Source organism: Sceloporus undulatus, chromosome 1 (assembly GCF_019175285.1).
Source record: "Sceloporus undulatus isolate JIND9_A2432 ecotype Alabama chromosome 1, SceUnd_v1.1, whole genome shotgun sequence".
NCBI classification, from domain to species: domain Eukaryota; kingdom Metazoa; phylum Chordata; class Lepidosauria; order Squamata; family Phrynosomatidae; genus Sceloporus; species Sceloporus undulatus.
Genome location: NC_056522.1, coordinates 367,107,358 through 367,171,901, shown reverse-complemented (window position 1 = coordinate 367,171,901; position 64,544 = coordinate 367,107,358). Strand labels below are relative to the sequence as shown.

General features: G+C 41.1%; 3 protein-coding genes across 4 annotated transcripts in view; 2 read left to right on the top strand and 1 right to left on the bottom strand.

Moving 5' to 3' along the window:
- Positions 1-3,937: 3,937 nt before the first annotated feature.
- ADSS1 (adenylosuccinate synthase 1) lies at positions 3,938-36,780 on the top strand. Its single transcript, XM_042468900.1, has 13 exons — positions 3,938-4,202; positions 18,055-18,157; positions 19,647-19,709; positions 21,075-21,125; positions 22,299-22,365; positions 24,390-24,497; positions 25,042-25,123; positions 26,318-26,444; positions 27,092-27,246; positions 29,498-29,622; positions 30,571-30,668; positions 31,037-31,186; positions 32,569-36,780. The coding sequence occupies exons 1-13, from the start codon at positions 3,981-3,983 to the stop codon at positions 32,619-32,621; spliced, it is 1,404 nt and encodes a 467-aa protein (XP_042324834.1). The 5' UTR covers positions 3,938-3,980; the 3' UTR covers positions 32,622-36,780.
- A 1,394-nt stretch (positions 36,781-38,174) lies between these two features.
- Positions 38,175-45,786, top strand: SIVA1 (SIVA1 apoptosis inducing factor). Of its 2 annotated transcripts, XM_042447013.1 has the most exons (4): positions 38,175-38,468; positions 40,611-40,814; positions 43,327-43,483; positions 45,337-45,564. In XM_042447013.1, the coding sequence occupies exons 1-4, from the start codon at positions 38,351-38,353 to the stop codon at positions 45,392-45,394; spliced, it is 537 nt and encodes a 178-aa protein (XP_042302947.1). In that variant the 5' UTR covers positions 38,175-38,350; the 3' UTR covers positions 45,395-45,564. The 2 variants fall into 2 exon arrangements, with proteins under 2 accessions (XP_042302947.1, XP_042302948.1); XM_042447014.1 differs by lacking the exon at positions 43,327-43,483 and having other exon boundaries at positions 45,337-45,786.
- A 10,950-nt stretch (positions 45,787-56,736) lies between these two features.
- AKT1 (AKT serine/threonine kinase 1) overlaps positions 56,737-64,544 on the bottom strand; it is a 159,513-nt gene continuing 151,705 nt past the window's right edge. Inside the window, exons 13-14 of the mRNA XM_042474186.1 lie at positions 60,335-60,437; positions 56,737-58,569 (exon numbers count right to left, since the gene is read on the bottom strand). Of these exons, the coding sequence (XP_042330120.1) occupies positions 58,490-58,569; positions 60,335-60,437 (183 nt within the window). The 3' untranslated portion in view covers positions 56,737-58,489. The remainder of the gene's footprint in view (positions 58,570-60,334; positions 60,438-64,544) is intronic.

The window sequence follows — 64,544 nt, the reverse complement described above, 5'->3', positions numbered from 1 at the left end:
TGGATTTGGCTGTAAAGGTTTCCTTTCCTTTCTTAGTCATATTTTTTATATATTAATTTTTATTAGATTTTAAAAAACATATAAAAGAGAATAATTAATCACACAGTCATACTATCACATATAATAAAGGACATATATTAAATACAACACTAAATAAAAATAATAACAAACAATGAATACAAAGACAAGCATATTACTCACATTCACCATCCGCTACTTCCAATCTACCAGACTAGCTTTTATTTATATCTCATTCATTTTAGATTAACTATTAATAGATAGTATTGTTCTACTTATTGTTCTACTTATACTTGTCCTTATGAACCTTTTTTAGTCATATTCATAGTCAGAACTTTGGTTTTATCTTTATTAATTTTAAAACTTTCCCAAACCTCTTCTATTGGCCTAGAAGCAGAGTTATACTGTCAACTGGTTGTGCAAGATATAGAAGAAGATCATCCGCAGAGGCTTTGTTTTAAATCATAGCCTTTCACTCTAATGCCTTTGATGTTGATATCCTCTCTAATAGAGCAACATAACCATTCCAAAACAAAGATAAAAAGCAGTGGCGAGAGATGGCAGCCTTGCCTAGTTCCTCTACAGATTTCACAGGATATGGTTCTCTCTCCATTTACGATAATCCGTGCGCACTGTTTATCATATATCGCGCCAACCCACTTCTGAAAGTTACCTTCTTCAATTGTCTTCACGACAATTTGCTTCAGAAAATCCCAGCTGATGTTATCGAATGCCTTTTGCACATCAAGAAATATTAGCACCAAGTTTCTATCTGGTTTTCTATAATAGTATACTATAGTATCCAATGGAATACATTGTTTTTTATATGTCTGTTTGGCAAGAAACCACATTGATCGCGATGAATCCAAGTAGACAGAATGTTCTTGATTCTTTTGGTCAGAATATGATCATAGGGTTTATAGTCCTGGGTTAATAAAGAAATCAGCCTATACTTGTTCATTTCACATTGGTCTTTTTTGTTTTGGCTATCAGCACTGTATTAGCATGTCTCCATGACTCCGGTAAATTGTCAATTGCAATCTTGTCCATAATCTCATGTAGAAGTGGAGTAATAATTTCCTCTAGGGCTTTATAATACTCTGTTCTCAGGCCATCAGGGCCTGGGGATTTCAATGTCTTGGGCTCTTTGATTGCCTCTTTTATTTCCAATCTAGATAGCGGCCTATTTAAATCCTCTTTTTGTTCCTTTGAAAATGCAGATATCTTCTTTTTGGTCACAGACTCTACTAATGCCTTCTTGTCCAAACGATCTTCTTTTTAAAGTATCTTAAAAAATCTGTAGAAACAGTCATATATATATATATATATATATATATATATATCTGTATATGTATTTCCATTTCTTACAACTTGTGATATTATCCTTTTCTTTTGTTCTTTTCTCATCTTATTCACTAACCATTTATTAGGTTTGTTTGAATGAACAAATTTTTTTTTGTCTCACGAATTTCATCTTCTTTTCCATATCTTCCACTAGAATTAAAGAGACTTGTTTTTGAATAATCTTCAGCTGCACAATCAGGTTTTTATCTCCAAGTTTTCTTTTGACTAAATTCTCTAACTGATCATCTTGTAATATTGTCAGATTTTGCATTTTTTGTCTTCTATGTTCTACCACACATTTAATAAAAAAGCCTCTCATAACGGCCTTGCTCGCTTCCCATATCATGTTGATATTCATACCTGCCATAATATTTTCGTCGAAGTACTGTTTCAAATTGATCTTTGCTTTTTCCAAGATTTTATTATCTCTTAACAAAGATCCGTCGAGTCTCCACTTGTAGTCTTTCCCCCCTTTTTTTTGATAATCATCTCTACCGGATTATGGTCACAAAATTTTGGGGGGAGTGTTTCCATTTTCTCTATTTTTAAACATATGGACAAAGAAACCAAAAACATATCAATTCTAGAGCATGAATGGTGGCGATTAGAATAAAAAGTGAAATCTTTGGTTTTACCATATTTAGCTCTCCACGCATCCTTTAATTCTAAGGTTTCCATCAAATTAAAAAAGGTCTTAGGAAGTTTCCCTTGGGATGTCTTCCGACCATCTAGTGCTTTTCTGTCTAGGGATGGGTCTAACACCCCATTCCAATCTCCCAGCGTAATGATATTTGTGTGGGGAGCCTCCGCAATCTTATCTAACAGTCTAGAGTAGAATAGAAGTACGAGGTTACCTCTTTTCTATTTAAAAACAAAACAAAATGAAACAAAGGGGTTGTTGTTAATATTATTATCATCATCATGCACCATCGGTGTTTGCTGTTGTTCTTGTTGTTGTATGCCATCAAGTTCTTCCTGACTTATGGTGACCCTAAGGCGAAGTTATCGTGAGGTTTTCTTGGCAGGGTTTTTTCAGAGGGGATTTGCCATTGCCGTCCTCTGAGGCTGAGAGAGTGTGACTTGCCCAAGGTGGGCTTCCATGTCTGAGCCGGGAACTATCAGTGTACATGGCGCTTTACAAAGCAGCAAACAACAACAAAAACAGCCATCTCTGCCAAAAAGTGTACAGTCTAAAACACACACATACCATGCATATGCACTCAGAGGGGAAATAAAAAGTAATACAAATAGAAAACTAATGCAATTCAATGATAAAGCAAGGTACCAAAACTAACGCAATACAGTATAATAAAGAGCAAACTGGCACATACACATGATCAAAATATACAAGATTAAAAAATGATATTAAGCTAGCATCCCAACAGCTTTGGAAAACAAGAAAGTCTTTCATTGGTATTTGAAAGCAGTAAGGGAAGGAGCAGTCCTCAAATGTTCAAGGAGGCAATTCCAGGAGTGTGGAAAACACCTTGGTCGCCTTCTGTAGTTAGTCTTTCATTCTTTTTGGCTACAGTGGATCCTTGTTATATGCTGGGGTTTGGTTCCAAGATCCCTCGTGTATAACAAAATCCGTGTATGCTCAAGTCCCATTAAGTATAATGATGTAGCAAAATGATGTCCCTAATAAAAAATGGAACATCAAGGTAAATTTATACTTTTTTGGAACATTTTCAAACCGTGTATGCTTGAATCCGTGTATAAAAAATCCGTGTATAAGAAGGGCCGACTGTATATGAAATCCACCAGATTAACCCATAGCTGTCATTCAAACACTATCTTTCCCATAGTCCTGTTTAGAAACAGGACGGGCAAATCCGGTCGTCCCAGGAGTTGCTGGATTGCAACTCCCATCAGCCCTAACAAGCATAGTCAGCCCTAGCCAGGAATGATAGGAATTACACTGTGACTGTATGCAGTTCTGGGAACTGTAGTTTTGTGAGACATTGAGCCTTCTCTGTCAGAGAGCTCTGGGGCCACAATAAACTACAATCCCCATTCCCCAGTATTCCCTAGCACTGACCAAGGACAAGCGGTCTCAAACTGGATTATTTCTGCCGGGTGTTTTGGACCTAAGTGGCTGATACAGAATATTAGCCGCTGTGTTCTGTAGTGTACTTCGATGGTGTGTCTGTCCAACCCCTAGATGGACCATGGCAGTTAGAAGTGGTACCAAAGTGGATTATTTCTACAGTGTGGACAAATTAGACTTCCCAGAATTCCACAGCAGTAAGCCATAGCTGTTAAAGTGGGGGTCAAACTGGATTAATTCTGCAGTGCGGGTTGGACCAATGTCCAAAACTGAAACCACGACGCCGTGGGTGGAGCCAGGGCAGTTACAACGGCGTCAAAGTGCCTTAATTCAACACTGTGTGACTTGTTTTCCCTCAAGGTAAAAATAAGCCTCTCTCTCCCCCCCCCTTTTCCCCCCCCCCTCCTTCCTCGGCGCTCGCGCCTCCAACGTTCGCTGCTACGTCACTGCGCCGCCGTCGCTGATTGGCTCCGCGCTCCCTTAAAAGGCAAGGGCCGGGCGCGCGCGGGCTCATTCGGCCCTTGGCGCGGGCTCGAGTCGAATCTTAAGGGAGCGTCTCAACTCTGTCCTTATGTCTGGCACCCGAGCGGCCACGGCGGCTTCCAACGACCGCGCCCCTCACCCGGGGGCAGGGGCTGCTGCTGCTGCTGCTGGCGGTGCTTTGAAGCGGCTGCGGAGCGAGCCTGGCGGCAACCGGGTCACTGTAGTCCTAGGGGCGCAGTGGGGGGACGAAGGGAAAGGGAAGGTGGTGGACCTCCTGGCCACCGAGGCCGACATCATCTGCAGGTGCCAGGTGCGTAGAGGAGGCCGGCCTCTGCTCCGGAGCTCTTTGAGAGGCACAGCTTTGTGGGGTGGCTGCTGTCGTCGTGTGCCTTCAAGCCCTTTCCGGTTTATTGTGACTCTAAGGCGAGCCTATCCTGGGTTTTCTTGGCAAGGTTTGCCATCCTCTGAGGCTGAGAGAGTGTGACTGGGGAAGGCAGGCTATTCACATAGACTAAGTAGACTAAATGAATAATATATATAATGATATTTAATATGTTATAATATATAATAATACATATATATATATATTATATAAAATATTTTATATATAAAACATTTTATATAATATATATTTATTTAGATATTATATAAAATAATAGTATGGACATATATATATAATAGACTAAAATGATAAATAAATAATATAGCGTATAATATTTTATAATACATAATATATAATAATATGAAATATATATGTAATATGTAATATAATAATAAATAAATAGACTAAATAAATAATATATAATAAACAAGCAAATAAATAAACAGACTAAATAAACAAATATTTGTTGTTGTTGTTGCTGTGTGCCTTCAGTTTTCTCCAACTTTTGGCATGCTCTCCTGGGGTTTTTCTTGGCAAGGTTCTCCTTTGGGGTTTTTGCCTTTGCCTTCCCCTGAGACTTGCCCAAGTTCACCCATTGGGTCAGATAATAACACTTGGATCCAGTGCCCATATAAAGGGTAGAAGCGATTTTGGTAGGATATGATGAATGTTAATGGTGTTGGTTGTTTGTTGTGTGCCTTCAAGCCATTTCTGACTTACTCTGAGCCTAAGGCCATGGGGCTTTCATGGCAAGATTTGTCCAGAGGAGGTTTAGCCATTGCCGTTCTTTGGGGCTGAGAGAGTGTGACTGGGAACGCAGATTATTTGTTGTTGCTTCTGTATGTCTTAGTTTTTCTCCAATTTATGTATGGCACCCTGTCATGGTTTTTTCTTGGTAAGTTTCTTCTGAGGGGGGCTGAGGGAGCGTGACTTGCGCAAGCTCACCCAGTGGGTTTCCATGACCAAGCCAGGAATCGAACTCTGGTCTCCAGAGTCATAGTCCAACACAAAGACCATTACACCATGCTGGCTCCCAAGAGGAACAGGGCTGTGTTTGAAAGTTGGCTTTGGAATACAGTAACTGTTTTTGCATGAATGTTTTGTTGTTTTTGTTCTTGTGTGCTTTCAAGTCATTTCCAACTTGTGGCGACTAAGGTGATCCTACTGTCATCAAGAGTATTTAAAGTGGTGTCAAACTGCATTGTTTCTACAGTATAGAGGTACACCCCAAATCTTCTTTAACCTCAATCGGTTTAATGGCCAAGCTGGGAATTTAACCTCCAGTCATAGTCCAACTCTTAAAGCACTATGCCACGCTGGCTCTTATGTAGATACATAATCTAATTAGGTTGAGGCTGTTGTATTTTGGCCACTTCATGAAAAAGCACAACTCATTGGAAAAGACAATAATGCTAGTAAAAAGGTTGAGGGCATAGAAGAGAGGAAGACCTCATGCCAGATGGATGGACTCTAAGGAGGAGGTCACAGGTATGAATTTGCAGAGCAGTGAAGGGGTCTTGTAAATGTCTCATCCATGGGGTCGCCATGAGTCAGGATCAGTTTGAAGGCGGTTAACAAGACGAAATATAATCTTGGAAATGGGATCCAAGTCTCTGCATAAAATTAATTTATTGCAAAAAAAAAAAAAAAAGCCTTTATTACACTCAACAGACCATTAAGGCAACATATTAAATACATATTAACACAATACAGTCAAAGGCATTTGTAGTTAAAGCACTTGCTATCTTATATCATAATATAAAATATCATTTATTAAACAAGTTAGTTGATGTAGGGAATTTATGTTTAAATGTTTCTTATAGCCCTTGTACACATAGCTTGAAGTTAATTTTATACAGAATATTTTTGATAATGTGGTGCATGAAACAATGTTCGGCCTCTGAGGGAGAGAGAAGGCTGGCCCAGTACCATCAGGGGCTGGCCTGAAGAGCGCCTCCCCCCCGAACTGTCACGTTCGGCCCTTGAGGGAAGAGCAGTCTGCCAATACACATGGGGCCTGCCTAAGACGGAGCGCCTCCCTCCCTAACTGTCATCGTTCGGCCGCTGAGGAGAGAGAAGGCTGGCCCTAACCATCAGGCTGGCTGAAGACGGAGGCCCCCCTCCCTAACGGTCAGTCATCGTTCGGCCTCTGAGGGAGAGAGAAGGTGGCCCAGTACCATCAGGGGCTGGCCTGAAGACGGAGGCGCCTCCCTCCCTACTGTCATCGTTCGGCCTCTGAGGGAGAGAGAAGGCTGGGCCCAGTACCATCAGGGGCTGCCAAACGGAGGCGCCTCCCCCCTAACTGTCATCGTTCGGCCTCTGAGGAGAGAAGGCTGGCCAGTACCATCAGGGGCTGGCCTGAAGACGGAGCGCCTCCCTCCCTAACGTCATCGTTCGGCCTCTGAGGGAGAGAAGAGGCTGGCCCAGTACCATCAGGGCTGGCCTGAAGACGAGGCGCCTCCCTCCCTAAGTCCCATCGTTCGGTCCTCTGGGAGAGAGAAGGCTGGCCCAGTAACCATCAGGGCTGGCCGAAGACGGAGGCGCCTCCCTCCCTAACTGTCACGTGTCGGCCTCTGAGGGAAGAGAAGCTGGCCCAGTACCATCAGGGGCTGGCCTGAAAGACGGAGGCCCTCCCTCCCTAACTGTCATCGTTCGGCCTCTGAGGGAGAGAGAAGGCTGGCCCAGTACCATCAGGGCTGGCCTAAGACGGAGGCGCCCTCCCTCCCTAACTGTCCATCGTTCGGCCTCTGAGGGAAGAGAAGCTGGCCCAGTACCATCAGGGGCTGGCCTGAAGAGAGGCCTCCCTCCCTAACTTCATCGTTCGGCCTCTGAGGGAATAGAAGGCTGGCCCAGTACCATCAGGGGCTGGCCTGAAACGAGGCGCCTCCCTCCCTACTGTCACTCGTTCGGCCTCTGGGAAGAGAGGCTGGCCCAGTACCATCAGGGGCTGGCCTGAAGACGGAGGCCCTCCCTCCCTAACTGTCACGTCGTCCCTCTGAGGAGAGAAGGCTGGCCCAGTACATCGGGGCTGCCTGAAGAGAGATCCTCCCTCCCTAACTGCTCATCGTCCCTCTGAGGGAGAGAGAAGGCTGGCCCCAGTACCATCGTGCTGGCCTGAAGACGGAGGGCCTCCCCCTCCCTACTGTCATCGTTCGGCCTCTGAGGAAGAGAGAAGCTGGCCCAGTACCACATCAGGGCTGGCTGAAGACAGGCTCCTCCCTCCCTAACTGTCCATCGTTCGGGTGCCTCTGAGGGAGAGAGAGGCTGGCCCAGTACCATCGGGCTGGCCTGAAGACGAGGCGCCTCCCTCCCTAACTGTCATCGTTCGACCTCTGAGGGAGAGAAGGTGGCCCAGTACCATCAGGGTGCCCTAAGACGGAGCGCCTCCCTCCCTAACTGTCATCGTTCGCCTCTGAGGGAGAGAAAGCTGGCCCAGTACCCCAGGGCTGGCCTGAAGACGGGGCGGCCTCCCTCCCTACTGTCATCGTTCGGCCTCTGAGGGAGAGAAAGGCGGCCCATACCATCAGGGGCTGGCCTGAGACGGAGGCGCCTCCCTCCCTAACTGTCCATCGTTCGGACCCCGTCCTTAGAGAGAGAAGCTGGCCCAGTACCATCAGGGGCTGGCCTGAAGACGAGGCGCCTCCCTCCCAACTGTCATCGTTCGGCCCTGAAGAGAAAGGCTGGCCCAGTACATCAGGGCTGGCCTGAAACGGAGGCGCCTCCCCCCTCCCACTGCATCGTTCTCCTCTGAGGGAGAGAATGCTGCCCAGTAACCATCAGGGGCTGGCCTGAAGAGGAGCACCTCCCTCCCTAACTGTCAATCGTTCGCCTCTGAGGGAAGAGCAAGCGTGCCATACAATCCTGCTGCCTGAAGACAGCCCTCCCTCCCTACTCGTCCACGTTCCCTCCTGAGACACTCGCCCCGTCCCCTCCGGGGCTGGCCTCCCCACACCCTCCCTCCCTACCTGCCCCCATCGTTCGCCCCATCTAGCGACCCCGCTCCCACTACCATCACCGCGCCGAAACCAACCTCCCTCCCTCAACTTCATCTCGTTCGCCTGCTGAGGGAGAGAGAAGGCTGCCCAGTACCACAGGGGCTGGCCCTACACAGGCACGCCTCCCTCCCTAACTGTCCGCGTTCTGCAAAAGCGTGTTGTCTGCGCACCTACACTTCGTACGACCAATTACTCAGACCCGCATGCGAGGGATATAGTACAGCAGCGCCCAGTACCACTTCAGCGTTCTGTCCCGCATCAGCACTTACGGGGAGAGACGTAGGCGGACCTCCTCCTAACTGTCATCGTTCGGAAAAACAGAAAGTGAACTTAATGTAGAATAGTGCACGAATTAGATCGGGCCTGCCCTCCTCATCTGAGGGAACCTAATAGATAGGCTGGCCCGCGTAAAACCACAACAGGGCTGGCCTGAAGACGGGCCCCTCCCGCCCATCACTGATCATCCGTATCGGAACAGAGAAGGGTATAGAGCAACTCCGGGAATGTAGTGAGCCATATAATCAAGTCTATTAACTACTAAAGAAAATCACATTATCGTATTAGCCCTCTAGGGAAGAGAAGGCTGGCCCAGTACCTCAGTGGCTGGCCGGAAGAGGAGGCGCCTCCCTCACCCTAACTGTCATCCGTTTTCGGCCTCTGAGGGAATAGAGAAGGCTGGCCCAGTAACCATCAGGGGCTGGCGCTGAAGACGATGCCCGCCTTCCCTCGCCTAACTGCCGATCTTTTTAAGTTGCGCTCTGAGGGATAAGATAGCTGGGCCCAGTACCATCAGGGTCGGCTGGGCCCTGATTGTAAAGACGTATGGCGGGCCGATCCACTCACTCCCTAACTGCCCATCGTTTGGCCTCTGAAGCGGGAGAGAGAAGGCTGCCCAGTACCAATCAGGGGCTAGTCTTAAAAAGAGGCGCCTCGCCCCCCTAACGGCCCGCCCGCAGTTTTCCCTGGCAGGAGCGGGCCCAGATATACTATTCCTTGCCTCCTTTGCCGCCGGAGCGGCGTTTTTCTTCTCCATTGGAGATCTGTAAAGCTTACGTAATCGTATTTTTCATTTTGTTTGTAAACCGCCGTGATCAGAGGAACGGCGGTATATAAATAAAATTTCAATCAATCAATCAATGTTTGTGTATACTGAACCATCAGAAGGCAAAAGTGTTGTTGTCTCAGCCATTCATGTGGACAACAATATTTTAAATAATTTTGTGCATGAAACAAAGTTTGTGTATGTGAAACCATCACAAAGCAAAGGTGTCACTGTCTCAGCCAAGCAGTTTGTGATTTTGGGATATTTTGGAATTCTAGGTAAGGGAGACTCAAGCTGTAGTAGTTTTTCTTTTAAGTTTACAAGCTTATTCTTTTACTCTGCTTCTGACAAAGAATGACTTGTGTCCTTGAGTCACAAACCATTTACTCAGCAACCCACAGGCAGACCTGCAGAACCCAGTTAGCAAGGAAGTTCCTCGTTTTGACAGAATGGTGACTGAGAAGCAGGAGCCAAGAGAAGTCATTGAATTTTATGCAGAGGGATCCTGGAACACCTTTGAGACTAATTGAAAGGCTAGCATGAGCTTTTGTAGACTTGAGCCTATTTCCTCAGATTCATGCATTCAGAAATAGGCTCAGGTCTATGAAAGGTCATGCTACCAGCTTCCTTCTCTCAGGGCCAAAACACACTGCAAAAATAATCCAGTTTGAGACTGCTTTAACTGCCTCATCCATGTAGTCTGTTGTAGCACCAGAGCTTTCTGACAGAGAAGGCTAAATGCCTCACAAAACTACAGTTCCCAGAATTCCCTGTCTTAGAGCCAGGGCTGTTAAAGTGGTCTCAAACTGGATTATTTCTGCAGTGTGATTTGGCTCTCAGTTAATCTCAGTCGTGCACTGATTTGCCAGACTGGCATGGCTATGCCTTTGAATCGAATTTTATACCCACAATTGGGATTGATTTTACTGTTTGCATTTTTTCCTGAATAAATTAGAAACTAATTGGTCTCTGTAGATTGGCCTTTTATGCACTGAGCTAAAAGCTTATTTTAAAGTTCAGTTTGTTCACCCACAGCATTGTATGTGGTTTCAATTTGTGGTTCAAAAATGAGAAATTAGACTTCATCTTCAAATGTGACGTTACTTTTGCAGGGAGTGCAAACATTAATCAAACATTTTCTATTATTGTGGGTCATAGAAAAGGTTGGGAACTACTGCTCTACGTGGTTCCTGTCCTGTGTCATCCTCCCTGCAGCCCTGTGAGGAGGAGGGTGAGACTCAGAGCCTGACAGAGTTTTTAAGGATTATCTAGCTCGCATGGTGCAGTGATTTGAGTGTTGGACTACGACTCTGGAGACCAGGGTTCAGTTCCCTGCTTGGCCATGAAACTCACTGGGGCAAGTCACATACTCTCAGCCTCAGAGGAAGGCTTCCTCTGAACAAACCTTGCCAAGAAAACCCCATGATACATCATCATAAGTCTGAAAGGACTTGAAGATAACACAACAGAGAGAGTGAGCTTTTTGGTTCAACTTCTGCAGAGATTTGAACCCAGATCGCTTTTTCTTGCGTTCTTTCCTGGGTGCCTGCCTTTTTTTCTCCGCCACATTTTCCTGTCTGCCCCCCCCCCCCCCCCCTTTTTTTTTTTTTTTTTTTTTTTCCCCCCCCCCCCCCCCCCTTTGCTTTCTTTCTCATCAGTCTTGAATAGCCTGGTACTATAGAAAGGAACTCTCTGATCCCATCTGCAGACTGAATGCCACTTGGAGAAGGAGGAAAAAACCAGCCCCCTGGCTATGAATAGAAACAGCTGAGCCTTGGTGATAAATGACATAAGATCCCCGAGGTCCAGACAAGCATGATGTGTGTGGCTCACCCTGAGTGCGGTGTGGCTGGACTACTGGGAATGGACACTTGTAGCAGGTGTCAGTGGATGGCCTTCTGCAAAAAGAAATGTTGCTGAAGGTGATGAGGAAAGCAGGGGAGAGTTATTAGTGGCATTGCTGTGCCCAGTAGTCTTATCAGATCAGACAGGATTCCAGTGCCAGTCTTTCCATTGCTAACTTTATTTTTAAAAAGTCATTTTCTCCAATCAGTGAGAACAAAAAGAAGCACAAATTCTGGCTAAAACAAACACGATTAACTAGTAATGCATGCAGAGAATGGTTTTAGCAGGATTAATTTATTTGTTCAGAAGTTTTTCTGATGGCTGAACTTGCCAGTTGCCCCATGAGCTTTTATTACAATATTCTATAGGTTATTTGGCATTCTTTTAAGCATTGGTTTTTTGGTGTTGGTTGACTTTTAACTACCAGGAACTGTTTTGTGGTTGTTTTTACAAATAAAAATCCTAAGTACTGTAATTGCAGTAAGTTCAAAGGAAATGATGGGTTTCTACCAGAACAAAGCTCCCATCTGAAAGCAGCCCATGATACTCTGGGCGTATTCCTTAGGCAACTAGATATTAGCAGTTCATCGATTTATTTTGTTTTCTTCCTTTTCTTTTAGGGATGGGAGCTAGTCACCTTTTAACCATACCCCTTTAAAGACCTATGGTGTTTTTTTAAAAACAAACAAACATTTACATTACATTTATTATGCAAATAGCCAGCATAGAAAACTACATTTTCCCAAAAGATAATGAGTGAGTAATTTAATGGCTTAGAAAGCCATGGTTTAGGAATACAGGTTGACTTACATAGAATTGCACTGCCAGTTCCCAGGAAGTTACGTTACATTCAAAGCAGCATTTAAGTCCAGGAGAAGCAAATACTGTATGAGGGTTTAATGTTAAAAAAAAAGCCAGGTTTTCAGATGCTGAAGTGTATTTAAAATCATAATGGAGTTTCAGGTAGAATCTATTGCACAGAATACAAAAGGTACAAATGACTCCAAGGGGAAACCGCTTGGTTAATGATTAAATTCAAGGAAGCTAGAAAAAGGAGGAAGACTTTATTTTAAAAAGAAGTCATTTTCTCCAAAGGGAAAGAACAAAAAGCAGCACAAATTGTGCTAAAAGAAACACAAGGAACCAGTCGTGAATGCAGATAATGTTCTCTAAAGTCTTTTTAAGTTAATTTTTTAAAATGTGGTTAGATCAGTGCTAAGAGAACTAGTGTGGTGTATGGCATAATTGCTTGAGCATTGGACTACGAATGAAGACCAGGGTTCAATTTCTGCTCTGCCATGAAACCCACTGGGTGACCTTGGGTCAGTCACACACTCTCAGCTTCAGGGGAAGGCAATAGCAAACCTCCTCTGAACAAATCTTACTGAGAAAACCCATGATAGGTTTGTCTTAGGGTCACCATAAATCAGAAACGACTTGAAGGCACACAACATACACACTATGTAGATTAGCGCTACCCAGAATGGTGGTCTCTTGGTTGTCTGCCAGTCTGTGCCAAGTTTCCAAGAAAGAAAGGAACATTTGTAGCCTTATAGTTACAGTTCATAGAATTCAAATGTGAAATGTTGACAAACAAACAAAAGAATCTGCAGTTTGATCCTAAAATAAATGTATTTGGCAGAGGCTTGGAAGACACTCACTAAAATGTCATTAAGAAAAAGGCTTTATAGCGTCTGACTTTGGAGCATCTTGCAGATAAATCTTATCATATCATCATTTGTACTATGATACATTGGGCCCTTGGTATCCATTGGGGTTTGGTTCCAAGACCCTCCATAGATGCCAAAATCTGTGGATGCTCAAGTCACATTACATGCAATGGGGTAGTAAATTGGTGTCCCTTATATAAAATGGCAAAATCAAGGTTCCCTTTTTGATTTTTTAAAAAATACTTCCAAGCCACGCGGGGTTAATTCCGTGGATATGAAGCACCAACTGTATTCCCTCTTGTGTAATATAAAAGTTCCACATAACTCTGGGAAAAGCTTTCAGAGGCGAATGTTGACAAGTACTTCAATAATTAAACAAAAATTGAAGTTCCACATTCTTGTAGATATGATACTTAATACAACCCATTATTGGTGTTTTATAGGAATGACCTAAGAAATCCTTGTCTCTCAGAGGAAGAAAATCCAGGTGGCAGAACTTTGGAGATAAAAAAGAAAACATATGCTAAGGCAGAAGTCTGACATGCGCTTACTTGGCGGAACGTGCTTTGGCCTAAATGTAATGTGCCTAAGTCAGTGGTTCCCAACCTATAGGTCGGGACCCCTTTGGGGGGTCGAATGACCCTTTCATGGGGGTCGCCTAAGACCATCAGAAAACACATGTTTACATGTGGCAATGAAAATAATTTTATGGTTGGGGGTCACCACAACATGAAGAACTGTCTTAAAGGGTCGCAGCATTAGGAAGGTTGAGAACCACTGGCCTAAGTGCTAGCATGGTGGAATTTATGCTTTTCTTCCCCACTGTAGCCCTTCATGACAGGTTTTGGGGTGCCCTAAAAGACAGTGGAAGGCATTGTCTCCTTCTGGGTCTACAGTTCTGTTTGTTGAACCACTTTCTTAGGTGCACAGTGGTGTGGGAATGTAGCATGTATGGGTTTCCTTCGGAGTGAGCATGCATTGGATTTTGCTATAAATGTGTTGTTGTTTGCCCTCAAGTAGTTTCCAACTGTCACAGAGTTTTCTTGACAAGTTTCTTCAGAGGCATTTGCCATTGCCATCCTCTCAGGCTGTGAGACTGTGACTTGCCCAAGGTCACCCAGTGGGTTTTTGTGGCTGAGCGGGAATTTGAACCCTGATCTCCCAGAGTCATATTCTAACACTCAAACACCATGCTGGCTGGCTCCATGCTATAGATACCTCATCCTTTATTAAAAGCCCCTTTATCTTTTAACTGGCCCTGTCAGAGGGTAGGGAAGAGTTAACACCTGCATATTCATATTTACAAACTCTGAGTGGCACAGGGATTGGATGCGGTACTGCAGCCCCAAGGTTATGAGTTCGATCCCAGGCAGGGCTCCAAGGTTGACTCAGCCTTTCGATCCTTTCATAGGTCGGTAAAATGAGTACCCAGCTTGTTGGGGGCAATTGGCTTACAGATTGTAAACCACTTAGAGAGTGCTGAGTTCACTGATAAGCGGTATACAAATGTGAATACTGTTGCTTAATGTACATGCTACAAATATGCTTGTTTATTGAGATCTGCTGGAGAGGTCCTTCTTTCTGTCCTGCCACCCTTACAGGTATATCTAGTGGGAATGTGGGAAGGCCAGATAGATGGCTCTGGAACTCCCTATCAAGAGAGATTAGACTGGTATGTTACCTGTTAGCCTTCTGCAGGTTAAGACTTTTTAATTATTATTTCAGCAGGCCTTTGAGGACCGACTGCTCAAGGGGACTGGGTCTTGCAGAATTGTGCTCTCCTATATGTATTTTGTTTATTTGTTGTTTTTAAGAGTTAAGTTTTCAACTGGTTTCAAGTTCATAGTTATATTTTTAACTTTCGTATTTGGTGTATATATTAGCTATGCCTCTTAACTATTATAAGCTGCCTTGAGTCCCAAATGGGGAAAAAGTTGGGATAGAAATCATCATCACCATCATCATCAAGAAATCCCACACATCTCAGCTGCAAGGAACTTGTAGTTCACTTTCTGGAAAGTGAGATATAAATAAACTGGGTAAGGATTTCATGCAGATATACATAGGCAGAATCCCAAAGAATTGTTTCAGTCCCTTTCTTAGTGTTTGGCTGCGGTTCCCTTCATGTTAAAAAAAAACTGGAGAAGCTAAAAGTCTTTCATAGTATTAATATATTTAATTGGGCTTATTTGTTGTATCTCTCCTTCCTCCAAGAGACTGAGTCATGCAGGGTTTTCTCATTTTATTTATACATACAACAACTTACACATACTTTCAGGTAATCTTAAAACCAAAAAGAGTGTTGTTAAAATAGATAGAAATACAGCACCTGTTAAGCACTCACTTGCATCTGAATAACAAGACTCACCAGTGGAGAGTTCTTGCATCTGTGGAGGATTTAGAACTACATGGTGACATTGCTATTTTAAACTTGGGCTTCTCCTTTGGGTACTGATAAAGTGGCTCCAGGATCACCAGTATTATATGAGAAGGTCAAGTTTAAGGTTATAAAAGTTCTGTAAGAAAACAAGGCTGGCTTTCAGTACCCTTGGAAATAAGTGTATTATTCTGGGTAACAATTGAAGAGCCAGTAACTAAAAATGAAGTTCAATTTTTTCTACTCACTTTGTTTGCTTCACTTTATTTTCTTTCTTTCTGATATTTGTAGATTTCCAGTGTGTGTGTGTGTGTGTGTGTGTTAATAGTACAAGGGTGAAAAGTAACTGAGGCATTTCTGGATGTGCAGACTGTTCTGCAGCTCTTGGCAATGTATGCGAGAGAGAGAGAGAGAGTAGATAAGAGATTGTTATAATCAAATGTATACACTATTCTAATCTGTTGATTTTTCATTTTATGTTTTGCAGACATAGAAATACAAAATGAATTGCTTATACAATCTACATAACAGTAGCTGTTTGTCTTTCTGTTGTATCAGTTAAGAGTACTGTATAGCGATATGCTTTCCCAGATTTTACCATTTAGATTTGCCATTATTGTATGTGACTCTCTGCAAAAAGGGTCTTGGGGAAGAGGGAGTTGGTATAAAACCCTCCAGTGTGTAGTGGGATGAGTATTGGACCTAAGACTCCAGGAGACCAGGGTTCAAATTTCCTCTCAGCCACAGAAGCCCACTGGGTGAATGGGCAATTCAAACTCTCAGCCCAAGAGCAAGGCAATGGCAAATCTGAATAAATCTTGACAAGAAAATCCTATGATAAGGTTACCATAAATTGGAGGCAACTTGAAGACAAGAACAAAAACAATGGTTAAGGAATTCAGGAAATATGCCTGGGCCCTACCACACTGTCTTCGTCTGAGTGGGCTTTGCTGGAAGTCATGTGACATCTGCATCCTTATCAGTGACAACCTAAGCCTGCAATTTCCAATTTTGGAAGCAAATTTAATTGAAGAGTGTCATCTAGCAAAAAGATTTTGGACTTACTGTATATACTCAGCTATAAATCGACCTCATGTATAAGTCAAGGGTAGGTTTTGGGGGCAAAATTATGAATTTTGATATGACCCATGGATAAGTTGAGGGTAAAACTTAGGGGCATGTGACAAAGGATCTAAAAGGATGAAGCAATTAAAACAATGCCAGACAACTTACAAAATTTCAGCAGGCACAACTGTTTGTTCCCATCCGAAAGCCTGGATGGGGTGGGGTGGGGTGGTCAGTGCTCCCAGGACAGATTATGCTCTTGCTTTTCAGCAGGGCATGGTTTCTTTTTTTAAAAAGAGTTAAAGTACAATACTTACTTTGACCCATAGATAAGTCAACTCAGGTTTTTGGGGTCAATTTTTTGACTAAAATTAATGTTTAGGCTTATACATGAGTAGATGCAATATGCTTCTTACCTGCCACCTGCCCCCCTTTTTTAAACTATCTACTCTGATGAAGAACTCAAAAGTTAGCACTGTTAGGTTGAATTATACTTAGAATAATACAACCTTAGAGCTAAAAGGGACCACAGGGATCATTTAGGGAACCCTGGTAGTGCAGTGGTTAAATGCCAGTACTGAAGCCACTAAGGTTGTGAGTTTGATCCCAGGGCTCCAAGGTTGACTCAGCCTTCCATCCTTTCGTAGGCCAATAAAATGAGTACCCAACTTGTTGGGGGCAACTGACTTACAGATTCTAAACTTCGTCGAGTTCACTGATAAGCAGAATAGAAATGTAAATGCTATTGCTATTTAGTCCAGCCACAAAGGAAGATACAGCTAAAGCACTCCTGAAAGAACTTGACCGTAACAAAGGTCTCACTTGTCTTTGGATTTTGTTTTGTTCTTTTGGATCAACATTCAACATAAATATTTTCTTTTCAATAGTTCTTTTCTCTTAAAGTCAAACCATGTATCACTTTTCCTTGGTGGTTGTATCTACATAACGAGGAAAAGGATTGAGCAAAGTGGAAAGCTTTGTGTTGAAAAAGTGCTTACGTTGTTATCACCAGCTATGCCAAGGTGGAAGAAGTTTCTCACCAATAACTGAAATAATCATATCTTCTGAAGAAATGTTTTTGTGCAAAAAATTTTAAATTGCTATCTAGCAAGTTGCACTAGCAGGGAGGTTGGACAAAATTAGTGGTTCTCCAATTTTGGTCCTCCTGGCATTTTGAACTTCAGCCTCCCAAGTCCTTGACTGTTAGCCAAGCTGGTTGAGACTTCTTGGGCATGAAGTCCAAAAGTTATAGAACCATTGGATTACAATGAGAACTGTCCTGATTTATTCTGTGTTTCATATGTTCATGTGAGCACCTTGAGAAGTGGCTTATGGATTTTGGAAAGAATAACTTAAAAACCGTAAGGATACTAAAGCAAGTTATAAAGTCACACACAAAAAAGAGATCAATTAAGAATAAATACTGTCAGCAAGGCTGGATTTGGTGTAACTCAGTGGTCTGGATCCAGCCTCAGACTGACATCCTGTACTGTACTCCCATATGTGGGAATATATCACATTAAACTCAGTAATATTTGTCACAATAAATTTGCCTCACTTGTTTCAGTGCGATTAAAGTGTGCTAACTTAGTCTGGATCTAGCCACTCTACCCATACAGTATATTAGTCCACTTCAAGATATAAATATTTAAAATAATGAAATGTTGGGCACAGTATTGGAATCCAAATGGGTGAGTTCTTTATTGTTAGAAGTAGAAGTTAAAATGATTTACTTAAAATGATTTTCTTTTCCCCTTCTTTCTTATTTTTTTTCTTTATTTGACAGGGTGGAAATAATGCAGGCCATACTGTGGTTGTTGATGGGAAAGAATATGATTTTCACCTCTTTCCTAGTGGTATCATTAATCCAAAGGCAATTTCATTTATTGGTAAGTATCACTGTCCAGTGTGCAGATTTGGACACTAGTTGGACAATAATTAGTGATGATGTTTGTAACTGTGCTTTTTGAATGCTGAAGTTCGATGCAGATTGATACCAAATAGAAAGATAAGATTCAATTCTCCCCTCCCCACCCTTTGTGAAAGTAAATGTGATTTCTCCATTGGCCATATGCGGTTTCCCATGGATGTTTCAATTAAAAGTGATTGCATGCGGATCACTCTATGACCATGTGATCATAGGTAGAAAAGAAAGGAATGGCTGTTATAATTCCACTTTATTACTCATCAGTTATTCATCTTCCTGCATCTTCAGGATGATTTGCACTTGCTTCAGTAATTTTAATTAGCAGTTTTATAAAAAGGAAAATGAATCCATGTATCAGAGTAGCTGCTGAAAACAGAGTCCATTAACAGCTGGGCTTTTCCCTTGCTTGCTTAAGCACAAGCAGTTGTACCTGCAATTAGTGTGACAGGTATCTTGGGCCAGTGTGTCATTTAGCTAGGACTGATGGCAGCTGCAATATAGCATCATCTGGAGTACCTCACTTTGCCTATTCTTGCTATTGAGTATCACATGTGTAAACTGATTGTTGTGTGTGCCTCCAGGTCATTTTTTTACTTAAGGCGAACCTATCATGGAGTTTTCTTGCAAGAGTTGTTCAGAGGAGGTTTGCCATTGCCTTCCCCTGAGGCTGAGAGCATGTAGCTTGCACAAGGTCACCCAGTGGGTTTCATGGCTAGGTGGGGAATTCAACCCTCAATCTCCAAAGTCATTGTTTCACAATCAAACCACAACACCAAGCTGGCTCTCTTGTAATTTGAGATACTGACACACATAATTCTTCCTTTCCGAATTCAGGCGTCTGATCCCTGTACTTTCAGAAATGAAGAAGATGCAACATATGTTGTCCTGTGATTTTTGAAATGTTTGATCCCCTTTCCAACTAATTTGAAGTTGGATCAATTATCCATTTGAAATGAGAGCTATTAAACCTGCTTTAAGGTAGACAGTTTTGTGCCAGATTCATATGTGATGGGAGCAACAGCACCTTTGTTGCTTCAGTGCAGTTTGTTCATCTTTGTGTTGGTAAAACTGCAAACAAGTCTTAAGAGGAATTTAAGGATTGGTATAATGGTTATTAGTGTCACAGGGGCATAGATGCTCCCTCACTTAAATCAATAAAATATCCCTTATGTGACTCAGTTTTGGCTTCAATGTTCTTTTGTATCTTGCAGCATTGCTGGCAAAGTAGTTTGGGAGGCAAATGTTGCAGGAATATATATTATTATGGGAGATGGTTTGGGAGAGGATGTTTCTTAGAGGGCCAATCTATAACAGCCTACGTTAAGATTTCAATTTTGAGGAGCTGAGAAAACATTTTTGACCCAAATGTGTTTTGTAATGTTTTGTGTGTGATATTACTGTTATATCATTTAAAAAAACAAACAACCAAACCTTATGTATGTAACTTTCAGGAAATGGGGTAGTTATACATTTGCCGGGCTTATTTGAAGAAGCTGAAAAAAATGAGAAGAAAGGTGTGTATATAATACTTCGATAGTTTTTTCTTTAAAGTGTGGGTTATATGTTTTCAGTTAACTTCATCTTTTCCATGGAAACTTAAAGTTCTGTAGTAGAGAAGCTGGTCCATTGATAAAAACTACTATCGACTCTCCATCAGTACCAAAATCCATGCATATCCAACTCCCATTAAATACAATGGCACAGTAAGATTATGTCCCTTGTATAAAAGTCTGATACTGCTACTGGTGTATGGACTTCTCCGTGAAAATCTCACTGCACATGTTAGTCTCTGTTTCCATGTAGAGATAATCTCTTTTTGCATGGAGAAATGGGCTCCTGTACTGAGAGTGGGACGCAGCTTAGGTGGATTTTGCGGCTGGTCCCTATCTTATACATGAGATTGACTAACAGTTGCACATATACACTAATTATAGACAGAAGAAGAGTGAAATTCTGTGGAATTTTTGTCGAAAATTTGTGTAGTAGAGTGCCCTGACAGAAGGCAGTGTATGGAAGATGTCATCAGGGCTGTCTGTTACATGATTGCCTTCTACCGCTATATCCAGATATAGGTGTGGTACAGACCACGCAAAAGCGCCATGCTGGCGCTGATTTTAGGGTTAGGGACTGTGCGGCAACCATGTGGTCCCTAATCCTAATACATGCCTGTGGCGCAATAATGGCGGTGTTCCGTGTACATGGGCACCGCCATTTTGAGGTAAAGGATGTATAGTGCCCACACATCACACCGTGCTAGTTATGTCACGAGTGCACCATTTAGCGCCGCCATAGTTACATGCGCCACGTAAGTGTGGCGGCAGAAAAAAACCCAGTTTTTCCAGGTTCTTTTTACTCTGGAGTGACGGCACACGTTTTGGGGGCTGCGCCGTCCCTCTGGAGTAATAACGTTTCTTGGAGGTCTGTACTGCGCCATAGTGACTCTTAATGATGTGTGAGGCTGACTTCAAATCATTGTACAGAAATGCTTCCTCAAAGTCTGGGTCCTTGATTGCAACAAATATTGTTTTAAACAGATACGTGTGTCGGGGGGGGTGTACATTACAGCTCCAGCTCTGAAGGAAGCCCTTTACGGAGTTAGTCTGTGCCTGCATTTGTACATTTTAGCTGGTCAAGGTTGTGGGGAAAACCTTTCGTGCTCCTAAGTATGTGAACTTTACCCACTTTACAAAACCACCTAAATTCCGAAATCCACAGCTGATTTTATCTAGGAGGGCTAAACTAGATGATAGGTTAAGTGTTTGTTTTCTTTCTTTCTTTCTTTTTTTAAAGAAACATTTAAAATGGTAAATTGCATGAACTCTGCTCTGGGTCTTTTGGGGGCAGAAACGTTGTAACTGGCACTGTATTTCTTCTGACAGGATTAAGAGATTGGGAGAAAAGACTCATTATTTCAGACAGAGCACACATTGGTAAGTGTGGATCGGGAAGAGAGAGCCTTTGTGCAGTTGGACTGTTTAATGTTCTGGGAATTTTATTGGCCAATGCTAGTTATGCCACGAGTGCACCATTTTGCGCTGCTATAGTTACGTTGTTATCAATGACTTGCATGACAGAATTGGGGGTATACTTATCAGATTTACAGATGACACCAAATTTGGAGGAGTAGCTAATACACCAGAGGACAGGATCAAAACTCAGAATGACCTATGGATTAGAAAGCTGGGCCAAAGCTAAGAAAATGAATTTCAACTCAGAGAAATGTAAGGTACTGCACTTAGGGCGAAAAAATGAAATGCACAGATATAGGATGGGTGACACCTGGCTGAACAAGACTACATGTGAAAGGGATATGGGAGTCCAAGTAGACCACAAATTGAACATGAGTCAACAGTGCAATATGGCAGCTAACAAGGCCAATGCAATTTTAGGCTGCATCAATAGAAGTATAATGTCTAGATCAAGAGAAGTAATAGTGCGGTCTCTTCCAACTCTATGATTCTATGAATGAACAGAATAGAATTTGTGCTTATGAATGCTCATGAAAGATAGGCGCGTTACAGACCACCTAAAAGCGGCAGTCTGCCGGCGTTGCCGGTTGCTCCGTGAGGGAGCCGCAGGGGCCAAACCGCGCGGCTCCCTCGCGGAGCAAAAAGAAACCCCAAAATGGCGCTTTTTTCACGGCACACTAATGATGCTGCAAGGCGCCAGTGGTGAACTCATGACATCAGCGCCACGCGATGTCCGGACACTTTGCGTCCATGACGTCAAAATGGCAGCCCCCGTGTGGACGGGCGCTGCCATTTTGTACGGAGCCAGTCCATACTAGGGTTGGGGGTGTCAGGAAGTGACACCCCTTCCTAACCCTAGTACGTCCGGGGGACAAACTATACGCTCGTCCGGAACGGGCCATAGTTAAGTAATTCATATTTGAATATATTCAGTGTGATAAATAAAAATTAAATTTTCCCATGTCATATGTAATGTCTTTATTTTAACAAATGATGTTGCTAATAATTGCATAGGCTTATTTGACTTAGTTGCTTTGCTCCAGTAAAATTGTAAGTGTGCATGTGATACTTGAAAACCAAACTTTTCCCCTTTCCATTGATTTTTCTTCCTGTGGTTTTTCCTCTACCATACAGTGTTTGATTTTCACCAGGCAGTTGATGGACTTCAAGAAGTGCAGCGGCAAGCACAAGAGGGGAAAAAGTAATTATATATCTTGGTATACATGAATTTTGCTACTAGATGTGGCATAAATGATAAGAGTAAACACCAAACATATTAATGCTCACCATGTAATAATTCTGTAGTCACCTCAACTGCTTTTTGACTTTTTAGGGGCCACTGCCATTGCATGAACAAGCTCTAGATCGGTAGAGAGAACAGGTGGCACGATCCCATGTTGACTTTAAATGTGGCATGCAATAGAAATTTCAAGAGCTTTTTATAGATTTGGAGGCAATTTTTTGGGGGGAAATGATGCAATACCCCTCATTTGTGCCACGCACCATTGTTTAAATGGCAAAATTCTTAGACCAGACCCTGTTTATAATCTGGGCTTTTCTAGGTCAGGTTGGGTCCTTATCACTGTGTTTGTACAGCTATGGAGCTACTAGTGCTAAATTAGAATTAGTGTGATGTCAAAGTGATCAGGTGGAATTGGTCCTTCTACAATGGAAATAACATTCAATTGGTAGTTGCTAAGAAGAATGCCTACATACAATACATTTCATCCATTCTACTCCACTGCAAGTGTATTTCCTTGCCACATCTTGTGCATGATATTTTGTTGCAGGGTCTCTGCAGATTCTTGTGCCTTTTTATGTATGTGCAGGAAGATGTGCAGAAGCTAAGGAAAACTCAGCTCATAAGAAATTTCTCCAGTGTAGGAACACTGATGATTGGCAAGAGCTCCCAGTATCTTAGGAGATGACTGTGGACGTACTGACTGTCATGCTTCTTGTCCTCCTGGTCCACCTCTGTCTGTACTGCATGTTACATTAGATAGGTCAGTGAGCTGGAAAGTGATACCCAGTTGACCTATTTAGAACAGTCCTGAAAGATCTGGCAGTGAGGTAATGAAAACAAGCAAACATGCAGCAGGCTCAGACATTGGCATGTATAGAATGGCATGAAAAGTCACCTTTATGTACACTTCTTTCTGGCCCTGTACAAGTTTTTCTGTGTGGCATATTGTAAAGATAGTTAACAGTGGTGCATTTACTGAAACAAGTTGTAGCTGAAGAAAAGAGTTTCTTGAAACTGAAGATGTGTGACTGACCCCTGGTGGATGCAAATTCTAGAGGAGACAAGTGTTACAAAGAGAGAGGCTGAAATCTGCAATCTGGCTTTCCTCAACAACTCTGTAGATCTGATTGGGAGGTGGTTAAGGCAATAGAAACACAGGAATGGAGGTTAGGGGACTTAATTATATCCCACCCTTTATTTTTATAGCTTCTGTGCTGCTTGTTAGCTGAAGGGTGTCAGAATAAAACTGCCCAGTAAAATAGAATAACACACACACACACACACACACACACACACAGCAGGGATGAAGATGCCACTTCAGCATATTGTTTAGATATGGGAAGTGGTATATAAAGCACTTAAAGAAGCAAATAAAATATAAATTAACTCATTGGGTACCCTGCTGCCATTGTTTCATGTCTCTTCCCCATTTTATACTCAATAGGTCTTCAACTAATGAGTTGGGCCCTAACCTAAGGCAAGCATGTACATAATTGGGTACTACCACTCTATCATTTGATTTTTCCTCCAAAAGAAACTGGAGTAAGAGGGAGAGTTTTCCCTTTATCGTTTGTAGTTGTAGAAAACATCATGTTTTGTTGAGTCATACCTGCATAATGTATACCAGCACAAATTCCTCCCTGTGTAGAACTGTTGAAGGTACAGGAATCCTGCTTCTCTTTCATCTGGCCACCTGAAAGGCACAAAATAAAAGGGGCACACAGAGTTTAAAATACAAAGGGTTTCGTGGCTCTGAAGTTGAAGACCATTGCTGTATGCCAAATGGCTCAGTGCCCTCCTCCTGAAATTTGGAATGAGGCCCCCAAGAGAGAGCAGGTTAAAAACTGTTTTAGAAATTTAATTATTAACTGACAAATATTTCTCCCAAACTATTCTTATCACAAAGCATATTAAAATTGCTATATCACTATAGGGTTTGTTAGCACAATGGATGATACCATTCATTTGTTTTCTTTCACTAGCATTGGCACAACAAAGAAAGGAATTGGACCAACCTATTCCTCCAAAGCTGCACGAACAGGTCTTCGGATATGTGATCTTCTTTCAGACTTTGATGAATTTTCTTCAAGGTACTATCGCCCAATTAGTCTGACATCAATACCAGTAAAGATTCTAGAGCAGATCATAAACAGAGAATCTGTAAACATTTAAAAAGCAACGCCATAATCACAAAATTGATGCTTTGACTGTGAGTTCCTGCATGGCAGGGGGGTTGGACTGGATGACCCTTGTGGTCTCTTCCAACTCTATGATTCTATTCTGAAATTCATTAACTAGAAGTGATACTTTTAGAGTGGGAATGTCTGCTTGAAATGGAAACTACTTGCAAACTCTTTAAACACAGAGTGGGAGCTATAGAGACACATAAAAGATAGTTATATAAATACTGTTATTTCATATAAACTATGTTTTGGGAACTGAGTATATCTGCTCTTCTAGTAGTGTTGTAGAATATAATCTGGACCATTTTCTTCAGCTGCGTGAACTTTGTATATCTTTGTTAGGGAATCCTTTGTTTTATGACATTCTGTGACTTGTAGCCAAGGATTATTAAACAGAAGAAATCACTTGTAAAAACCGCATGTGTGTTTCTAAGTGGTTGATATTTTGCAGATTCAAGAACCTGGCTCATCAGTACAAGTCGATGTTTCCTTCTTTGGAAACTGATGTAGAAGGGCAGCTGAAAAAACTGAAGGTAACTCTCTGGTGCTTCTGTGTTAAGGCTTCAGTTGGAATAAGAGGGAATTAGTATTTAGAGGAGAAAATAAATCAAGATGATCTACCGTAATACAATTTATAATTGTTTTTTGTTTTCTAGAAATAATATAGCATTGAAATACAAAGCAAGTGCAAGAACAGCATATTGCTTTGCATTTATAGGAAAGATAATTTCTTACTTAAGAGTAAAAGGAAAAAGTGTTTTAACTCGTTTCTGTCCTTCCAAAGACAGAAACGAGAGAAAGGGGCATGAAAGAGGAGGGCAGTGAATTTTGCTCTACACCCCCCCAAACTGCCCCCACGCAATCCCCATCCCACCCTGACACTCACTTTTTTCTCCTCCTCCCACTCCCTGCCAGACAATTTGAGCTGAAGGAGACACTGAAGAAACATTCCAAGCTCCTCTTTCTGGAGGGTCAGCTAATAGTGTCTGAGGTTGGCACACACACCCCCTTGGAAATTGTCATGCCCCCTGGGGGCACCCCACTGTTTGATAACTTAGGTGCTGATCTGTTCTCTCATTTGCTAGACATTAAAGTTTGACAGACAGTTTGGTTTTGGTCTGTTTACCTATATTGCTAAGTGTGTGGCCTGAGTAGTTTTGTATAGGTTTGTCAATGGACTCTAGATAACAGTGACTGAATCTATGTAAATGCCTCTTAGTATTATTAGTACTGTTAGGAGAGTGTGAAAGTGGCCCAAAAGCTAGTATCTGCTAGGGCTCTCAGGCACAGTAGACAAGAATATGCATTTATTTAATGCAAAACTAGATTATTCCAGGACTCTCTCTGATGTTTACCTTTTTGAAAGCGTAGGCATACTCTTCTGAGTTACAATACAATGTTGGAATTTTAAACCATATTGGAATGATTTGCAAATTTAGACTGTCATTTGGGATCACATTGTAATGATGTTTTACTTTTGAGATAGCTGAATGTATAAAAGGATGCATGTAAAGGAAGTTTCAAAATGCAGTGCAGCAGTTCATCTTCGCAAATTGTAAATGGCCTGCAGTAATGTACCATGATGTTCAGCTGGATTAATTTGTTCTTTCCTAACCATGTAGAAATTGTTTCTCTCTGCTTTGGCTTTTGATATACTTTTATCCTTGGTCTGTAGCCAGTGTGTTCAAAACCTTTGATTAACCTTGAGTATGTACTCATTCTTACAGAGCTATGCTGAAAAAATAAGACCAATGGTTCGAGATGGTGTTTATTTTATGTATGAAGCACTTCATGGTTCACCAAAGAAAATTCTTGTGGAGGGTGCCAATGCAGCACTCCTTGACATTGACTTTGGTATGTACAATATATAGTTGTATGCAAGTTGGGAATAAAAAATACCTTGACACTGTAGAAGTAAGAACACTTACCCACCTGTTTCACAAAAAAGGTCTGTACCTGGTTAGAAGCATCTCAGACTAATCCAAAGACCTTGCATGAGAAGAATGCAAGAACTTCACTGAAATTTTCCTGGTTAGTCTGATTCAGCAGAGATTTTGTTATGTTCTTAAACAAGCCTATTTGTGACACTTGCACATCTTAAAATCTTAAAATCAATGAATTGAATTCAGACTTTGTTATATTTAGAGTAGTCCCACTGAAATTAAAATTGTTCATGACTACTTTGTCCTGTTGGTTTTGGTGGATCTACTGAAAGTATAACTAAGCCTAGATCCAACTCACCATCAGATATGACCTGAAAAATCTGCCTCATTCTTGTGCTGCCTTGAGAGGAACATACCATCTTTTACTACTGAAGCCAAAATGGTAAAAGATTGCAGAAAGATAGATATGTTATGACTTCAGTGGCACTGCTTTCTGTTTTAGTTAACTAGACTATCAATTAACTGACAACACATGTGGGAATAGCCATTTTGAAAGGTGATCATGTATTTTCCTCCAATCTATAATTTATCTGACTGCTTGTTTGTTTAATTCGGTAGGCACATACCCTTTTGTGACATCATCAAACTGTACTGTGGGAGGTGTATGCACTGGACTCGGTATTCCTCCTCAACATGTTGGAGAGGTATATGGTGTAGTGAAGGCCTACACAACAAGAGTGGGAATTGGAGCCTTTCCCACTGAACAGATAAATGTATGTTTGGCAGTCGGAAAACAAATAAGGTCTATATGGTAAAATGCTGTGATAAGATGGTGATCTCCTGCTTCTCTGTTTATACCAGACTATGCAAAAGAGGCATATTCTGTTTTGTGATCAGGAGTAGATTGAACAGTTGCCAAATGCAGCCATATGACAGCTTTTTAACTGCTTGTTTCAATTTTCTTACATTACATAAATTAATATATATTCACCATTCTGTTATTTAGTATAATTTAAGAATTATTTTTTCTAGAGACATCCCTTGCTTGAACTTAGTTTTAATTCCCCCCTCAATATATAAAACATAAAATCTCCAGTCCTCTCAATCTTGAGTTTTTACACTGCAGGATTTGTCCATAGATGTAGCTGAGAGTGGATGGAGGCCATTTGAGTCATGGTGAGCTAGTACTGTAGAATAAGTGGGAAATAGTTCAAGCAAAATATACAAGGAAAGGAAGCATGGGCAACCTAGAGAACTTTATCAAAAGCTTATGATTAACATGAAAACATACAAACATGCAGTAATGTCAATCAGATTTTTCATTTGCATGCCTAATTTTAGCCAGATCTGAACATACTTTCCCCTAAATTGTATATTTTTTTATTGAGCCATGGAAATTATTTGTAAAAAAGGGTTTAGTTACAGTGAAAATGAAAATCCTTTTTAGTACAAACATTTAAAACAGAGCAGATCTGTGAGATTTCTGGGATATCACACACTGCATTCCTCTAACATTTCCCAAATTAAAACCAGGACGTGTGGCCAGGCAACATCATAGTGTGGTCAAGATGAGAAGGGTAATTAAGAAGAACAGACAAGATAGAATAGGCTGTAGCAGTTTGCTTTTGCCTGAGCCTACTGGAAAGGGCAAAATTTTGCCCTCTCTGCCCTGCTGAGTTAATTGAGTGCAAACTACTTTTGCATTTTGAACTCAGGTTTCGGCAGTGGAGTAAGCTGAGGACAAAGGGAGAAAATGGGAAGAAGCAAGAGAAACTGGGACATTTTAAAAGCAGCTGAAAAATTGGTATGACACTTAATTTCTGAAAAACTGTTATGTCATAAAACTAGGCTACCATACTACAGCTAATCTTATAATGCTGGGGCTTTAGAACAGAGGAGGGGAGGGTGTAACTCCTGGGTTGCATACAGCCTCCAAGGCTTTTAGCTGAAATTCCCGAGACTCCTCTAGACCACGAAACAGTTTTTGCAAATAAAAATTTCCTTGAGCCTCAGCTTTTTGGATGGGCTGGATATAAATAAAGTACAGTGGGACCTTGGTATTCGCTACTGACAAAGGCAGGACCTCAAGTCCCGTTGTTCCAAATGGTGGCATTGCCATGTGCACGCACTGCCATTGGGAAAAATGGGGGCTTGCTGTCCACGGATGGCAAGTCCATGGATAAGGAGGCCCCACTATAATAGATTAAATTTTGCAATTTATTTTTTAAAAAAACCATAAATGCCCCATGCCCTTTAAGAGGGATGGCAGTGATTTTGCAGTGTTCTAGCACTCCTCTAGGGGCATTTTAAACCCAGGAGAGGCCTTTTCCCAACAATAGAGAACACCTACAGCACCTTGGGAGTGGTGTCCAGAACGTTGTGTCTGGGCTCCACAGTTCAAGAAGGATGTTAACAAGCTGGATTGTGTCCAGAGAAGTATGACCAAGATAGTCAAAGGTATGGAAACCAAGCCCTCTTAGACTGACTGAGAGAACTGGGTATGTTTAGCTTGAAGAAGAGATGATTGGGCGGTGACATGATAGCTATCTTTAGATATCTGAAGAGATGTCATGTAGAAGATGGAGCAAATTTATTGAAGCAATTGATTCAAATTACAAGAAAAGATATTCCACTTAAACATTAGGAAGAATGTATTTACTGTAGGAGCTGTTCATTGGTGGAATATATTGCCTAATAGGGCAGTGGGCTCTCCATATTTGGAAGTCATTAAACAGATATTAGATGGGCATCTTTCAGGAGTGTTTTAGTTGTGTATGCATGCAAAGGGTTCAACTAGATTAACTTTGTGGTCCCTTCCACCTCTATGATTTCAGCAAAACAACCAAAAACAGAACTTGGAGATTTTCTGTGCACTAACTGATGCAAATTTGAGAAGTGATTATTCTTTAGCCAGATCCCCTCCCCCTCACTTACTATAAGATTGTTCTATAGATCTTTTCCAGCACCTGATACCGTGGACTAATATTGCTGAAGAGTTATGATGAATATCTTTGTCCCCGGCAGGAAATTGGGGAACTCTTACAGTCTCGAGGCCATGAATGGGGAGTGACAACAGGTAGAAAAAGGCGCTGTGGCTGGCTAGACCTTGTCATTTTGAGATACGCTCATATGATCAACGGATTCACTGCGTAAGCATCATATATTTTAATCTACACTTGGAAGTCATAACTTTTTATCCTGTGGAATACCAATATGTAGATAACATGAAGACTAGATAAGCAAAGAGTTCTGTTTTCTGTTTTGCTAAGGGTTATTCCACATTTTGACCCCTTGGGTTAAAGAGGAAGGTCTTACAGTTGAGAATCCCAATTCCAACAATGCATATGTCTTTCTTCAAGTAGCCTACCCCCAATTATTTTGGAGCATCTCATCTGGGTAGATAGGACAGAGTGCCCACCTGGGCTTGCTGTCACATTACCATGAGAAACAGAATAATCAATCCGAGTGAAGTAAATCAACATGCTCCACAGATCTCACCTTTAGGTGGGAAGTACCACCCATTTGTCCAAAGAGCAATGGCACGACTTAGGGTTAAATGAGGAGTTATGGGGAAATAACTTCAAAGATTGCTTTATATTGAGTAACATGATACAACATGGGGCTCTCTTTCAAATACAACTTAATTAAAGAATCAGGTTAACCATCCCTTTGTGCAATTGTAGGCTGCATGTGGCCCCTGGACACCCCCCCCCCCCCTTTTGTGGTCTTTGAAGCCTCTGGCACCAATTGCTCTATGCCATCCACCCACCTCAGATTTTTAAAATTTGTCATAATTCTTTCAATTTTTTCCTCAAACCATGCAGAAAACTCCTGAAATGCATGAAAACAAGTGAAAATACCAGACTTCCTCCAATACCTATTTTCCTCTTCAATCCCTTTCAAAGTGGTGACAATAATGGCAACATCACTTCCTCTTGCCATTTTGAGAAGGACTGCAGCGGAAACACAAGGGCATTAAGGCTTACTGTGGAAGGGGGCTGTCCGGGGAGAGAGATGGGATCAGAGGGGTGGAATTGGTCTCTTGCTCCCACACAGTGATCATTTTTATAAGTAACTTTATCTAATTTTTTGGGCAGTCTGGCATTAACAAAACTGGATATTCTGGATGTCCTTGATGAAATCAAAATCGGTGTTGCATACAGGCTGGGTGGAAAAAGAATTCCTTATTTTCCAGGTATGGTGATGACTGTCTTGAGCTCTTAACTTTGTAATAGGTTATTAATATTTGGTCTCCCCTCCCTCTTTTTTTTTTCACACAACAGGTGACACAATTGAACAAGCACAGACCTTGTGCTTGTTCAGTTGTGTCACCTGTTCTGTGTGAAGATTTGGTTTTGTAAAACAGGTGCCAGAATTCGTAAACAGAACTGCTTTCTTTGTCCGCTTTGTCCACAGGAACAACTAATGACTTGTTTAATGTAAGCTCGTTAAGTGTTTAATGTCAACTTGTTTAATTATCAAGTTAGTTGATTATATTTTGAATAAGAATTGTATGTTGCCCATGAGATAATGATTGTGTTGTACTTTCACTCACTTTTGAAGCTAACCAGGAGATACTGCAGAAAGTAGAGGTTGAGTATGAAACGATGCCAGGATGGAAGACAGACACAACTAATGCAAGAAAATGGGAGGACCTTCCACCCAAGGCTCAAAATTACATTCGGTTTGTTGAAAACCATGTTGGAGTGCCAGGTATGTACTTTCTCAGCACTGTTGCAGCAGGGCATATCATGTACATAATAAGTTGTGCACCAGGAAATTGTAACATCAATTGGGCAGAAATAATTTTTCAGCTTTCTAGTAATTTATGCATATCAGGGTTTCCTGGGCAGTAGTATAAGTACCAAAAAATCTTGAAATGATAGATGCCCTTCCTATCTACTCCTCCGTATCCAGCATTAAGAACCTTCCACTAGACTATTTTACTTCTCTTTTCTCTTCATAAGATTTATTTAAAAAGTACAGGCTTCAAGGCAAAGGTGTGCGCTACCACCCCAAGACGCATGGGGATTGTGTCTGCGGTGCAGGGATGGGGACCTCTTTGGGCTGGTTTTGCATACACATTGGAGAGGATTCTAGCCTTCAGAAATTCAAATCTCCCTTCAGTTATGTAGCAGTGGGGAGGGGGGACAGTAGCCATTTGACACTCTTGTGGGCTAGCTGGCTTAACTCTAGCTAAAAGAATATAATATACAGAGAAGTAGCTTTAGTGAATGAGGACCAGCCACATTTAGTGAATGAGGACCAGCTGCAGAGCAGGTGGTTTGGTTTTGAATATGAATTACATGTTTTGCAGGTGTTCAAGAATGAGGAAAGAAGGTTTGGAGCCACATATGTTTGACATGTTGGCAGTAGAAATGGAGAAGGGCAAGTCATGCTAGGTTTACAAGTGGGAGTATGTGGACGAAGGATTTGGCTTGAGATTACTTACATTTATCTTTCTTACCATGTCCTCAGTGTTCTCAGGCTTGCTAGGCTACATAACACTATTGTTAAGATTAGGGTAAATTACTATGGGGCCTAACTGGATTACATCATTATATTTTTTGGTTTTCTCTAGTTAAGAATGATGTAGGACACACCTCATCTATAGCTTTCTATATGTCTGTCATTGTGGCATAATTTTAGGCTTTTAAATGTTTTTAAGCTTTGTGTGGGAGGTGAGATACAGAAAAAAATGTCACATGGTTTTACAAGTGTATGAACTACATTTAAAAATTTGGCCCATTGCCTGAGTTTAAATACAGTTGGCCCCCTGTTTTTGCGGGAGATCCCATTTTGGATCCCCTTGCACAAATGGAGGCTTGCACATATTCAAGCCTCATAAGATTGAATGGGGCGCCCCCACCCCTGTGCATGTGGCTCGTGCACGCACACCATTGGAGATAGTGGAAATCACCTCTCCGTGGATATTTGAGGGTGCAGATCTGAGATTACTGCAATCTTAAATTTACTTACTTTTGAAAACAGTAGTTTTGAAGTCTGTGTATTAGGATAGCAGCTTAAAATAGATTTTAGTATGTTGCTTATTCTCCAGTTCCTGCTCTAATATTATTTATTTCTCTCCTCTTTAGTTAAATGGGTTGGAGTTGGAAAATCCAGGGAATCAATGATCCAGCTCTTTTAACCACACAAAGAACTTCAGTGCCAAGAAACACAGTTCACTGCCAATCGGCTCCTTTCTTTTCCCGAGCTCACATGAAGATGCTGTAGAAATCAAAATGTTCTTCCTAGAATGTGATTGTGCATATCTTGTTCTATTGTTGTTTTCAAGTATCAAAAAAATCAAGAACACAGAATAAGAACAACAAGAATAGGATTTGGAGGAAAAACTTAAATTCATATTTGAAAAGTTCATCTAGAAGTTTTTCTCTGAACTGCTACCAATAATGAAATTTATGCCAGATTGCAGAAGGTCATAAACAGGATGTTCTATCCCTGTTTGAGGAAGCAAAAATAGTGGTGACATATGTTTGTGTGCCTTCAAGTCTTTCCCCACTTATGACAACCCTAAGGTGACCCTATCACCGGGCTTTCTTGACAAGATTTGTTCAGAGAAAGTTTGCCACTGTCTTCCTCTGAGGCTGAGAGAGTGTGACTTGCCCAAGGTCACTCACTGAGTCTCCATGGCTGAGCAGAGAGTCCTAGTCCAACACAATCAGCTTGGTTCAAAGCTAGTGGCAGTTAATGATCCTTTTTATGTTTGGCAGTTTGCCTTGAAGCCTGTACAGTACATTTTAAATAAAATCTTTTCAGATAGAAAGAGGAAAGATAATAAAATAGTGTATTTCATTTCAAATTGGGGACAACTGCCTGAGTTGAGGATAAAAGTTTCCCTTCAGTTGTTTTCAAGTGCGAAAATCCCTGTGGAGCTTTTACTCCATAGGCAACTGATTAAAGGTAGAAAAAAAACATCAAATGCAGAAAATGTACTTAAAAAGATTAAGATGGTGCAGCATCTTTCCATAGCTTAGAATAGAACTTTATGGAGTTTCATTACATCCTTGTTACAGTCTTTCTAGATCTCTAGTTTTGGATCTTATGGTAACATATTTTGTTTCTTCTGCAATACTTTTATCACTGCTTCACTTAACCTACAAACAGAGTATAAGAAGTAGTACTACGGCATTTATGCCTGTGACAACAGCTGTTTCTTTCTAACTTGGAAACTGTAGACAGGCAGCCAGTGACTTGCAGGCTGTTACCAGTCCACACACCACCATTTTGAGTAGTGCTGCTTTACAAATACAAGGAATGTCCACAATCGCAACAAAAACAATCAAGAAATGTGTTAATCCTTGCGAGGAAAAGGGCACAACACACGTACCTGCTGTTACTTGCCTTCATTTTTTTAAAAATGCCAATGGTGGGCTGTGCCATTGCAACCAGGTATCCACAGGGAACATGAGGTGGTTCTAGAGCACTGAAGTGCTCAGTTGAAATGGGAATAAAGGTAATTATTGGCACTTTAAGGTGACTGCTTCCAATACCAAAGACAGTATCAAAGTGGAAGTAGGCAAACCTCTCCAGATAATGGGAGTCAAACAGGAGTTGAATACCACTACTGTGGTACTGCCTGTCGCCTACGATTGCTCCGCTAGTTGGTAGAAGGACCCGTCATGAGCAATCTCTGGTTGTGAACCAGTCTGGAAGTGAACTAGATTGGTACATAAGATAAGCAGTCCAGGCAATTTGACATTTCCCTTTGTAGTCCTCATACCTACTGGAAAATGTACTGTAGCATCCAAAATAATTACTATGTAAAACTCCATATGAGTCAGTTTCTCTTTCTTGGCTCAAGAAGAAAATTATGGAAGTCCTCCTTGTCTTTCTCTTATGTGCTGGTTTTGAAAAAAATGTTGATTATCAGGAAGGGTCTCTAGAACCTAGTAGTTGTCAGCACACTGATGCTGTAAGTTAGTTTTATCTCAATGGCACAGATGGAGTGGGTTTTTTTCTTGCTTGAAAGACGTTTTATATATATAGCAAAGATTTTTATCCCTCCTCCTCCATTTTCCATGTAGAGTAAAAGTGGCCAGCATGATGCTGATAAACTGCACATTGCAAACATGTTCACATTGTATGTGAACTATGGCAGTCTTGGACACTGCAGGTTTATTTTTTGTAGCACAGCAATAATAACGGACACGTACCTCTTGTGAAGAATGAACTACTCTGTTCATAATAACATGGCAGCTTGCACATCTTTGCTGCCTAATATGCAGTGAAGAAGAGTTTTGTAGACCTGAAAGCTCCATGTGTGCATGCATATGGATGGTGTTAATTTTTGAGCAAGGCAGTGTTTTTTGTAAAGACAACAAAGAAGACATTTTGCTTTCAAATGCTGATGAATACACAGTTGGTTTTAAAGTGTAATATTTAAAGTGTAATATTTCAGTGACTAATGAGCTATAAATCGTGATGTCTGGTTTGAATCATGCTTGTCATGAATGTGGCTTCAGCAAGCCACTTACCTTACGGATTGTTCTTAGAATTGCACCATGCATGTGAGGCACTGTGAACACCAGGAAGCACTATGGAAATGCAAAGCATTATGATCCATAACAGACTCGATGAATGGAAAGGTTTAACATTAGCTGAATGAGAATACAGGAAGAGCAGCCAAGGTGTGTCTCAGCATTTCATATCTCCTGATTTTGAGTTGTATGCATTTATCCAGTTGCAGTACAATTGCCTTAAATACTTTGAGAACATAGGAGTTATAGTTAATTTCTCAAAACTAGTAGAAACTCTGGCACAGAGAGGTGTGCTGACTAGCTGACCTTTGCTTAATGATTATAACTGAAGTACATGTAAGGCACTGAAATCCAGTGAGCTTGATTTGATGGATTGTATTTGTTGTCTGTCATGTAAGTACTGGAATCCACAGAAAGTCTTTTTGTACAAAGGTATGTTTCTATCTCGTAAGTCTCATTGGGAGCTGCTGTGGGTTGAGGGGTTAAAAACAAAAGCAGTTGCATATATCTTCTGCCAATGTCTCTGCCTCAGGGCTGCTAACAGTAGCATGGATCATAATACTTGCATAGCTAACTTGTGTAGACAGTAGGCTCTAGCCCACACTGGCATAATAAACTGATAAGAACAGATTATACTTTTAGAGAATGCTTTCCCAGCCAAAAGGCCGAGAAGCGATGCACACTGGCAGAATAAATGCCACAAGATTCTCTAACAGTTCTCAGGAAGACTTGCACAGAAGTTTTTAGGACAATCATGTTGAGATCAGCCTTTGGAAAAGATGGTCTATTGTAAAGACTGTCATTACATAGAGATGTTTAATATTTTGTAAATCACGTTTAAGAAATACAGTTATATTGTAGGTGTCAGTGGGCCCCTACCAAAGCACTTTCATTTCTAGTGGGTTCCAGTCCTGCCAGAAATGTATTGGGAACCCCTTTCTTTGACCTTTAGTATTTCAGCTTATAAACGCTTGAGCAAAATTCACCAATGTGACCTTTACCCTGGATGTGCTAAGAATGCATCCATAAAGTTATACAAAGCCTGTTTACTACAACAATGAGTAGTCAATATGAGCTGCATACGTTCTGCTCAGGGTGATGGTTGTTGAGCAGCTAAACTAGCAGCATTGCAACCCACTGGGAAATGTCCCATATAGCCCCAGTGAAATGAACAGGGTGCTGAGCAAGAATACATCCCATTCATTTCATTACAGCAAACAAAAGGGGGCTTTTCAGTGGATCACACCCAAAGACATCAGGACTTTTAGCTGGCACTAAATCACAGATGAACGTTTCTGTAACCTTATATTTATGTAGAATTTTTATTGAATTGTTGGCTTTATTCTAATGGAAATCTCTATTCCCACAAAGTAAAAGCACTGAATAATATTCACATACTTATTTATTAGAGAATTTATATTGCAGTCCACTCAGTAACGTGTTTGATGTGAATAATGTTATTCTCTGGAATGTTTCCAGTTAAATTTTATATACCGTTGCTTGGAATTTAGTTATAATCATTTAGTATCATTGCCCTGAACACAGGTTGTATCAGTATTGATAATCTGAAATCAAATTATACAATTGGAATTAATGGGAGGAACATCATGGTCAGACGCTGAAAAAGGATTTCAGTTAAAAAGTATTGTCTAACATGATGTTCTCACACTGATAGAGCCGGATGTACATGGGTCAGCAAATAAAGGCACCAAAAGTGTGTGTTCTTGATTATTTTTGTATACTGTAAATGAAACGACCCTTTTATTGCACAGTGGTTTGCTTAATAAAGATGGGAGTGTAGAATTTGGACTCTTTGGTCTTGTCTTTGTGTGTATATGTATACAGGAAAGCAGTGCCTGATCATATACACTGGGGCTTTCTGTATCAGAATTTCTGACATCCCTTTTAAGGGTCAATACTGGATTCAACAAATAGGAACATGGATCGTGAAAATGACTCGAGGGAAGCTAGATGTTGTCATCAACGGAACACAGACATTGCATCTCCTGGGCTGAGTGAGCTAAAATGGACACAGATGGGGCATTTTGAATCATCTATTTACAACGCAGTGTTTGACTCAGGAAATGGAAATGTAAGAAGAAATGCCATTAATGTCAGTCTCAGTTCTTAGAGAAGCATAATTAAATAAGGACATGTTTCTGCTTCTCTGCTGATTTAAGGCTAGACCTTAACAGGCTTGGCTTTGATCTTTTTGGTATTTAAATATTTTTGTTTCCTTAACAAAGGCTGAAGCCTTAGGAAACTCGAATTGCCCCATTCGCATTCCCTGAAGATGCCACAGATGCTGCTGGCCAAAGGTCAGGAAGAACCTCTTCTGGAGCATGGCCACAGAGCCCCAAAAAGCCATGGCTGCCGGCCATGGAAGCCTTCGACTTCAAAATAGCAATAAAAAGAAAACTATGCAGCCAAGTAGTTTTTAAAAGGAGGAATCTCAGGGGACAAAAAGAAATGGTACCAAAGGATCCAAGAAACCTCGCCCCCAATAAAAAGGGGGACATCAAAAAAGATCCCATGGGATTTCTCTCCTTGTTGGTATGCTATGCTATTCCAACAAAGATTGAATGGGTCTGCTCTCTTTGAGGCGAACCAACAGGAGGCCAGTCAGTCTCTGGCCACTCGTGACAGTAAGAATCCCATAGCCTTGAGCCAGGGCAGTTAAAGCGGTGCCAAAGCGGGTTATCTCTGCCGTGTGGATGCAGCCGGCTTAGTGGAACGTATAAGGCTTATTGTTATCTCTCAGCCTCAGGGAAGGCAGTGGCAAGCCTCCTCTGAAGAAACCTTGCCAAGAAAACCCCATGAGATGGTCGCCTCAGGGTTGCCATAAGTTGAAAACAACCTGAAGGCGCACACAACAACAACAACAACAACAACAAATTGAAGAGACACAATATAGAGCAGTGGTCAGCAAAGCGTGTCCTTTAAGTGGTTTTGGACTTCATCTCCCAGAATCCAAGACCATTGGACAACATGGCTGAGGCTTCTGGGAAATGGAGTCCAAAATCCCTTAAAGGGTCACTGATATAGACACAGCTGTCACTTTAAAGGGCAGTCCAATCAGCTTCGCCTCTTGGCATTGCCCCGCCCACGAAAACGCCCTCAAGCCCCGCCCACCCGCTCTTTCCAGCAATCCCGCCTAATAACAGCCCGGCGATTGGCAGGCGCCCTCCCTGACGTCACGGGAGGTGTGTGAGGGAAGAGCGTTGGGGGCTTGGTCGCTGTTTCCTTCTTCGTCGCTGCATTCTTTTTCCCGCGCGGGCGGGCGCAGTAAGAGAGGAAATAAACCACAACGGTTTGCAGTGGGTCGGTCGGGCGCTTTTTTGGTTTCCCGGCCAGTCAGTGCTGAGTGAGGGAAAGAGGGATGCCGAAGCGGTCCTGTCCGTTCGGGGACTCGGCCCCGCTCCAGCTGAAGACCCGCGTCAGGCTGAGGGAGCTGAGCCAAGGCGTCCTGGGGGAGCAGTACCGCCGGGAGATCTTCGGTGAGGCATAGGGTTTCCACCCAAGGCAGCAAGGGACGAAGTCTCGGACCCAGTTCTCGCGAGAACAGCGGAAGTTTGGTCAAGCGCAACTCTATGGTCGCCCTCTGCCATTTGACCATAGAGTCACATTGGAGGAGCCACAAATGCCTAGAGAAGCGTTCTCTCTAGGAATCTCTGGGTCCTCCAGGGCAACTCTATGGTCACTTTCCAGCAGAGTTGCTCTGGGGGACCTAGAGATTCCTGGCAAGAAGATATTAATCAAGGCTGCAAAAGATCTACTCTGCAAAAGTTAGAGCCACAAATGTGGAGGAGCAGCTGTATGTATGTATTTCCCCAAGTCTCCTGGGACTGAGCTTTTCTCAAGCCCTGCTTTGTGAAGCAGGATGGATTGTGGTGCTCTTTCACACCACACAGTTCTAGTGCTATGAGTACCATTTAAACTGCTATGGTTCCCTCCTAGGATTTGTAGTTTAGGGAAGAGCATTTAGAGTTCTCAGTCGGAGAGATCTAGTAAACCTCACACTAGGAGTCCATAGGATTAAGAGGTGATATGATAGCCCTATTTAAATATTTGAAAGGATGCCATATTGAAGAGGGAGCAAGATTGTTTTCTGCTGCTCCAGAGAACAGGACCAGGAACAATGGATGCAAGCTCCAGGAAAAGAGATTCCAGCTCAACATTAGGAGGAACTTCCTGACAGTTAGGGCTGTTCGACAGTGGAATGCACTCCCTCGGAGGGTGATAGAGTCTCCTTCCTTGGAGGTCTTTAAACAGAGGCTGGATGGCCATCTGTTGGGGATGCTTTGATTGTGATTTCTTGCGTAGCAGAATGGGGTTGGACTGGATGGCCCTTGAGGTCTCTTCCAACTCCATGATTCAGCCACGGCAATTGAAGTGGATTCATAGCACTGTAAAATTGTAGCCTGAAAGAGCCCAATTTTTCCTCTCTTGAAGGGGAGGGATAGTGGTTGGAAGAGAGAAAGATAGACTGGAGGGACAGCTGTCCATCCACACTGTTTGTTTCCTAGGCACATAAAGTTTTTGGTTTGTCTGTGTTTGGTGTTTTGATTTGGTTTGCTTATCAAGGAAAAGTGCTCTACATGCATCCAATCCTAGGGTGCATCTCCACTGTAGAAACAATGCAGTTTGGCACCACTTTTAAGTGCTGTAGCTCCGTTCTGTCGAATCCTGGGTTTTGTAGTTTAGCGAGGCGCCAGCACTTTTTTGCAGAGAAGGCGGAAGACTTTGTCAAACTACCGATTCCAGGACTCCATAGGATGGAATTACAGCACTTAAAGTAGTGTCAAGCTGCCCAGAGATTCTAGAAGTTTCCGAGTTTGCTGCGCATGCGCAGAAATAACCCATTTGTATGATTCACAGAGACCACGAAGAAGAAAGTGTAGATTCACTGCAAATCTTCTCTAACTTTGTGCCCTCCCTCACTTTTTAGTTTCTGCAAATAATACAGAAGGGATGGGAACTGTATGGCCCTTCAGAAGTTGTTTAACTACAACTCCCAGCATCCCTTACCTTAGGCTATGCTGGCTAAAGTTGCTGAGAGTTGCAGTTCAACACTAAGGCCACATACCTCCCATCACTCTAATTTTTAGTACACTTATTGTGTGTGTGTGTGTGTGTCTTTGTTTCCACTTACGGCAATGAGCCTATCACAGGGTTTTCCTGGCAAATGTCTTCAGAGTGGGTTTTCCATTGCCTTTCTCTGAAACTGAGAGAGTGTGATTTGCTCAAGGTCCCCATAGGATTGCATAGGCTGAAGCTACAGCACATAAAGAAGGCTTATGGGAGGTGTAGACTATTATTATTATTATTATTATTATTATTATTATTATTATTGTTATTATCATGTGTTGAGAGTACCAAGTTGGAGAGGAGGCAGACATAGATGATAACAGAGCTTGGTAGACTGATCTGACTTTGTGGAAGCATGCTTCACATGTCCCTAATTTGCTTCTGAAGTGGAAGTTCCTTACTAGGTTTGGTGGTGTTATAATCTCATACAAGCTTTCTCCTTTCTGAGGAAAGGCGATGTTCATTGCTGATACTCTGGGGAGCAGATGTCAGCTCAGATCATCATCCATAACATTCCCATCTCTAATTTTCTCTCCTTGTTTGTTTTTCAGAAAAAACGAAACAGCTCCTTTTCCGAGGTGCCCAGACCTATATGGAGAATTCATGCATCGGAAGCACAGCAGGAGAATGTCTAAAAGCACAGTTACCAGAACCACCTGCAGACAGGCCGGAAGCTTGCTCTCAGCATAGATGTAATGGACAAATGTTAATTGGACAGGATGGAAAACTTCGACAGCCTAGTGCAAGAGAAGCAGGTGACTGACTTTTGCCAGCTGTTCAGCACTTTCCTATTTGCTGTTTCAAGCTGTTTTATTTCGGATTGATGTGAAACTCAGGGGAAGCTCCAGTACTGCTTGTGTGTTCATCTGTGAACCGGCAAGACTTAAATTAAGGCATAACTTGTTACAACTGGGCTGTTTGGTGGGAGAGAAGCTGGTCCTGAATATTTGTGTGTGGTTACAACTGTTTCTTCAGTTTTTATTAGTTATTCTGTATGCTGCTGCCACCCCTGAATTACTATGTCTTACTTAAAAGAAGCTTCTTCAGTTAGTTTTTGTGATAAATAATCATAGATTTGGAAGTAACTTCCAAGATTTCTGCTTATGTAGGAAATCTGGTGCTACTGTATTTTTGTTAGGTGCATAGTCAACCCTCTCTACTTATTTCTATCTTGCCATGCACTGCCATCCCTTTTAGAATCATAGAATCGTGGAGTTGGAAGAGACCGCAAGGACCATCCAGTCCAACCCCCTGCTATGCAGGGAATCTAAATCAAAGCATCCACAACAGATGGCCATCCAGCCTCTGCTTAAAGACCTCCAAGGAAGGAGACTCAATTACACTCCGAGGGAGTTTGTTCTACTGTCGAACAACCCTGACTGTCAGGAAGTTCCTCCTAATGTTTAGGTGGAATCTCTTTTCCTACAGTTTGCATCCGTTGCTCTGGGTCCTAGTCTCTGGAGCAGCACAAAACAAGCTTGCTCCCTCCTCAATATGACATCCCTTCAAGTATTTAAACAGGGCTATCATATCACCCTTTAACCTTCTCTTCTCCAGGCTAAACATCCCTAATTCCTTAAGTCATTCCTCATAGGACATGGTTTCCAGACCTTCACCATTTGGGTCGCCCTCCTTTGGACATGCTCCAGTTTCTCAACATCCTTTTTAAATTATGGTGCCCAGAACTGGACACAATATTCCAGGTGGAGTCCCAGTGCTGCTAATAATAATAATAATAATAATAATAATAATTTATACCCACTTCTCCAATGTGATTGAGGCGTCTTACAACAATATTTAAAAGCATTAAAATACAATAAAATGTAATTCCCCATAAACCCACCCACCCACCATAACCAATAAATCACAACAATAAACAATAACAATAAAACAATACAGTTAAGATTATTAAAACGTACAAGACAGAGGAGTCAGTGGGAGGTGACTGAGATGCTAATCCAGCCTGTCGGAAGAGATCTGTTTTGAATGCCTTTTTAAAAATGTCAAGATTAATAAAATAGCAGTTCTCCTCTGGCAGGCCATTCCATAACTTGGGAGCGGTAGAGGAGAAGATCCTCTGGGTAACTGCAGCCAGCTTACTTTTTGCTGGCTGCAGTAGATATTTCCAAAAGGACCTAAGTGTGGGGAGGGGGATTGTGTGGAAGAAAGTGATCCTGTAGATAAACTGGGCCCAAACCATGAAAGGTTTTAAAGGTCATAACCAACACCTTGTACTGTGTTCAGAAACTAACGTGTAGCCAGTGAAGGGACTTTAAAATCGTTGTTATATGGTCACCCCTAGATCTCCCGGTGACCAATCTGGCTGCCATATTTTGAACTAATTAAAGTTTCCGAGTTAGGCACAAAGGTAATCCTATGTAGAGTGCATTGCAGAAATCAAGTTGTGAGGTTACCACCGCGTGTACCTGAGTTTTTAGGTCCCCAGGCTCCAGGAAGGGGTGCTGCTAGCGTATCAGCCGAAGCTGTCATCATTGCTCTCCTGGTATGGGGAGGATGGAGTTGCCAGATGTTTCTCTGAGCCTTTCTGCTCATAATGGAACAATGAATGGCCATGCCCTAGTGGCACAGTGGTTAAATGCCACTACAGCAGCCACAAGGTTGTGAGTTTGATCCCAGACAGGCTCCAAGGTCTACTCAGCCTTCCATCCTTTCATAGGTCGGTAAAATGAGTACCCAGTTGTTGGAGGCAGTTGGCTTACACATTGTAAATCGCTTAGACAGTGCTAGTTTACTGATAAGCGGTATAGACATCTACTTGCTATTGCTGTTGCAAGGTGGCTTTGGGGCTTTACACTCAGAAAGAGGGCTTTGAGCATTGCACAAAGAAAGTAATGCTAGCCTAAGGGACACTTGTACATGAGAATGTCCCTGCCAGAGTTCTGACTAGTATTTATCATTTCTTCAAAGCATTTTCTCCATATCTAATTTGGTAGGAGACAGCTTCTTGTGTTGAGTACTGTGGTTTGCTTTCTAAAGGAAGTACTTTTTAAACACTAAACTGGACTTGCCACTTCATTTCCATACACAAAGGATTTTGAATTTGAATTGACATTCTCACACACTATGGCGTATATAGGTCTGTCCCTGGCTTTCTGCTCTACCAAATGCATCTGAGGATGTAAACTAAATTTACAAAAGCTCATGCTACTTTCTTTCAGTTTGTCTCAAAGATGCTACAAGATGTCTCTACATACACACTTGATACTAAAATTTGTTCTGACTTTGAATCTTTGTTTTTCTGCATAGCCCTGCCAATAGGAGGTTCCAAGGCCTGCTCCTCATGCGTGAGAACAGTTGATATCAACAAAGCTTGCACCCAGTGTGATCGGTACATATGCCAGAACTGCAGCAAACTTTGCAGCCGTTGTAACACCGTCACTTGTTGCTTATGTTCGGTTGTAGAGTAAGTGTCCATGGAGCTTGAGCTAAACCTTCTTCAGTTCTATTGGGCCACTGTACAGATGTCAGCAAATGTTTGGCCATCACAATTACATTTTGGGTTAGAGAGACATGATAAGAGATGTAAAGAACTTCTGGTTCAATGCAGCACATACAGTTTTCTGACATTTATTTATTTATTTTATCTGCTGCTCTTCATAAAGAATCAGAAAGACTAATAATAATAATAATAATAATAATAATAATTTATTTGTATTTCCCACCTCTCCCTGCAGATCGAGGCGGGATTACAGCAAAGAATAAAAACCACAATACAATACAAAATACAATATTATCTAAAAGTACAGTCAGTAAAACAACAACCTACACAGTACCACCATGAAACAAAGCACTAAATGAAACTACTGAAACTGTAAATACAGTGGGTTCTTGGTATTTGCTGGGTTTTGATTCCAGGACCCCCAATGGATACCAAAATCTGTGGATGCTCAAGCCCCATTAAATACAATGGCACAGGAAAATGCTGACCCTTGTATAAAATGGCAAAATCAAGACTTGCTTTTTGGAATTTATATATATTTTAAATATTTTCAAGCCATGGATGCTTGCATCCATGGGTACAGAGGACCAACTGTAAATACAATCTGACCAGGAGCAAGATAGCAATTGATACCATAACTTGAACAAAATAGAAGTGTTGGAGGTCTCCTGAATATCAAAATAACTCAAAGTTCAGAGATAATAATTCTGAATTTGCAGTTTGAGCCCAGTTAATTAATACTGAACAATTTTGGGAGGGAGTTGCATATCTAGGTTAGCAGAATATCTTTGTGCTCACTGATGGGAATGGCAATGAGCTTTGTTACATTAAACTTTGGGCCAGTTTGTAGGCTCTTACAGCTCTTCTGTATGAGGAAGGTCCTTGGTATCTTAAACGGTAGGAGGAGACTATGGAGGTGGAGGGAGTTGAGGCTGCAAATGGTTTTCTCCTTTCACTGTTAGAATTTGGGCCTACATCTAGGGTGATGCTAGTCATAGCACTGTGATTGTCAGTCCTTTCTGCTCCTCCTACAGCCTTCCACAGTGCACAAAACCTACTGCAAATGCTTTTCAGTACCCTACAGCATCTCCAGTTTCAATTGGCAAAAGGGGTTTCCACCAGTGAATGTGCACCATTGGATACTGGCCTTTGGTGTCCACAGATTAACTGCACTGATAAATTTCAGAGAGGTGGGGCGGGCAAATTCTACACATGTGCATGTGTGAGTTTCTCCATGGGGGCGGTTAAGATTTTTGTCCAGTATTGAATGGCTGTATTCAATGCAAGGCATGGAAGCAGAGTTCCATATGTGACAGTGCACATTAATGTGCAGGCACATGGTGTGAAGTAGTGCATTTATATGCATTGTGCATGCAGATGTGCCTGCACATTTAGTTGTCCAGTGTCAAAACTTATGTGGGGGGAGTATGTCCATATATTTAAGAATAAAATGGCACCACCTAATGAGTTGCCATTGTGCAATGTCTGTCTAACTCCATTAACATAAAACTATGCTCTGTCTCCTACATATCATCCATGCTATAACTCACTACCACTTACACTATCCATCAGGAATTCTTATGGTTTCTCAGATCTGTTAACCACCAAAACTAAATGAGTTCTCCATGTCCATCCAGGCAAGTCTAGCTAGGCCTCTACTTAATCCACAAGAGCAGTTCTTTTCTATATTATCACAGATGCATTTGTTTACCCAACATGGTTTTGTTGTGTGTATAGTAGTCATGAATGCACCGATGTTCTCCTCTTGAAATGTACCAAGCAGGAAGCTAAATTAACATCTGTCTTTTTCCTCCTAGATCTGATGATGTTGGAGAACGAATCCTTTGTAACGACTGTTCCATGTTCAAGGAATAAAATGCTTGAAACTTTACGGACAGTGTCTTCAGGGACTGCAAATAATTTTTATTCTTAAATATATGGACATACCCCCCCCTCACGTGTGAAATACTGGATTGTTTTTCTTTGCTATATTATATATTTCTATATCTGTAGTTTAATAAAATAAATTATATATATTTTTAAGACTTGCTATTTGTGTGACGTCTCTAAAATAAATCTTATATCCCTTCTGAGGGGCATTTTACTAGTAAATTCTCTGGAGAGTGTAATCTTGATGCCAGAATCTGATTTAAAAGTTAGCTGCAAGCTTCTATTTATTGCTTGTATTTAAAAGTGGCTAAGGCTCATTTTTATTTTGTATTGTGTTTGCGGCATCTAGTAGTTCTTACAAAAAGATTTTTTTAAAAACGTGGTTTTTGAATAATAATCTTTACCTCAGTCTTTCAGTTATCTGGGCTGACTTGTCTCTGTTTATAGTAATTTACTTTTTTCTTTCAAAAATACACTGTATCACCTGATATGGATTAGTTTCACTATGAACATTGATTCTCTTGTGCTGTCCCTCTGCTGCAACATCCTACAGAAGTCAATAGAATCTTGCCCATTTTTACACAAAGCAAAAGATGTGGTCTCTGGTGAAAGTATTGTATTTTTCCCAGTTATGAAAGAATCACCATTTTAAAAAAGGATCCTTATAATGAGGGTAATCCTTAATTAACATATATAAGCCCCATGTTTCAGGAACTAAAGGTACATCCGAGTGAGCAAAAAGCAAATAGAGGTTGAGTCTCCCTTATCTGAAATGCTTGGGACTAGAAGTGTTGGATTTTGGACATTTTTAGAGTCTGGAATACTTGCATATGCATAATGAGACTTCCTGGAGATGGGACCCAAATCTAAATGTTGAAATCATTTACTGTATATACTCATGTATAAGTCTAGGAATTTTAGTCAAATAATTAACCAAAAAAGTCGACATATCCACAGGTCAATGTAAGTACTGTACTTTGACTTATAAAAAAGGAACCATCCCCTTCTGAAAGGCAAAGAGTGTATTCTGTCATTGTACCACTGACTCCCTTCTGCTCTATAATCCATCCAGCCTTTAGTGTGAGCGCAAACACATACCTGCTGGAATTTTGCAATTTCTTTGCCATTGTTTTCGTTTGTTCCATCCTTTAGTTCCTTTATTACATGGCCTTAAATTTTAGTCTCGACTTATCCATGGATCATATCAAAATCAATAATTTTGGCCCCTAAACCTGCCCACAATTTATACATGAGGTCGACTTATAGTCGAGTATATATGGTATGTATCGTATACACTTTATTCTTTTAATATCGTTGAACCGCTCTGAATCCCATTTCTGGGGGGAAAGTGGGATACAAATATTTTAATGATAACTATACACATAGCCACGTTATTTTTAAATAATTTTCTGCATAAACCCGAACCATCAGAAATCAAAGGCATTATCTGAGCCTCCCGTGTAGGTCAGATTTTGGACTTTGGAGTTTTTTGGATTTTGTAATTCCGGTTAAGAAATACTCATAGACTCAAAGAGAAAAGTCCCTGCCAGTCCCATTGCACAGTGTCTCTTCCAGCAGATGGCATTACAGAGTCACCCTGAAATGTTCCTTGAGGATGAATGCCCACATCCTCCTAAAATAACATATCTGCAAATAATTCTCTGCCTAGAGTTATACAGATCTTCATTCTGTCCATGGATGGTACGGTAGATGGTAGGGGTTGCAGTTTCTTAATGGAGTGTTCTAGGTATGTTTATTTATTTATATCCAAACCTGGAAAAAAAATTACTTAGGAATTGCTATGCCAGAAAAATGCAAGTTTGACCTCCCCCTGTATAAATCAAGATCGGCATTGTCAAAAGAGAGGACCCTAAAATTAATATACAAATGATATCTGACACCTGTGAAACTATCCTAAATGACGAAAATAATCTCTCCAAAATGTTGGAGAGACTTTGACACCGTGGGCTCCTTTGAACACGTGGTTGGACTGTTTCAAGGTTAAAGATTTTTGGAATGCGATACTGACGGAAATCTTTCTTATCATCTGAAACATTGTAAGCTTATCATACAGCTGGGATTTGATTCCAGGATCCCCCATGGATGCTCAAGTCCCATTCAATAGAATAGAATAGCAAATTGGTGTCCCTTATATAAAATAGAAAATCAGGCTGTGCTGTTTGGAGTTTATACTTCTTTTTGAATGTTTTCAAGCCTTGGATGCTTGAATCCATGGATAGAAAAATCCATGGATAAAGAGGACTGACTGTATTTCTTGTCTCAGCGGCCAGGAATATAATTGCGAAAGCTGGAAAATGGAACCTACTAATAAGCAACTGGTGGAAAAGAGTTTGGGGTGTTTGGTTATCGGAAAAGCTTTCTTATACTTTTCGACTGTAATGGACAAAAGAAACCATACACTGTTTTTGATGATTGGTCAGTTTTTAATAATTACATCAATACCAACTCATTTGCTATCAGACCTTCTACTCATCAAGCTATTCTATGGAAAAATACTTCGATCCCAACATCTCTCAAATGAAGGTTTGTTGTTGATCATGTGCTTTTAAGTTGTTTCCAACTTATGGCGATCCTAAGGCAAGCCTATCATGGGGGTCTTGACACGATTTGTCCAGAGGAGGTTTGCCATTGCTTTCCTCTGAGGCTGAGAGCATACAACTTGCCCAAGCTCACCCAGTGGGTTTCAAGGCTGAGCTGGGAATCGAACCCTCTGGTCTCCAGAGTCGTAGTTTAACACCTAAACCATTACTCCACCCTGGCTCTCCGTTCAACTGAAGGCAGTCTCCTGAAAACGGCCTGACCCTAGAAAGGAAATTGAAGGATGTGTTTGCTTCCCTTTTCCTCCTACCCTGGATACTAATATGCCTGGTAAGGTTTCTGTATTAGCATTCTATTAGCTTTGCCTGCAGGCAGGTGCAACCTAGTGACAGATGCACACAAGCTGGCCCACCAAAGCCAGATGCTCAGGGTCTGTGACTGCTGAGCATCTGTGTGTGCGAGTGTGTGTTCCAGAGAGAAAAACCTGGCATGAGTCCTGCCTTCAGACCAAACAAGGGGGGAAAAAGAGAGAGATTTATCAGAGAAACAGCTGCGACAGGCAGGAGAGGTAAGAAACGGCACACATGGAAGATCATTAAGGATTCCTTGGCGGTGGGTGAGGAAGTGGTGGCTAATTGGGAATTAACAGCATCCTATCAAGCAATTAAGGACAAAGATGAATAATTCTTTGTATTTCAGATTATTAAGAAAACAAAACCGAAAACAGAAACTTCACTTCAGTCCTGAAGTCTTTGCCGTGAGGATGGTGCAACAGGGACCTTCATGTGATTGATAGCTAGAGAAATGCCTAACAAACCAGGAATGGTCCACAGAAGAGGGAGAACTGAAGGTTGTACTCGCCCTGAGACGCCCAATAGTCAGGGTCTGGTTAAAGGTGAGTGATAGGCTTTGCCTTTATTATTGTGGTATTAAGTACATTGCTTCAATGGCCGCTTCCATTCACTCAGATACATGCTTTAGAGAAAGTAAGAAATGCTGGCATCTCTTCATACAAAGGAAAGAATGCTTTCTTAAACCGCTGTCAGAAATATATTTTCTAGTGAGATCCATTCATCATACAAAATGCAACAAGGAAGCCAATTTTGGGGGGAAATACTGCCCTGTAGGGAAATTAAACAGCACAGTTAGAATTACGACTTGTAAGGAAACTGTTCAGAATGGCTACTTAACCCAAACTGAGGCTTGTGTAAAATGTACACAGTGGGTCCTTGGTATCCATTGAGGTTTGGTTCCAGGACCCCATAGATAGCAAATTCGATAGCCGTTCAAGTCCCAGTAAATACAATGACATGGTAAAAGTATGTCCCTTATATAAAATGGTAAAATCAAGCTTTGATATTTGGAGTGTGTGTGTGTGTGTGTGTGGATGCCTGAATCCATGGAGATAGAATCCATGGATGAGGACTGACTGTATATTCTTCGTAGCCAAAAGTCTTTCTAGGGGAATGTTATTTAGCTCAAATATTTACTGGGGCCGACTACAAGGACCCACGAGATCCTTTCCCTATTTGTATACCAAGAGAAAGAAGTATCCAAGGAATTGTGCAGAGGCAGAATTCTTATAATAATTATAATACTAATAATTAAATGTCCCCTTGCTTTGGGGATTATGGTGGGCTGCATTGCAGGGTCCATCGGGGTCATGTGGAAAATTACACACACCAAAATTTCAGAATATCTCAATGTCAGTAACACCTTATATTTATATACACGTATGCTTTGGTTAACAAAGCTTCTGAGAAAAAGGTTCCTTTTTACAAAGTCTTTTTATGCCTGCCCAGCCTCTTTTCTTCCTCATCCTGTGTGTAACTGGAATTTTTTAGCAGCATCAGCACTGGGAAGAAGGTGCAGGAAGGCAGGTACTGTATTGTGTTGCAACAGTGTGTCTGCAATAAACAGTGCAATAAAACTTGAGTTGGGAAAGAGTTAGATTCCACTCTAGCTGACCCTACTGTGAGTTTGCCTACAACAGGCAACACAAATAGCAATTGCTTACAGAATCCATTGCTGAGCATGTGTGAACAACAGAACAAAGTGAAGAGCAGAGAAATCTATGTCTAAATAGATAAATCTATGTTTACAGCCAGCAGATTCTTTAAGCATGGATTCCACCAGCCACGGATATCTTCCAAAAATCAAACCTTGATTTTGTCATTTTATATAAGGGATGCCATTTTACTATGCCATTGTATTTAATGGGACTTGAGCATCCACTGATTTTAGTATGCATGGATGGGGGGCCTGGAATCAAACACCAGTGGATAGCAAAGGCCCAGTGTATAGACCTGAAAATTTGGCCACCTGAATGGAAATCATAGGGAAATAGAAGGATAGGAAAACAAAAAGCCATAGTTGTATTTTGGAAGAAGCCTTCAAATGGTCCTGGGAAGGTCCAAAATGGTTTTGGTTACTTGTAAGGCTCACCAAACCTGGTTGCTTCATTTCACCTGTTTGTGTTGTTAGTTTTGGATAAAGGTTTGTCAAAATATGTTGAACTACTCTTCTATTTTTGTGGTGTATGAACCTATCCCCATTCCTCCATATTATTTCTGCCATGGGTACCAGACTTTCTGTTAAAGAAGTATTGCCCAGGAGCACATCTATTTGGTGAACTGAAGTTTGCCATAGGGTCAGCATAAGTCAGAAATGACTTGAAGACACACAGCAACAAATAACAGCCCACTTTACCGAGCATTATATATTTTCCAGTGAATCACATTGTCTTGTGATATGTCCAAAGTTTGACAGCCTCAGCAATTTTGGCCGCATTTGGCCTTATTCTTCCTTCCTTTTCTTTTTTATAGTTCTTTAAAATGAATAAAATGCCACAACAAAAACAAAATACTTAAGTTACACTCATACTAACATTACAAACACCAAACACGCAAATGAAAATGACTTCCTGCTCTCTAACTCATTAATATCTTTGACGCTTTATCATACTTTTCTTAAATTCTTTGTCATACTTTTCTTATTCTGTTCTTATATTATTATTATTTCCCTCTATTACCAGTATTTCAATTGATTAATATCCTCCTCCTTTCTCTCGCTATACACACACACACACACACACACACACACACATCTCTATATAAGTATATATTATGTACTTCTTTTCTATAAAACTATTGGTTTCTTAATCATCTATTCCATATATACTTTTCTCTCACCATATTTGTTTAAGGTATACATGTAACTTTGACCAAGCTTTCTTATATTTATTCATTGGTTCATTTCTAATCAGACATGTCAGTTTATCTACTTCAATAAAGTCGTATAATTTAAATAACAATTCTGTTATTTAATACTTTTGCTGTTTTCCTTTTTTTGTGCGTGTGCCTATATTATTCCTGCTGCTATTATCATTCCATGCTTTCGTTCTCTCTCTTCAACCCTTACTCTTCCCTTTTAGGATTTTTTAAATACTATTGTAAGTATTGGACATCCCTCTGAATAGAAGACTTATTTGAACAAAGGACTCTCTTCTGTAAGCTAGGATAAATGACCCATCTTATTAAAGTTAGAAGAAGGATTTTATTCAAAGAGCATCCAATGCTTATAACAGTATAAAGAAAAATTATCCTAAGCATAAGGGTTGAAGAGATGGAAACAAAGCATGGAAAGCTGCTATTCTATATGATAATAGCAGCAAGAATAATACATAACATTAATGTATAAAAACCAGTGTTGCTTCAGAGGACCTCAGGAAAGTCAGAGCAGAAAATATTGGGGGAAACAATTGGATGTTTACATTGAGATGCAAGTATTAAAACAGTCCTTTCAGAACATCAGCAACTACATTTATGTGCCAGTGGAAACTATTCAGTGTTGAAAAAGCAAGTTCTGGATTTGATATCCAGCCTTGTGGATGAAATTTCTCTCTCTTTTGATGCGCTCCTCTAAACCAGATTTTATTGCATAAGTGAACCTTTTGTGCCAGCTCTCTCTTTTGAGAGACACTTTTTCTCATGCTCCAGTGCTGTTTCCCTTCAACAGCTTTTTCTCTTTTACTTTCGCTCGCTTAACCTCCGCAGCCTGACCTGCTTGGGCTTTTGTACCAAGTCTGACAAGCCTCCCATCAAGAGATCTTTGTCACAACCGAGGCGCCCTGAATGCATCTTTCCCCACCCCCGCACCCCCTAATATCTGCTTGGCAAGTACAGTAATTCTTGCTGAAGGTGCACTTTTCTTGCCTGCACTCTGGTTTACACTTTAAGAAAGCATAGGCAGATATTTGTTACTCTGCACAAAGCATTGAAATTATCTTTTTACAGTATTGTCAAAACTCATATTTTGGGCAAAATGTTTGGAGTTTTTGAAAAGGATTGAAAGGAAGTGCAGATAGAACTCAATGCCAACTTGTACACAGCGTAGTTTCCTCTTGGTGCATCCATTCAAGCAGATAACTTAGGACCTTTACAAGTATAAATACAGTACAATCCTCCTCATCCCACTAACTCTGCTCTCCCATCTCTTCTCTCTAGTTGGGCTAGAAATCCTCAATCATGGCCTCTGTTATGTAAATTTAAGTTTACAAAGGGCTCTTGTAGCACCTTTGAGACTAGCTGAAAGAAAGAAGTTGGTACCATGAACTTTCCTACACTTGAGTCTACTTCCACAGATACACTTCTGAGGAAGCAGACTCAAGTCTACAAAAGCTCATTCTACCAACTTCTCTCTTTCACAAAGGAGTTTATCACACTGGGGCTGAGTTCAGCATTAAAGAGAGACTAAAGTGAATTTAAAGCATCCTGCAAATGAAGTGGAAATGGCCAATAATTGTGTGAATGATTATCACACACAATTGCGCAAATAAAGTGATATCGGAAATGCATTGTTGCAGAAATTCTGAAAGTAAAAAGATGCACATTAATGCTTCTTTGTGGCCACTTTAATGGTGGGTTTTGTGGGATGTCATGTGAAATCGTTACACATAATTACACGATTTTTTCGTGATATTCATGGGATAAACTACCAATCTCCTTTGTGTGATAAACTCCTTAGTCTCAAAGGTCCTGAAAAATCTCTTTGCATACTGGTTTTCCAGACTAACACAGCTAGGTCTTTGAACTTTAAGTATACTTAGCTAAGTAGTAAAGACTCTAAGAAACCTTGTTACTGAGTGTACCAATGTACATTGGGCTCTGCCAGTGAGCATCACCATAACCTATCCAATGTTCCAATGCAATGGGACTGATGCACAACAGGACCATTGTGCATTGGTCACTTTGCCAGCTTTCCTACATCGCAACGTAACAGCAGCCTCTTACTGGATATAAATGTTAACTGCCCAAGTCTAATCCTCACAAATGTAAGTCCACTTATGAAGATGAAAGCCTTCAACAGGATTCCAGCTGAGGTCTGTAGAAAAACTTGTAGTTCCTCCCTCTCTTAATCTATAGTAGGAGTTGAAGTCTCACAACTGTACTAATTCCATTACCAAAATTTACTTACAGGAATCATAGCTATTGTTACACCTTATGAACTTTTTATGAAAACAAAGTAAGAAACTCAGTGAGAACCAAAAAACAACGAAATCTTCCCTGTGTGGATTCATAGCTGTCTGCTCTGCAAAACACAGAATGACTTAAATGGATACAAGCGCCACGTATGGAGACCTTGTATGGACTCAACTTGTTTTTGTGCGTCTGTGTGATTTCTCACCTTTACGCATTCAGCAAAAAGTCCTGAATTACCTGGAGACGTTGAATCCATTATCTTGTACCTGCAAAAAAGATACTCTGAACTACTACTGAGCTGCAGTGATTTCAAAGTTCTCCTTTGAGTTTTCTACAAAATTACTTGAAATTACAATCTATTTGCACGCAATCCCAGGTTTTTAAAAATAGCTTCACTCTGGCATCTGTGAGATTTTTAATATTTTGCTCATCAGAGATATTGGGGGATGCCTAAAATGCAGACCAAGATCCTAGTTTGCTGAGTGTAGTGTAGTTTTTCAGAGGAGGAGAAGGTAGGAGTGAAAGTTCCAAATCCTCGGGAAAGAGGAAGGCTTTGACGTTTGACACAAACCCAGTCCTTCCTGCAGAAGCAAAGTGAAAGGCTGTCTGTCCATACACAGTTGGGAAACACCCTCTTGAAATATGGTCTACAAGTTGGGTGAGGTTGCATCAGCTGGCTGTGTAAGTCAGGGGCCTCTCCCCATTTGGTTTGCTGGAAACAAACTTGGTTTCTCACTCAGCCTGTGTCTACTACGAGGAGCTACAACTCTGGACTGCTTCTTGACTTGGGTGTTTTGTTACCCCATGGACTCTGCTTTGATTTATAGCTCCTGAACCCAGACTGTTTGTTGTCAGACACACTTGTTCCTTGAGCTACTTCGTTGTTGGCACTATGCTTTCTGTTGCAATGTGAGAGCAGGACATCTGCATCGATTTTTAAAAAAGGTGCTCACATATGTAAGGTGGATGTACCCTTGTGTATATCACTCACAGGATGCTTGCCACAGTCTGATGCTGATCTGGAAATCAGCATTAACAAAAGAAAATAAACTAAACTGTGAAGTTACTAGCAAGTTTGAGTATATTGATTTAGGACTGAATTAAGACCCCAGGTTTAATTAGCAAACCGGAGCAAGGAAAGAACTGTTAAAAGATGACCAACCCTTGTTGTTGCGAGTGATCACTGTTTTACATTGTCTGCATCGAGAGCTTTGCATGGAAATCTTACAGGCAGACCTCTTGTTATCCACAGGCTTTTGATCTGCTGTTTAGGGTGTTTCTCTCTAGATCTGTGCATTTGGTTTGCATACAATTATCACTGCATGCAGTGGCTCTATTCCAGGCACAGGCAACCCAGCTGCATGAGTCTCAAAGACCATTCAGAAGTGATCAGTGCATGTTTTACAGATGTAGCACATCTAATCTCAGAGATCATAAAGACACTCATGGCACAGAAACATTCTCTATTTTCTTAAACACTTTTTTTTTCTTGTGTCTGTCTTCTCCTTCACACAAAGTGAAGAGTCCCACTGCTGCAGCCGTCTGAACTGAAGGTAAATTTAAACATCCAATTCTGGTGTAAAATTAAAGAACAATCCTCTGCGCAACCTATGCTAGGGTAACCATGAGGTTATATTAGTCCAGCTACATTTTCTGGTATCTAGAGATCTTGTAGCAGCTTTGAGACTAACTGTAAGAAAAAAGTTGGCAGCATGAGTTTTCGTAGACTTCGTAGAAAAGCATCTGAGGAAGTAGAATGAAATCTATGGAAGATCATGCTGTCAACTTCTTTGTTTCACTGAGTCTCAAAGGTGCTACATGATCTCTCTACTTACTGATTCTACAGACTAATATGGCTATATCTTTGAATTCTACTTTTTTGGTGTATCAAGTACCTCTTGGAACAGATTTTCTCAAGTCGTTGGATGTTGCTGTGTGCAAGTCTGTCCCTTACCCAAACAGCCAAATTGGTAGGCAAGGGGTGCACCAAGATAGCTGTCACACGATTGCTTGGCTGGTAGCTTTCTCCCTCCTAGACCTCTGCTAAATTTCAGCTTGGCTCAAGCTTGTACTGTTGTTTTTAAAACCAGCAGTTTTACTCCCTATTGTGGAAAGTGGCCAGAATCCTGTATGCTCTCTGTTAAAGAGAGCGGTGGGTAGCCTCACAAGACAGAGGCAACCTGGATCTCAAAGATGTGGTTTTTTTTGTCTTGTTGATGGGGTTTTTAAGTTTCATTTCCTAGACTTTACAACTCTTTTTCTCCCAGAACCCCCGCCATGGACAATAGAGGAATGGCCTCTGCCTACATGGATATCTATCTCTACCAGCTTAACTGAGAACAATAACAAATCTTGGTTTGTCTTTGGTTTTTCCTGTTTGATTTTTAACACCACCACTTAATGAAGAACAGTGGAACTTTGAAGGCTTGATTCATGTATTTGGGGCATTTTAGTTTTCCCAATGAAGATATTGCTGTGCATTTTGGATGTTATTGTACTTTGCTGTATGGTCAAACACAGCTACCCTGGACATGTTTTATAAGTATTGTAGTTATGGTACTACACACTGAATCCCAATTCAACCCCCATCCTCACTTACCAGTCAACAAAGGTTTGCTCCTATCACATGGGAAATAGTTGGATGCCATTTCTACTACACCACCACTGTGATCCCCACTGGGACAGGCAGAAACAGTTTCCCCTTGTCGCAATTCCTGGTGATGGAGATCGCTCACAAGAGAGGTGGGTAGGAATGGCAGTCAGCTGCTTTCTAAGTGACAAGAGAACAGACCTCACAATGGTTGCTTTCTATTCAGTAGAGATGGAGAGACTTTCACAGTCCTAAAACTTGGGGCTATGTAGGGACTGTGAATACTTAACACTCACAAGTAACTCCAGGTTACACATCTGTAACTGTGATACAGGATTCTACTTAGTCAAATTAAATTCACCAATCTAGCTTCTGCTCAACAATTTTAAATAAATTACTAATAAAATACAGTGCAAAGTATGAATCTAAGTTGAAGCATCTGTCATTTCACCACTTCAGGTAAACTCTTCTTTTCTCAGCCTGGAGATGAATAATGCTGCTCTGCCTTCCAACTTTTCACTTAAAACCTTCTCTGTCTGCCTCTTGCCATTCCTTTTTCCATGTCAGTGGCTCATGTCCATCAGCTCAAACATAGTCAGTTCTGATCCACTATTAGAGAAAGAAGGCCGAGGGGGTGAGAAGATGGCGGTACTAGCTATCATTAAACTGTAGAGTTTACCAAAACAAAGACCAAACTACTTGTTAAAGCACATTTTATTGAAGTAATTTTTGAGGGAAGCTTTCATATCATAAGTAAAAATACTAGAGTTGAATGTTGTAAAAAAAAAAAAAGCCAACAACACAACACACACAACAATGGGATTTCATGTAGAGGGAAAGTGGTGAATATTTTAAATACATTCCCTTTCAAATTAAAAAAAATGTTAAGGAACTGCAGTACAGTTCAATTTTATACAGATAAGAGAACAGAAACAAAAGCATATCTAAAAGAACATAAAGCCACAACTGAATAAACTCATTTGCAGCACAAGAGAGAGCTTAAAATTGTAGCCTGCTTCAAAAGGCGAAGAGACCATTTTTGTCACAAGGTTTGGTGGATCCAGAATGAGGTGGCTATGAAAATACAAAACAAAGTGATGGGGAGGTGTGATGGGGGGGGGGGAATCAACTACTTAACACCATCTTTTTGTGATCACATGAAGTTTCATCCTAATTTTCTTCTTCAATATTTTTTTTACATACAGCTGCTGCAACCACAGATGGGAGTTTCCTCTAATCTTAAGGCAGCACCATAGAGCTTCTCCTTGCTCCAATAATGGTGAAAATGTACACTGAAAAGTGAAAAACACACACAGATGCATTCTCAACGTGCATGACATGTTGTCTCTATAAATATATGAACAAGGCCAATCACTTCAGTGCCAAAAATCTGACCGTCAAACAACTTGTTTGGTAAGATATGCCATCTAATGAGAGTGTTGTGCGCTTATCTATGCCAGCCACCCTTGGTCAATTTTTGCAATTGCAAAGCTTTTTTCAGTTGAAATGGATAAAACTGGTTTATATTCTCCAAGGCACAACTATCAGGAGACATTCTAGGACAGGAATATGTGGGGAATGCAGAGCTGAGATGCACTCTTGCATAATTCCTTCTAGTTTCACAGGTGCCAATGCAAGAGAAATTACCAGTGGGCGCCTGCCCAAATTTGGCAAAGTGAAACCTAGTCAAATATGCTCAAATGAAATACTAAAATGGACTGTCTTCCATGCAACACTTGTGTAATTTAGAAACGGACCAGATACCATTCACCTCTGTCTGATATGTCACTTTCTTGCAGCAAGTGTACTAATATTAGTTCTTGCATTTGATTTTACCTCACTGAGGCCATTAATGCCATTCCTATCATGCGATTCCTAGAGATGCCAACATTGTAACTGCTGCCCAAATGGAGCTGAACCTTTACATCTGCAGTTTGTTCATTTTTTGTTGCTGTCGCTCATGTTATTGCACTACCTATAAATCTGCTTCTCATCCTAAGTAAATCTAATTGTTCAGAGTGCAAGTATTCTACTTACATAAGGAACTGTATGGAATAAATAAAAAATGATGAATTTCTTTTTTTTTTAATGGTCAATGTTGCTGCTATGTCGCAAACCTTAAAACATCTAGAAAAAAAACAATTTTGGTGCATATTCTTAAAAACCTAAAATGCCATTTTTTCCAGAAGAAAAAAGCTTTTTTTATTTTTAATGTTTTAAGAATGAATTCTTTTCTTCCTTGTCAAAATTTTTATCAGAGATTCTGACTCAAAAAATGCATCAGGATCGTTTTAAATACACAGCCTGTGAGGCTTCCTACAAATTCATCTAAACCGTAGTACAAACATAGTTTGTAATTCATGTATCGTAGAGAGTTCTCTAGTGTCCGTCGAAATTAAAGGTCCCCAAATATGCAGTCTGATTGGTTGCTGTGAATGGACAAGCGAAACATTAAGCCGTTCCACTGGCGGAATAAGAGAACTGAGGGAAGTGCGGTCGTCGTTCATTATCAACACAATCCATACTGTCATCTGGAAGCAGAAAAAAAGAATTAAGGAATATTTACTGTGTTGTCAGTGCATGTACTTTAGAGATTAACACACCCAAACAATAACACAAAAGTGCCTTGCCCCAAGTAGCTTATATGTCTGTCAAGTCAACACATGGAGAGGAGGGTAGGGTGAAAAGCTGGATGTGAGGAAGCCTACCAGTGTCTTATACATGTGCAAGTTCACTTACACAAGAAGTTGGGCATTTCTGTCTGAAGCACAATATTTGCACTCACTTCAGGGTCAACTTTAATATCCCCATTTGAAGAACTGGAGTGATATCCATGAAAGCTCATGCTAAAATAAATCAGTCTTAAAGTTGCTGGTGCATTCCTCTTTCCCTCCTTACCTATTTTCCATTTAATGCTGTGACAGGCTAACACAGTCATTTCTTTAAAAACTGGTGGTAGGTAGTACACCTTCAGTTGTCCATTCAGCTGCAAATCTGGTTGCACATTTCCATTCAACATGAGTCACATAAGCACAATCCACATGTGGAGAGTTACACGATGCAACTCTCGATGTAGGAGTTAGGCTTCACTCTCCATTTTTAATGCAGGTAAAGACGAAGGGGTTAAGCCAAAATGTCTATGGATTCAGAGTAGGAAAAACTGCAGACTCTGTCTTTGAACATTCACTTGGGAAACCTGTCTCACTGAATTGCCACCCAAGGGCCTGTGTGTGGTTGCATGCCTATCTCAGGGTTCCCTTGGCATGCTTTGTAGAGAGAGAGTTTGCCACTGCCCATAGAGACTGAGAGAGTGTGGACTATCTAAGGTCACCTAATGGGTTTCATGGCCATGCAGGGATTTGAACCCTGGTCTGTCAGAGTCTTAGTCCAACATTCAAACCATTTGCACCACACTGGTTCCTTCCTGAAAGCATGCTCCCTCTCAGATACGGAAGATGTTAGATTGGCAGCATGCAAATCACTGTGATCATCTCTACAGTACTACTATAACTAACACGGGTCCTCTGGGAGTTATCGTTTCGGTAGGATGCTGAGAATTACCTGTTAAAAGATACTGACTCTATTTTCCCCAGTGCGGAACAACAATTCCCATGGCTCACTGAGGTAAGGGAATGGCTGCCGTACAAGTCAAATTACTGTCGCAGTAAACAGGCCCTTGGGCTCTAACAAGGCAAAATCTGTTGGTTCTAAACAAGAGTGGTGATGTTGATGGCATCAGATAGAAGTAAGGTGAAAACTCATTCATCTACAGTAGAGGTAGGGAGATGCTGATATCACTTGCAGTTTGGGAAGGCTGAGAGTTGTTGCTGTGTGCATTTTTTTTAACTTACAGCAATCCTAAGGTGAGTCTATCATAGGGTTTTCTTGGCACATTTCTTCATAGGAGCATCCTCTTGAGGCTGAGAGCATGTGACTTGAGTGGGATTTTATACTTAAATGGGGAACTAAACCCTGATAGTTGTAGTCCAACACCCAAACCACTATACTACGCTGGCAAATTCTTCCCCTCTTCCTCAAAAAGACTATGGACAAATGTACTTCTGATAGGCTTTGGAGTGAGGGGACTGGCCATTTTTAGGCCTAATTAAAAACACCTGGCATGAGCACAGAATGGTGAAGGGTTCCAATTTGCTTTTGGTAAAAATTCCACAGGAACAGTTTTAGTTTCCCAAGCGATTCAGCCTCAGGCATTTCAAGCAGTATACTGTGTATGTAATAAATATTTTTTTACAACATTCAAGGCAAATTATGAAAGAAAAGCCACAACAGTTATACCTTGGTCTGGTGGGGTGATTGTGATCATCTGTGCTGTGAATTCTTCATCAAAATAGCGTGTATCTGTTTCAGATGTCACTTGTGGTTTAAATGGAGGTACCAGCTGAGAAAAGAAAAGGAAGAAACCCCTGGAGTGAGTTTGCAGGCTGCTTCTGACAAGATTAAAGAGGGTTGCTATAAGAACATTACACACAACATCATAGAAATAAAAAATAAATAAAATGCCTACACATATTCCTCGGTATGGACCTCCCCCTCTCAATTTTACACCCTAAGATCCTCATGAGGTATGCTAGGTTGAAAGAGCCTCATGGCTCAGCAGGAATGTGGACCTAGGACATTTTCAAGTAGCCAACAGAAAAGAAAACAGAAGAATCCTGTCTGGAAAAATCTTGGTTACATGCTATCTCAATTTGTTGCACAAGGAAATCTCACATTATCAGGGATCGATGTTGACAATTGGTGGTAGAGTACTAGGAGAGATAGTCTCCAAGCATGAATTTTGTTGGTAGGGAAAAGTTGTTGTTAACTGCTGCCAAACTAGCTTCAACTTATGGGCAGTCTATTAGTGAGAGCCTTCTAAGAGTTCCTGTTAATAACAACCCTGCTCAGGTCTTGTGGACTCAAGGCCATGGCTTCCTTGATTGAGTCTATCTGTCTGTAATGTGATCTATCCCAGTGATGGTGAACCTTTTAGAGGTCGAGTGCCCAAACTGCAACCCAAGGCCCACTTATTTATTGTGAAGTGCCATGTCCCTCTGGCTTTCTAGTAACAAACTCTGGCAAACTCAGTGCTGGGGCAATGGCACTGGTGCCCACAGAGAGGGCTCTGAGTGCCACCTCTGGCACACGTGCCATAGGTTCGCCATCACTGATCTATCCTCTCTTCTTGCTGTCTTTACCTTGCCAAGCATTATTGTCTTTTTTAGTGAGTTCGTGCTTCTCATGATATGGCCAAAGTACAACAGTCTCAGTTTAGTCATCTGGGTTCTAGGGAGGATTCAGGCTTGGTTTGCTCTTGGACCCAGTTATTTGTCTTTTTAGCAGGTCACAGTATTCATAAAACCCTCCTCCAACACTATATTTCAAATGAACTGATCTTCTTCCTGTCATCTTTCTTCACTGTCCCGCTTTCACAACCATACATAGAAACTGGAAATATTATGAAATGGATGACTATGACTTTGGTATTTATTTATATATCTTTAAACTTGATGGAAGAAAGATGAGAAAACCCTTTTTGCCAAAATGCATCTTGTTGTTATCTCAGTTGCCATTTTATAAAAATCTATACACACACACACACATATACTATTTTTAAATGAGGAGTGAGATAAAAAATCTTTGTAAAAAGACCAGTTTCTAAATAATCTTTAAAGTTACCAGTAGCCAAAACACCTCCAACCTAATACAGTTGGCTCTCCATGGTTGCAGCTTTGATTTTTGTGGATTTTATTATTTTATTATTTGCGGTTTTGATTAATATGTTCTCTCTAGGAACCACTTAAGTCCTCCAGTGCAATTCTACTGGAAGTTGACCATAAAGGTATGTTGGAGAACTTAGAAGTTCCTAAAGAAAAGACTTCTCCAGGCATTTGTAGGTCCTCCAGCACGATTCTATAATCAGCATATGGCAGATGTTGACCATGGAGTTGTACTGGAAGACTTGGATATTCCTAGAGAGATGCTCTTTTAGGTAAAAAGAATAGTGTTTTTGTTATTTGCAAGTTTTCCACATTCACGGAGGTCCTTCACCCCAACCCCAGTGAATGTGAAGAGACCACTGTATTATCAAGATTGTAAAAGACACATGGAGTATTCTTCTGCCCTTTAAAGAAAAAATTTCGATTTTATGTCCCCTTAGAAATATGAAAACTATGCTAATATATTTACTAAAATACAGTTTGCTATAACTTAATAAAATATTACTTTATTATATAAACTTCAGATGATGATTGTGCATCTCAACTATGATTAACTCAATAGTTAATGGTGCTTATTTTAATTATATGACTACCAAGGTTCTTAAAAGCTGCAGTAAGCAATTTGCCTTCCATTCCAATTAAAACTCACCATCCTACAACATGGAGCTTGGGTTTTCTCCTTTAAAAATATTTCTAGCTTGTTCTGTGGCTTCCACTTAACTTAATGGCAGTTTTGGCATTTGGTCTGGTCTCTGTTGACTTTGCAAATGACTGCCTGATGGAATGAAGTCAAGAGAATGATGGGCGATTCAAGGCCCAAAGAGCAGACACATTAACCTTATGCTTGACACTGTTTGGCAGCAGTCTGCTGACAAATACAAGAATATCTTGCTTACTTTTTAAAAAATGCTCTTTTTAAGTGAGATCACAGACAATGAGAAACAAGAAGGGATTTAGGGGAAGTAGCACAGATGGAAAAAATGAGGACAGGTAAAGTAATGAGACCATTAGCTTCACAAAAAAGTTGTCTTCCCTACCCAACTGCTCTACCATTAAGTCTACAGTTGCTGGCATTTGTAGCACAATGCACTGTCCCTTTTGGGACATAATACTACCCCTATGATTTAGTGTTACATGAATGAGCAATGGATTTGCACGTATTCTGTTGTTGTTCTGTGCCTTTAAGTTGTTTCTGACTTATGGCGACCCTATCGTGGTGGTTTTCTAGGCAAGATTTGTTCAGAGGTTTGCCCTTGTCTTCCCCTGAAACTGAGAGACTGTGACTTGCCCAAGGTTACCCAGTAGGTTTCATGGCAAAGCTGGGAATTGAACCCTGGTCTGCAGAAGTCCAACACTCAAACCACTACACCACACTGTACCTATTTCTATATTGCTGCTGGTTTCAAATAGGAGACTGGATGCATTCCTTTCATCTTTTAAACTAAAGAGAGTTCTTCCTTACACCTGAACTCTGGGGAACTCCAGTTAATTTACGCTACAATTAGTACAGACAAGCCATTAACAAACTATGTGTAATGTACCTCATTTGTGCACTAAACACTGTTTAAACCAAGGGTTGGCAACTATGGAGGAGGTGGGAGCATGGCTGGTTGCTCACACAATGCATCACTGGAAGTGATACAATGTCACTTACAGCCACCATTTTGGCTGTTTTGGGGGGCGTTTTTTCCTGTATTTTTGGGCAGGGGAGCTCTGAAAGGTTGGGAGTACTAACCCACCACATTTGTGGGCAATTCGGGGAGCAGGTGGGTGGGCTTACGCCAGGTTTTGGGTGAAAAATCACCCCAAAGTCAGCATTTAAAATACAAAAACAAATGTGGGTCCGGGGGTTGGGGGACTGGATGGGCTGAGGCTGGTTTTAAACCATTTAGGTTTTTCCAATTCAGCATAATGCGGAGTTCACATGTTAACTTGAATGGAGATGTCTCTTTGGATGACAAGCAGTCTAGTTTTTACTTAATGAATAAAATCAAGTACCATATATAGTCGACTATAAATCAGGGCAGATTTTGGGGCTAAAATTATAGATTTTTATATGACTCATGGATAGGTCAAAGGTAAAACTTAGGGGCATGTAACAAAAAATCTTAAGGATGAAGCAGAGGAAAACAATCCTAAAGAGCTTACAAAAATCCAGCAGGTATAACTGCTTGCGTGCACCCTAAAGGCTGGATGGATGAGAAAATAGAGAAGGATCAGTGCTTCCAGGACGAACTACATGCTTGACTTTCACCACGGGATGACTCCTTTTTAAATAAGAGTTAAAGTATAGTACATATATTGACTCGTAGATAAATTGACTCAGGATTTTGGGGACAATTTTTTGACTAAAATTTCTAGACTCATACAGTAGGTGGTTCTAGTTCCTCCTTGTGTTCACACCACATGGGAGAGGGACTGCATGAATTTGAGTTTCATTTATGTCGCACTAAACTACATTTCAGCACTATATCCCAAATGGGCCAAGTTAATGGGCTAAATTCAGATGTTGTTTATGCAATGATTTGCAATAATCACAGCCGAGAACCAAAACTGTGAGTCTACTTGATTTTGGTTTTCATCACTTTACTGCAGCATCTCTGAGCATTTTTTAAAAAAAGTATGTACACATGACTGCAGTACAGCAGCAAAGGGAATACTAAGGTATCATCTTGCTGGCCATTCAACTGTTGTTTCTCATTCCTCCTACTGTAGAATGAATCACCTCCACAGCTGGTCTCTGGAGATGGGAGGAATCCTTCTTCTTCTGAGGCATTCAACTGGGT

Bases quoted from the DNA above. Each gene is read 5' to 3' on its own strand.
- ADSS1 (XM_042468900.1), top strand. From the start codon at position 3,981: ATGTCTGGCACCCGAGCGGCCACGGCGGCTTCCAACGACCGCGCCCCT. The intron at 21,126-22,298 runs GTAAGTGTGGAT...TCTACCATACAG, and splicing joins TTCAGACAGAGCACACATTG to TGTTTGATTTTCACCAGGCA. The intron at 24,498-25,041 runs GTACTATCGCCC...GATATTTTGCAG, and splicing joins TTTGATGAATTTTCTTCAAG to ATTCAAGAACCTGGCTCATC.
- SIVA1 (XM_042447013.1), top strand. From the start codon at position 38,351: ATGCCGAAGCGGTCCTGTCCGTTCGGGGACTCGGCCCCGCTCCAGCTG. The intron at 38,469-40,610 runs GTGAGGCATAGG...TTTGTTTTTCAG, and splicing joins GTACCGCCGGGAGATCTTCG to AAAAAACGAAACAGCTCCTT. The intron at 43,484-45,336 runs GTAAGTGTCCAT...TTTTCCTCCTAG, and splicing joins TGCTTATGTTCGGTTGTAGA to ATCTGATGATGTTGGAGAAC.